This window comes from Schistocerca cancellata, chromosome 4 (genome assembly GCF_023864275.1).
Source record: "Schistocerca cancellata isolate TAMUIC-IGC-003103 chromosome 4, iqSchCanc2.1, whole genome shotgun sequence".
NCBI lineage: Eukaryota > Metazoa > Arthropoda > Insecta > Orthoptera > Acrididae > Schistocerca > Schistocerca cancellata.
This window is the reverse complement of record NC_064629.1, coordinates 587,848,268-587,920,356: the sequence shown is the minus strand read 5'-3', so window position 1 is coordinate 587,920,356 and position 72,089 is coordinate 587,848,268. Positions and strand designations below refer to the sequence as shown.

General features: G+C 40.4%; 1 protein-coding gene across 1 annotated transcript; it reads left to right on the top strand.

Annotated features, from left to right (window-relative positions):
- Nucleotides 1-13,232: 13,232 nt before the first annotated feature.
- LOC126183653 (uncharacterized) lies at nucleotides 13,233-64,442 on the top strand. Its single transcript, XM_049925798.1, has 6 exons — nucleotides 13,233-13,401; nucleotides 14,880-15,028; nucleotides 16,083-16,182; nucleotides 32,680-32,867; nucleotides 32,965-33,015; nucleotides 62,353-64,442. Exons 2-6 carry the CDS (start codon nucleotides 14,942-14,944, stop codon nucleotides 62,434-62,436), a joined length of 510 nt encoding a protein of 169 aa, XP_049781755.1. The 5' UTR covers nucleotides 13,233-13,401; nucleotides 14,880-14,941; the 3' UTR covers nucleotides 62,437-64,442.
- The last annotated feature ends 7,647 nt before the right edge of the window (nucleotides 64,443-72,089 follow it).

The following is a 72,089-nucleotide window of genomic DNA, read 5'->3' as shown; positions in this document are numbered from 1 at the left end:
AGGAGGGGGAAAGATCTTGACAGAGCCTCTCGCAGATAATACACAGGGGGGCACCATCACAGAAAGCAAGATCCCTGTGATAAATGGTGATAGAGATGTATCATAGTTCTGATTTAGATTCAGGATTCAGACATCCTGTTTCAGAATAACAGAAGATCCCCCAAAATGCTTAAGAATGTACAGAGAAGTAAGTCTAGCTTAATTCATAGAAATATTAGAGGGCTGGGTAATGAGATAGAAGAGCCTCTTCTCTGCTTGGAAAATTAATAGATAACTACATAATTAGATAAGTTACATATAAAAGATTACACTTTAGTAGCTCACTCAGGCAGAACTTATATGGGAAACAGAGGAGTTGTTACATATACACTGAAGAGGCAAAGAAACTGGTACACCTCACTAATATCATGTAGGGCTCCCACAACACGATGTGACATGCACTCGACTAATGTCTGAAATAGTGCTGATGGGAACTGACACCGTGAATCCTCCAGGGTTGTCCATAAATCCGTAAAAATAGGAGGGCATGGGGATCTCTTCTGAACAGCACGTTGCAGGCCATCCCAAATATGCTCAATAATGTACATGTCTGGGGAGTTTGGTGGCCAGAGTAAGTGTTTAAACTCAGAAGAGTGTTCCTGGAGCCACTCTGTAGCAATTCTGGAAGTATGAGGTGTCGCATTGTCCTGCTGAAATTGTCCAAGTCCGTCGGAATGCACAGTGGACATGAATGGATGCAGGTGATCAGACAGGATGCTTATGTACATGTCACTTGTCAGCATCATATCTAAAAGTATCAGGTGTCCCATATCACTCCAAATGCACATGTCCCACACTATCACAGGGCCTCCACCAGCTTGAACAGTCCCCTGATGATATGCAGGGGCATAGATTCATGAGGTTGTCTCCATACCCATACACGTCCATCTGCTCAATACAGTTTGAAACGGGACTCGTTCGACCAGGTAACATGTTTCCAGTCGTCAGCAATCCAATGTCAGTGTTGATGGGCCCAGGCGAGGCATATGCTTTGTGTGGTGCAGTCATCAAGGGTACACGAGTGGGCCTTCAGCTCTGAAAGCCCACATCAATATGTTTCGTTGAATGGTGCGCATGTTGATACTCGTTGATAGCCCAGCAATGAAATCTGCAGCAATATGTGAGAGGGTTGCATTTCTGTCACGATTATCTAGAGTCGTCATTGGTCCTGTTCTTGCAGGAACTTTTTCCGGCCGCAGCGATATCGCAGATTTGATGTTTTACCGGATTCCTGATATTCACGGTACACTTTTGAAATAGTTGTATGGGAATACCCCACTTAATCACTACCTCAGAGTTGCTGTGTCCCATCCTTCGTGCGCCGACTATAACACTACGCTCAAGCTCACTTAAATCTTGATAACCTGCCATTGTAGCAGCAGTAACCGATCTAACAACTATGCCATTCTCTTGTTGTCTTACATAGGCGTTGCCGACAGCAGCGCAGTATTCTGCCTGTTTACATATCTCTGTATTTGAATACGCATGCCTATACCAATTTCTTTGGCGCTTCAGTGTATTAAGACAGAACACAAATTCAAAGACAGTGAGGCAAGTAGATTTTGTAGTTATCAGCATATAGAAGTTTGTGCTTTGAATTAATACTGAAAAATAGTTCATTCTTAATTGTAACTATATGTGCATAGATCCCCACTGGCAAATTTTGAAGTGATTGTGAGGAACCTGGATTCCTTGCTGTGCTATCTGTCAGACTGCAGCAAGCAGCTAATAGTCTGTTGTGACTGCAGTGCAGGTTTTTAAAGGATTCTGATAGGAAAACTTATCTGGAAACCTTATTTGGATCCTTCAATTTGATCTCAGTGACTAACTTTCCAACACATGGATAAAGACTGTAGGACCTTAACTGATAATCTTTTCCTTGATAAAGCTCAAATCAAGACAATAACTGTTTATCTAGCAACAAATGCTCTCTCTGATTATGATGCACAGTTGGTTGGGATAAATAACATAGTCCCTTACAGTATGGATAACTCCTCAGAGGAAATCAAAATAATTAAAAACTCCAGGACAAATGTTTTTAGGAATAGTTTACAGGAGAGTAACTGGTATGAAATTTACAATGAACAAAATGCAAACAAAAAATTTAATATATTCCATGATAAATTTATATGGTTATTTGAAAAATAGCTTTCCACATAAGCTAACCAGAAAGGGCTTTAAACAGCCTCATGAAAGAAACTATGGATTACTAGAGGGATTGAAGTAACTTGTGGAAACAAAAGAGAAATGTATTTGTTGGAAAGAACAAATAAAGAACCTGCAGCAGTTGCACACTACAAAAACTACTCAAAATTGCTAAGACAGGTTATTAAAAAATCAGGGAACATACACATAGTGTTATAAATTAGTAATTCCAACAACAGACTTAAGGCTGAATGGAATGTAGTGAAATGAGACACAGGACAACCAGCCACAAAACTGAAATGAATGGAAGAGCTACAAATGATGAGTAACAGACAGAAATCAAATTTAATAAACATTTCTTAACTATAGGAGGAAGTATAGGGACAAATAGTTGCAGAGAAAAATTATAGCAGTATGCAGTATGTTGAAAAAAATAACACTCATAAAATTCTGTCATATGAATGTATCCCCCCCCCCATGAACCATGGACCTTGCCGCTGGTGGGGAGGCTTGCATGCCTCACCGATACAGATGGCCGTACCGTAGGTGCAACCACAACGGAGGGGTATCTGTTGAGAGGCCAGACAAACATGTGGTTCCTGAAGAGGGGCAGCAGCCTTTTCAGTAGTTGCAGGGGCAACAGTCTGGATGATTGACTGATCTGGCCTTGTAACATTAACCAAAACGGCATTGCTGTGCTGGTACTGCGAACGGCTGAAAGCAAGGGGAAACTACAGCCGTAATTTTTCCCAAGGACATGCAGCTCTACTGTATGATTAAATGATGATGGCGTCCTCTTGGGTAAAATATTCCGGAGGTAAAATAGTCCCCCATTCGGATCTCCGGGCGGGGACTACTCAGGAGGACGTCGTTATCAGGAGAAAGAAAACTGGCGTTCTACGGATCGGAGCGTGGAATGTCAGATCCCTTAATCGGGCAGGTAGGTTAGAAAATTTACAAAGGGAAATGGATAGGTTAAAGTTAGATGTAGTGGGAATTAGTGAAGTTCGGTGGCAGGAGGAACAAGACTTTTGGTCAGGTGATTACAGGGTTATAAATACAAAATCAAATAGGGGTAATGCAGGAGTAGGTTTAATAATGAATAAAAAAATAGGAGTGCGGGTTAGCTACTACAAACAGCATAGTGAACGCATTATTGTGGCCAAGATAGACACAAAGCCCATGCCTACTACAGTAGTACAAGTTTATATGCCAACTACCTCTGCAGATGATGAAGAAATAGATGAAATGTATGACGAGATAAAAGAAATTATTCAGGTAGTGAAGGGAGACGAAAATTTAATAGTTATGGGTGACTGGAATTCGTCAGTAGGAAAAGGGAGAGAAGGAAACATAGTAGGTGAATATGGTTTGGGGGGAAGGAATGAAAGAGGAAGCCACCTTGTAGAATTTTGCACAGAGCATAACTTAATCATAGCCAACACTTGGTTCAAGAATCATAAAAGAAGGTTGTATACCTGGAAGAATCCTGGAGATACTAAAAGGTATCAGATAGATTATATAATGGTAAGACAGAGATTTAGGAACCAGGTTTTAAATTGTAAGACATTTCCTGGGGCAGATGTGGATTCTGACCACAATCTATTGGTTATGAACTGCAGATTGAAACTGAAGAAACTGCAAAAAGGTGGGAATTTAAGGAGATGGGACCTGGATAAACTGAAAGAACCAGAGGTTGTAGAGAGTTTCAGGGAGAGCATAAGGGAACAATTGACAGGAATGGGGGAAAGAAATACAGTAGAAGAAGAATGGGTAGCTCTGAGGGATGAAGTAGTGAAGGCAGCAGAGGATCAAGTAGGTAAAAAGACGAGGGCTAATAGAAATCCTTGGGTAACAGAAGAAATATTGAATTTAATTGATGAAAGGAGAAAATATAAAAATGCAGTAAATGAAGCAGGCAAAAAGGAATACAAACGTCTCAAAAATGATATCGACAGGAAGTGCAAAATGTCTAAGCAGGGATGGCTAGAGGACAAATGTAAGGATGTAGAGGCTTGTCTCACTAGGGGTAAGATAGATACTGCCTACAGGAAAATTAAAGAGACCTTTGGAGAGAAGAGAACCACTTGTATGAATATCAAGAGCTCAGATGGCAACCCAGTTCTAAGCAAAGAAGGGAAGGCAGAAAGGTGGAAGGAGTATATAGAGGGTTTATACAAGGGCGATGTACTTGAGGACAATATTATGGAAATGGAAGAGGATGTAGATGAAGACGAAATGGGAGATAAGATACTGCGTGAAGAGTTTGACAGAGCACTGAAAGACCTGAGTCGAAACAAGGCCCCGGGAGTAGACAACATTCCATTTGAACTACTGATGGCCTCAGGAGAGCCAGTCATGACAAAACTCTACCATCTGGTGAGCACGATGTATGAGACAGGCGAAATACCCTCAGACTTCAAGAAGAATATAATAATTCCAATCCCAAAGAAAGCAGGTGTTGACAGATGTGAAAATTACCGAACTATCAGTTTAATAAGTCACAGCTGCAAAATACTAACGCGAATTCTTTACAGACGAATGGAAAAACTGGTCGAAGCCGACCTCGGGGAAGATCAGTTTGGATTCCGTAGAAATGTTGGAACACGTGAGGCAATACTGACCTTACGACTTATCTTAGAAGAAAGATTAAGAAAAGGCAAACCTACGTTTCTAGCATTTGTAGACTTAGAGAAAGCTTTTGACAATGTTAACTGGAATACTCTCTTTCAAATTCTGAAGGTGGCAGGGGTAAAATACAGGGAGCGAAAGGCTATTTACAGTTTGTACAGAAACCAGATGGCAGTGATAAGAGTCGAGGGGCATGAAAGGGAAGCAGTGGTTGGGAAAGGAGTCAGACAGGGTTGTAGCCTCTCCCCGATGTTATTCAATCTGTATATTGAGCAAGCAGTAAAGGAAACAAAACAAAAATTCAGAGTAGGTATTAAAATTCATGGAGAAGAAGTAAAAACTTTGCGGTTCGCCGATGACATTGTAATTCTGTCAGAGACAGCAAAGGACTTGGGAGAGCAGTTGAACGGAATGGACAGTGTCTTGAAAGGAGGATATAAGATGAACATCAACAAAAGTAAAACGAGGATAATGGAATGTAGTCAAATTAAGTCGGGTGATGCTGAGGGAATTAGATTAGGAAATGAGAAACTTAAAGTAGTAAAGGAGTTTTGCTATTTAGGGAGTAAAATAACCGATGATGGTCGAAGTAGAGAGGATATAAAATGTAGACTGGTAATGGCAAGGAAAGCGTTTCTCAAGAAGAGGAATTTGTTAACATCGAGTATAGATTTAAGTGTCAGGAAGTCATTTCTGAAAGTATTTGTATGGAGTGTAGCCATGTATGGAAGTGAAACATGGACGATAACTAGTTTGGACAAGAAGAGAATAGAAGCTTTCGAAATGTGGTGCTACAGAAGAATGCTGAAGATAAGGTGGGTAGATCACGTACCTAATGAGGAGGTATTGAATAGGATTGGGGAGAAGAGAAGTTTGTGGCACAACTTGACCAGAAGAAGGGATCGGTTGGTAGGACATGTTTTGAGGCATCAAGGTATCACAAATTTAGCATTGGAGGGCAGTGTGGAGGGTAAAAATCGTAGAGGGAGACCAAGAGATGAATACACTAAGCAGATTCAGAAGGATGTAGGTTGCAGTAGATACTGGGAGATGAAGAAGCTTGCACAGGATAGAGTAGCATGGAGAGCTGCATCAAACCAGATGTTGTTTGGATATCCCTACATCACACACCTTACACGTATCACTATGAGACATCTTTAAACCTATATTAAATTTTCTTTTGAATGTCATATCTAATATATACTTGACGCTCTAAAAACCATTCCTTTCGATTTGTTTTTTGTAATTTCAGCTACAGATTTCACAGAATGTATATCTTTCCTTGTCAACTTCTTCCTACTATAATGGCTTTTGTACAAAGAAAAAAATCTTTTTGTATGATCAATTATTCCATTTTCTAAATCGATAAACTTTGACATTTGTTGCCATGTTTTCGTTTTTGGTTAACATAAGGAGAAGATACGTATGTTTTGTTTTCTAATGTTTCTGCATTGTGAGACTTGTCACTGGAATCATCAATGTCATTAAACGTTTCCTGATGAATATCAGATGTTTGTGTCTTCAGTCTCCTCTGGTGGTAGACAGACGCTTTCTGGGTATTGCAAATATATCACAAAATTCTTCAGCATATACCCCTATTGAAACACCATTTCAATTCTTTACACAACATGTAAAAAATAACTTTGATTTATTTACACAATCAAAATATGCACTATTTTTATACTCTCTGTTACATCCTCCATCACGTACAAGAATGCACAGAACAGCATTTTACAGAGTATAGTAAAGACAATGTCCCTTTCATTCACTGTAAATGTGTGATATTTGTACCAAATGAGGTTATTTTTCATAAAATTCACAGCACAATCGCAATGGTTACCCTGTTTTATCATTGGAACGGTTTTGATTCTTTTTCAATTCATGTAGTCTAGTCTCTTGTTTATTCATACTTTTGTCTTTCTTTTCTTCCAGCAATTTTCATTTCTTGCACTTTTCTAGATTTCTCACAACTAATAGGCACAGAATCATATCCAACATCACTCATAATACCAACACTAAGACAAACGACTGCAAGTGGATGTACTGTTGGTTTCCCCTAGCTGATGTATTGTTACCTCTTGCATCAAAAGATTGTTGTTCAGAGATATTCTGAATCTTTCTTTCCTACAGTGGAAAAATAAAAGGAGATAATAATTATTCATGCATTGCAGAACAATAAAATACTATAATAATATCCAAATCTGTAAATAATTCATTTTTAACAACTTGAGGGTTAGCTCCCTCTTGTATTCTAGCACACAAATGTTTTCTCATCAGCAAACTTCATTTCTTATCTTTGTCAACTGTAAATTCATTTTAGTGCCAACATTGTCTCAAGTGGTAAAGTGGCTTGACCTATGGCAACATGGTTTTGTTGGTGCAACTGTGGGCTTTATATTTATGTTTATAACAGGGTGCAAATGTTGCAGTGTTTTAAAGATTAAGTGTTTTGGTTTTATATGGCTATTGTGTCATGCGATGTTTCTGTATTCCTAGCTGCTCATGGTAGAAGTTTGCATGCCCAGCATATTGGATTTATTCCATGAGATTTAATGATGTCAACATCTTGCTACAAAATTTCAGCTGATAACCATTCAGCATCATGGAAAGCTGTCAACATTATTTGGCTGGATGTCTGAATTCTCTTGGAATATTCATTACACTGGGAAAACTTCAAAAATCACAAACTGGATTTAACTGAAATCATCTTACTTGACATATTCTGTTTTCTTGTAATCTTGTGTCTGATCTTTAGAGTTTTTAAGTGCTGGTAATATTCACAACCTCTCAAAAAGGCATATTCTGAAATATAATTTATTGGTATTGCAAGTTGGGAAATAAGGTTCCAAGTTCAGAAATCGTTTCCCTTCCAAGCATCTCATATGAACTGCAACAGTGAAAACTTTGGTGCAACAGCCTACTTCAAATACCTTCAGCCAATATTGCGTTTTTACTAAGTAAATCAAAAGCAACTGTACTTTTCACTTTAAATATAGTCTGCTTCTTCACTGTTAAAACTGCTTACTTACTGTAAAAACCAATTTATATTCCTATATATGCACCATATATTATTATTTGTCTAGGGACCACTTGTATAATCACAGAATAAAGCCTGGAATAACTGCATTGTATGCTGTGCACACTGCGTGATGCCATTTTATTTCCCAATTAGTTATTCCTGGTATGGTGTTCCAATTCAGCTAGAGTGCCAAAGCAAACTCAGCTTTTGGAGCATTTCTGCATGTGAAAGTCACGATATTCAGCATATTTCGCCATCATCACAGGAAATATAAATTGCAAACATGTGTGATAACCATAGAAATAATAGAATTACGCCATTAAGAACAATGAAACCAGTGGGCATCATTATGGGTCTCAAGAACGTTGTGAAAGTCAGAAAGTTCTTTCATCTAATGAAAATATTAATGAGAAGTACTTCACTAAGCTTGAAAACAATCTGGACATATAACACACCGCTCTTATCTTATAGACAGTTAAGTAAGGAAGCAGATATACAGGATGCAGCACTTAAATCTGGACAAATGAAAGTTTTATAAAGGCAAATTCATTAAGACACAACATATACGAAAATTAAAATCCTTTTACATATCAGCAATGGTATCTTTCAAGAGTAACATTACTCAATGTAACCACCTTCAGCCGCAATAACCACGCCAATCTTGTCCTGAAGCGATCGCACACACTCTTTAAAACAGCACTGTCCATATTCGTGAATGCTGCTTTCATAGCAGTGCATAGAGATGAAACATTAGGGTGCCTCATCTTATTGTTAACTCTTTCGACTAAATTCCAAACATAGCAGTCGAGGGGGCCTGACCTCCTTTGACCAAAACATGTCAGTGTTATCCAAGAGCCAGTTTTAGACTAAGTAGCCTGTAGGAGGTCCTCTTGTGCTATCCGACTCATTTTTCGCTCGCTGACATTCAATAGCGACGCCAATTTCCTTAGCAATTGCCCCAGGTCCTGCGAAATTGGTGCCTGAGCCTTTTCGATGACTGCTGCAGTTCGTGACATGCGTTTCCTCGAATGAGGTTTCCTCGCCGAGTTAGTGGAACCTTCCCCCTAACTTCTCTGAAGCATTGTAATTGGCCACAATATCGTAAACAGTTTATCTCAGGTACCCAAAGAATCCAACTATTTCAATGGGCGAATACCTGTCGCGAAGACTTTCGATAATCGCGCCTGTTCGGTTGTACTCCACACTTGTCTGTAGCATCTCGTCCATTTTGAGGTTTTGACAGTTTACTAGATGCCTATGGATTTCAAGGCCGCTAACCGCGACCTCTGGCGGAACTACGATATGGCGGGAAATTCAGATTGAAATTTGTCTGGATTTATGCGCCGCACGCACGTAAAAACGGGTAAAAGAATGTAAGATTTTCAATTCCCAAACTTTTTCATGCAGATTTCAGGAAAAAACCGGAAAATGATTAGGCGGACAGTTGAGGCAGAAGTATGACTCTCATACAAATAAACAAGGAAATATTATGACTAGCAAAAGCAATATGGGTTTCAGACTGGTGGTGTTCAGTGCACAGAACATAAATCTTGTGTAATATACAGTACAATATTTGAGATAACAGAGTTTTGATGCATATCAAATTAAGCTAACTTGCCAGCATCAAAAGCTGTATGACACCTAATGTAACAGCTCCTGTGATTATATAATTCTACATACTGCAGTAAAGGTTTTGAAATTAAAATTTTAAGTGAAAGTGTTACTCTATAGTATGTGGTATTTTGGAGTGTCTTTCATTCCTTGACAACTAAGGGATAATTGACCGAAACTTATCTGCTGAAAACTCTGAGATGTTATTCCCTGTCATTTTGTCAGTTAGTATACCAGTAACTTTAACCACATAATCTGCAGGCAAGATTCACAAAAGCTATTTCATAAAAAATTGAGTCCATTGCACTGTGAGTTCTTGTACATATAACAGCGTCTGGAGAATGTCAGAAATATGAATGTTGTAAAAATTTTGGAACTCATTTCTTGCAAACTATAAAAAACACAATGTTGTAGATTTTCAAATAGACCCTTACAAATACAACTGCAAGCTGTATATGGTACTTTGTGCTTAAGGAAACGAGCCATAAATATATTTTATCATATACACTCCTGGAAATGGAAAAAAGAACACATTGACACCGGTGTGTCAGACCCACCATACTTGCTCCGGACACTGCGAGAGGGCTGTACAAGCAATAATCACACGCACGGCACAGCGGACACACCAGGAACCGCGGTGTTGGCCGTCGAATGGCGCTAGCTGCGCAGCATTTGTGCACCGCCGCCGTCAGTGTCAGCCAGTTTGCCGTGGCATACGGAGCTCCATCGCAGTCTTTAACACTGGTAGCATGCCGCGACAGCGTGGACGTGAACCGTATGTGCAGTTGACGGGCTTTGAGCGAGGGCGTATAGTGGGCATGCGGGAGGCCGGGTGGACGTACCGCCGTATTGCTCAACACGTGGGGCGTGAAGTCTCCACAGTACATCGATGTTGTCGCCAGTGGTCGGCGGAAGGTGCACGTGCCCGTCGACCTGGGACCGGACCGCAGCGACGCACGGATGCACGCCAAGACCGTAGGATCCTACGCAGTGCCGTAGGGGACCGCACCGCCACTTCCCAGCAAATTAGGGACACTGTTGCTCCTGGGGTATCGGCGAGGACCATTCGCAACCGTCTCCATGAAGCTGGGCTACGGTCCCGCACACCGTTAGGCCGTCTTCCGCTCACGTCCCAACATCGTGCAGCCCGCCTCCAGTGGTGTCGCGACAGGCGTGAATGGAGGGACGAATGGAGACGTGTCGTCTTCAGTGATGAGAGTCGCTTCTGCCTTGGTGCCAATGATGGTCGTATGCGTGTTTGGCGCCGTGCAGGTGTGCACCACAATCAGGACTGCATACGACCAAGGCACACAGGGCCAACACCCGGCATCATGGTGTGGGGAGCGATCTCCTACACTGGCCGTACACCACTGGTGATCGTCGAGGGGACACTGAATAGTGCACGGTACATCCAAACCGTCATCGAACCCATCGTTCTACCATTCCTAGACCGGCAAGGGAACTTGCTGTTCCAACAGGACAATGCACGTCCGCATGTATCCCGTGCCACCCAACGTGCTCTAGAAGGTGTAAGTCAACTAGCCTGGCCAGCAAGATCTCCGGATCTGTCCCCCATTGAGCATGTTTGGGACTGGATGAAGCGTCGTCTCACGCGGTCTGCACGTCCAGCACGAACGCTGGTCCAACTGAGGCGCCAGGTGGAAATGGCATGGCAAGCCATTCCACAGGACTACATCCAGCATCTCTACGATCGTCTCCATGGGAGAATAGCAGCCTGCATTGCTGCGAAAGGTGGATATACACTGTACTAGTGCCGACATTGTGCATGCTCTGTTGCCTGTGTCTATGTGCCTGTGGTTCTGTCAGTGTGATCATGTGATGTATCTGACCCCAGGAATGTGTCAATAAAGTTTCCCCTTCCTGGGACAATGAATTCACGGTGTTCTTATTTCAATTTCCAGGAGTGTATATAGTTTTATTGTTTCTGTAACAATGTCATTTTAAAATCAAAGGGTGTGAAATTCATTGAGCTGCCCCACAAAAGAAGTGCAGTACATGACATAAAATACGTAGCATGTACTGTACATTAAACCATAATTTCACTACCTTGTGTTTTCATTTTTATAAGGAGCACTGTATAGTAACAAATATTCAGAGGAATGGAGCTATTTTGAAAAAGTACTCTGTGCACTAGCAGTTTATTCTTGTGTGCTTGAAAATTAGATGTGAGCAAGGGCAAGTTACATAGTGGATTCTTAGACTAAAACGCGTCCTGCTCGTAGTGGCCTTGTCACTATCAGTCTAGCCTAAATCTCCAAGAAACAGAACGAAATCTGCAGAAGAAATATCTGAAATTCAGAAGCAGCAGATTCATTGACGGAAAAGTCATTTCTGAAGGGAAAATTATATGAGACAACCAGCTGACAACTTCATTTTTTTATGTAGGTCAGCATCAGTCATAGTCATTATAGGAAACACTGCCAATTCATTGATTTGGATCAATATTGGAACACATATTCTTCAGGACACATGTAAAAAAATATAGCCCATATGGTTCATAATATATAACCCTAACAGCAGTAGGGATGAAAGTAATGCAAGGTGAGATACAGTTTTGTTTCTTTTCAGCATTAATGAGCCTGTCGTTGTAATACTTCCACAAAATAAGAGAAGGTTATTCCAATACTGTTGACTTCTTTATAGAAAGTATGACCTGTAAAGCGAATAACATTATCTGCTATCAAAATACTGTCACTGTGGGAACATTAGAAACTACCTTTATCATTGACGAGGTAACAAAAAAGGTCGGAATATTCTGTCCAACTGTAATTATCCACAAAGTAGGGTTGTTTTAGTATTGCTTAGGCCTATGTAGCATGATTTTTCTAAATTAAAACGAATGGTGACAACATCTCAGTTTATCTCTTCTCATTTTGCTGGGAACTAATTCTGAAAAATCTCGTCATTAATGTAAAGTTGTATAGCTATTTTTGACTACTCGTCGAAATTTATACGACAGCTAAGCGTTATTTCGAACTAGTACAACGCGTTTCCAGAATTATTCTAAGAACAGAATTTGTGCAGCTACCCCTAGGCACTGTAAACCATAAATAATTTTTGTTTTCGAATATGTTGCCTATTTTGTGGAAGAACACTCATGGAAAAATATCCAAGCTGTCATGAAACATTTTCAGAGTTCCACTAAAACAAAGCAAAGAATAAATAAACATTGAGAAGAGACAAAAGCTCAAAATCTAGTACTGTAACATGTGTGGACGCTTTGAAAATAGGTTACCCTCCTTTGTTACCACATGATGTCGCTAGAGACCAGTTCATACTAGATAGAGTGGAACGGACGGCCTGTCAAGGTTACCATCAATTAGTGACGGTTCACACTAGACGGAAAATCAACACGACATCAATTCACTTCGTCCAATACTGAACTGTGAAAGTGAGGTTATGAGACACCATCCATGACACAAATAGGCGAAATATAGTATAAAAACTAAGAACTATTAAGTCTATTAGCGGTCAAAGCAAACTTTATTACGGATTTTCTTGATCAGTTTTGTACGGCAAATTGCTGGGAAATGAAACATTTGAAAACACAGGCATTTATATTCTGACGAAATTATACACATCAATCAGTATTTATAAGAGAATACATAGAGCCCGGTTAGCTAATCTATTATCTTTTTTCATACTTAGCCAATAACTTCTTACACGACTGTATTTTTCACCTTCAATTGAGGTGACTCGATAGAAGTCAGCGATTATATTTCTATCTACACGCGCAGTTTCTCATATACTACTTCTCTGGTGTTTACGTCGTCGGAATGCTTGAATCCGTTAGGCCAGGGCGTTGCCTTGTTTTGTTGATTTCTGTTGTTTAGAAAATGTTGAGATGAATACAATTATTTGGATGGATCGTGGAGCCAGCTGATGAGTGAAAAATTGCTACTAGTCTGTCTATTGCCGCTGCCTATTATACTAAGGTGAGGTTTGTTAACAGAAATTGAGACATCGGATAAAATGTGAAAAATTCAAAATATGCCTGACAATCCACAATAATGATGTTGAAATGCACTGAATGTAGAAATCTTTATTTCTGTTTCCAAATCAACGTGAATTATGATGTTCTACAATTAGAATAATGTTGGCTGATTGTAATATATATATGTGGAAGAGGTTATTATGCACGTTCATGAAAATACCAGCATTGCTTGACATTACAAGAGTTGTTACACGTTTCACTCCGTTCTTCAGTGTCATTTGCTAGTCCATAAAATGTCCATTGCGAAATGTCTCCTTCATCTGAAAGTAATTGTTTTCATTTGGTCGGAGAAATCTTGTGTATTTGCGTAACGTGACAGTGATTATTTAAAATATTTTTGTATTTCGAGATATCTCATTAAGGCCATGGATTTTTTTGAACTAAAAGAGTGACGATCTGTTTCTACTGACCTTACGTGTATAATCCTACTCATTACTCCGGTGACAAAAGATACAGGCATGTATTTTATTTATTAGCAGTTCGTGTCGGCAGAAGTTGTCAAGCCACTATAGCTTTATGAGATACGTTGTGGTAGTTTGTTGTTTTTCACGGTTGTCATGGCACTGTAGCTTTATGAAATACGTTGTGATAGTATGTTATTCGCTATGGTTGACTTACATGCGTGGACCTGCCTGCCTAAGGTACCATGTATTTGTGTTTGTAAATGTGCACTTTGCGCGGGGGAGAGAGATGCATGTGCACCTTGCGGCAACTGGCCCACGGATATGTTTACATCTGTGGCTAATAGGGAACCACTTCATATTGACAAATCGATTCGAATTAGGGTTGAAGTACTGGAGACATGTAAGGTACACGGTTCACATGCTTATATTCAAGATTACGTTAACGAAAGTGTTAAAGTAAATTATGTGCGTCGTCATTGTTGGACATATCTTACATTCACTACCTAATAACAAAACTATATTGTGCCTTGTGTAGTATGCGAGTATTACAGTGCGAAGTAATTTGAACCTTCGATTAGAATCACCTTAAGACAGAAGGCTATTTTAGCCCGACGGCGGAGCGTTAATTTTTAAGTTCTTGGGATCACCGTTACGACAATTTATGGGCACGGTGTAACAAAAATTCTAGAAGTAACGTGAGTAAAGTAATGCAGTTGGCGCGCTACGTTGTACCCCGCCTGCAAAACTGCACTTGAATTTTATGTAGTTTGGCAATATTCAGTATAGGCGTTTATGCAATAGTTAATAGATAAGAGTTAATTGCCAGTTTACTGTAGTTTACGTAGTTGTTTCATCTGTGACATCATGTTTAAACTTCATTCTTGCTTTGCATACAGTGCTTTGTAATCAGTGCGTAGAATGTTATTTTTGATTATCATGGAAGTATTAAACTACCCCATAAACTTAGATATCAAATTCATGCATGATATAAAAAAACATTATTTTTCTATTTTAGCACCAGCTGCTGCCTTTTTGTTGCTGTCAAATCCTGATATCCCTTGAATATTTGGAACAAGAATGGTTGCCATAAGGACATGTTGGTCTCCTTGCATATGGAACAGCAATGTCAAAGTTGGAACCTACATGGTTGCAGCTTATACTGCAGTAAGTGTTTGACTCATAGATGCTGAGACACATTTTTCATGTATTGATTTAATTCGTATTTTTGATCAAAGTGGAATTTTCCATGGGTAAATTCATTATGGACAGAAATTTGAAGCTGTAATCTATGATGTGGATAGACATCTGTACTTGTCAGAAAAAGGAAATGAACTTATTCATTTGTTCACAGTGTGTCCATTTTATTGTAACAGTTACTGCTCATTGTTTGTTGAGGTAAATGCTCCTTGGACCTCAAAGCTAGCATTTTGGAAGACATACAGAAGTCTTTCCTTGTAGTGCATATAACAACTGAATGAAAGCATTACTGGGACAGTTGTAATGCACTGTGTGGAATTCAAATTATGTTAAAATTATATTACTTGAATCTAAGTAGTGTTTTCTCACTATAGCAGAAAGAATAATGTCTGTGGAAGAAAAATGTGTATGGTGATATGGATTTATGTGGTGGCACAGTTTTTGTGTAAGTGCAATGTTCTCTACATTGGTTGCCATGTAGTGGATGGGAGTTGTCAAATGTTTATGAAATATTCTTGGTCATAAAGTTCTAATTGTTTAAAATCATTGGGATCACTTTTAATATCTAGTCCCTTTTGATTTTGCTGTATACATTTATTGAACAAAAACACTCAGATTACTATCTTAAAGTTATGTGTCACTGCGTGTGAAAAACATTCAATTGTCCAAACTGGAGAGCTTCAGAGTCTTTCCCTGTTTTTTGTACATTAAAAGTTATTTGCTTTCCAAGAGATCATACAATAGAAAATTTATGTTTGACTGTTGAGATTTTTCTATGCTTGTGATGAGCACTATAGTCATAGGATGGCAGTGCACATACATAGCTCTATACTTATGAAGTAAGGTGTAAATTATGTTTCTTCAAGACACATTTAAAAATGTGAAGCGATCTATAACAATACCCACAGACTGTAATGATGTGTTTACACGATTTAGATTAAATTGTGCATAATGAGTTTTCACTTTAGATATGTTATCAAAAGTAACTGTTCATGTGTACTGATATGGTTTCTGTTTCCAGTCCTTCAGTGTTGTCCTGATTACACTGATTGCATATATGATGAGTGGTGGGGAATCAACCCAGCTATATTCACCATTATTTGAGACAGATGTCAGAGGATGTAAGTCAATATGATATTATAAGTAGTACAAAAATCTTTATAACGACAAATTGAGTCACCCAATAATTTAGTACAGGGTGTCCACTTTAAACATATAATATAAAAAGGTAGTTACTTGAGACATAATTGAGATATTTGTTGACAGTTTTCTTCTACAAATATGCTATCTCAAAAGGTATTGTTTAGTATTTTATCCATCCTCAGCAATTGTAGTTGTATGTACTGAAATAATAAGCAACCATTTGCATAAAAGAAATTTAGTTTCTGTACTGGTTTCATGCACTTAGTGACCTCATTCAGAAGGTTACACGTATCGTATTATTTGCGAGTGTCAGTACTAAAGTGCATGCAGCACAATGCTGTGGTCCTGAAAAATATATGCAGGAGCAATAAGTAATACAATACTAAATCCATTAATACAATATTTTAAGAGCATGATATTTTTGTTTCACTTCTTCGTACTAGTTTTATGCAAACACCAAACTACATGTAGGCATCTAAGAGCTCTTATTGTTTTAATAGGTTCAGTATTGTAATATTTATTGCCCCTACATATATTTTTTAGGATCATGGCATTGTGCTGTATGCACTTTATTTGATATCCACAAGTAATGCAATAGGCATAGCCTTCTGAAAAAAGGCTCTAAGTGCCCGAAACTGGTAAAAAATTTAAATTTCTTTTATGCTTCTTATTTTATTATAATATATTGTGTGTTTGCTTGCAGCAGTTGGTAACTGCTTTGTTTATGTGAACGCTCGTTAGTATCCATATGGACTCACAGCAGGTGTTCTGTGTGGTTTCTCTGGGGGAGCTAAAGACTTTTTACACTGGCACGTCGTGACATGATATTTCAACAAGATGGCGCACCATACCATTTTGCGAACATTGTGAGGTATTTATTGAATTGTGGGTTCCAGGATTGTTGGACTGGGAGAGTCCATCGACTGCTTGGTCCCCTAGAAGTCCAGACATTACCCCAATTGATGTTTTTCTGTTGAGGGTTTGTCAAGAATCAAATTTACCAGATCACATTTTATAATATACCAGACCTGCACCATCATGTATGTTTCACCTGCAGTGCTGCAACACCTTTGGAGAGAATTGGAATACAGATTACATGTCTCTCACACTACTATTGGTCTGCATATCAGGGTGTATTAGATATGTTAAACAAGATTTTGAGTTCCCATACTTGTAGGAACATACTGACAATAAATACATCAATGAATTCTCAAGTTATTATGTTTTATATTGTAATATGTATAATGCGGGCACCTTGCATTTAGTTATAATCACATGTAGATAAGCTAAAGTCTGCATTGTATTTGTGAAGGTACTGTTTTGAAAAGTAATATCCTTCTGCGCTTTAATATTTATGTGAACGTAAGTACTTGAAAACATTGTAGATGCTAGAAGTAGTGACTCTTGTTAATGAATAAGAACTGCCTTTGTACCATCCTTTTTTAACTTTTAGGGTACTTTGAAACTCATTAGATGTATTAAAATTGAGTGAAGACAATTATGATACCCTTGCTTCCATACAAACAGTGTATTGTCATGACATTTTCCTGTTGGGATTGAAGGTGATGCATAATTTGTTAGTGGGTAATGTGCATTTAAATCTGTTGGTAAATCAAAGAAGTTAGCAATACTTCATGGGGTTCTTGAGGCTGCTATTACATTCTTGTGAATAGCTGCACTTGGGATGTGCATGAGCTGCTGTGGTTGTGTGTCAAGATGAGGGGATCACACAGAGTGTCAGCAATGTCTTTGAAGAGTTCAGCATCTACATCTACATGACTACTCTGCAATTCACATTTAAGTGCTTGGCAGAAGGTTCGTCGAACCACAATCATACTATCTCTCTACCATTCCACTCCTGAGCAGCGTGGGAAAAACGAACACCTAAACCTTTCTGTTCGAGCTCTGATTTCTCTTATTTTATTTTGATGATCATTCCTACCTATGTAGGTTGGGCTCAACAAAATATTTTTGCATTCGGAAGAGAAAGTTGGTGACTGAAATTTCGTAAATAGGTCTTGCCGCGACGAAAAACCTCTTTGCTGTAATGACTTCCATCCCAATTCGCGTATCATATCTGCCACACTCTCTCCCCTACTACGTGATAATGCAAAACGATCATCATGACTCACCTTGTACAATGAGTGTATGAGGATGTCACACTAACGGCAACTAGCATTACGTAGTTTTTATTGCACTTTTGAGTCATTGTGTGACTCGTTTGTGTCAGCTGGCGTCTAATTGTCCACTGTATATAGCAACAGCTATACAAGCTAGTGGAGAGATTTGTGTGATAGGGGACCATGTTTACCTAGCAAGAGCTTACCACTTCTTCCTTTCACTCACCCTCACAAAACATGCCCAGGGCTTGTGCCCCAGCTGCCATACCCTAATTGACTGCTTGCACCTTTGGTGGTCAAAGAAAAATAAGTGCTGGTTTTTTGGTATGATTATAGTTTAGTGAATTGATTATGTGATGATTGTCTGTAAGACAAAGCATGTTGCTTTCTGAACAACGCAGTATGGCCTCTCGCCATTGTGCATCATCCATAAATTCACCCCGTGTCCATGGTATGATCACTTTCTGAACTTTTTGAACTGCCCATTGTAATTGTGTACACATCTTGTCACCATACTAGCGCTGAATTCACTTCTCATACAGAAACCTCACCCATGCTGCGAGACAGCTAAAAACATAAAACATTGCTATGTGAGAGCACATCATATGCAATAGTGAGTAGCTTGTTATAGTCAGTGAACAGTGGGCTTACAGTTTTTTAAGGAATCTGTAAAGTGTTAGGATAAATTACAGAGGGTGAAGAAAAATTCACGCACTCATACTTCGCAGCACGATTCCTCATGTACAAGCAATACATAAATGTCTCTTGTAAAGTTTCGTCCTTCGCATGTTTCTGGCAGTAAATGGATGTCACAGATTAGCAATCTGGCATCACTGTAATCACATGTCAGCCTCTGTCAGCATATAGTAGTAGTGCTGTGCAGTTGGTGTAGTGCATAGCATTTTGGGTTACTATGCAGGGGGTCAACGGTTCGATTCTGGATTGACACACATTTGTTTTTATTTGCTGAATGTAGTCTTTGTGGTACGGTATCTGACGTCTTAATCGTCATACAGCTATTACAGTTGGTCTTCTACAAAACATTTTCACTTATGTACATGAACACAGAAATGTAAGTACAGTTGATATCATTGCCCAGCTTTTAAAGAAGTCTTTTGCATGTCATGGGCGCAAATTATTTCACACCACTGTGTCTACTAGATTCCAAACTTGTTTTCTGTGTACTCTCCCACAGTGGTTCCATCGATTAGTATGAACTGTTATTCTTGCCACGTTCCGGTCTGTTACATTTCGTTAGGGCCTTACATCACCAGTAGGGCTAGCAACATGCTTTCAAATAATTTTCAAACTTATTTACCATGTGTGTGTATTATTACCATCGAACCACTAATTATGCCTTTCAACATTGATTCTGATAACCACTTGCTGTTTATCTCCACGTGTTACCATCATTGTCGTCATTATTATAATTGATGGAAATGTAGAAACATCATGTCCATTACCATTTGGGAAACAGTATAATTAAAAAAAAAGCACATTTCACAATTAGCAGTGTCTGTCTGAATCTGCAGAACAGAGGCTGTAAGAGAGGCGATGCGTGTAAAGTGGAACAGCCTGTTGCAAATAATGACGTGTTTATGCTGTATGCACTGTTCACCAGACAGGAACTAGTAGCTAGTGGAGTAACGCACCCGTGACAGACTCCATGTGTATTCGTACACATATTGTATTTTCTTCTTGTGTTATACTAAAACAGTGTGGAAGGTGTATGGCATACACAAACAATGAATATGTGGATATGCTTCTGGTCCATTATGCAGCTGATAACAGGGTTAGTGTTGCTGCTCGTGAATATGTTCCTAGGTGTACTCGTCAAAGTTGTCCAGATAAAAATGTGTTTCATCTACATCTACATCCATACTCCGCAAGCCACCTGACGGTGTGTGGCGAAGGGTACCTTGAGTACCTTTATCGGTTCTCCCTTCTATTCCAGTCTCGTATTGTTCGTGGAAAGAAGGATTGTCGGTATGCCTCTGTGTGGGCTCTAATCTCTCTGATTTTATCCTCATGGTCTCTTCGCGAGATATACGTAGGAGGGAGCAATATACTGCTTGACTCTTCGGTGAAGGTATGTTCTCGAAACTTTGACAAAAGCCCGTACCGAGCTACTGAGCGTCTCTCCTGCAGAGTCTTCCACTGGAGTTTATCTATCATCTCCGTAACGCTTTCTCGATTACTAAATGATCCTGTGACGAAGCACGATGCTCTCCGTTGGATCTTCTCTATCTCTTCTATCAACCCTATCTGGTACGGATCCCACACTGCTGAGCAGTATTCAAGCAGTGGGCGAACAAGCATACTGTAACCTACTTCCTTTGTTTTCGGATTGCATTTCCTTAGGATTCTTCCAATGAATCTCAGTCTGGCATCTGCTTTACCGACGATCAACATCATATGATCATTCCATTTTAAATCACTCCTAATGCGTACTCCCAGATAATTTATGGTATTAACTGCTTCCAGTTGCTGACCTGCTATTTTGTAGCTAAATGATAAAGGATCTATCTTTCTGTGTATTCGCAGCACATTACACTTGTCTACATTGAGATTCAATTGCCATTCCCTGCACCATGCGTCAATTCGCTGCAGATCCTCCTGCATTTCAGTACAATTTTCCATTGTTACAACCTCTCGATACACCACAGCATCATCTGCAAAAAGCCTCAATGAACTTCCGATGTCATCCACAAGGTCATTTATGTATATTGTGGATAGCAACGGTCCTATGACACTCCCCTGCGGCACACCTGAAATCACTCTTACTTCGGAAGAGTTCTCTCCATTGAGCATGACATGCTGCGTCCTGTTATCTAGGAACTCCTCAATCCAATCACACAATTGGTCTGAGAGTCCATATGCTCTTACTTTGTCCATTAAACGACTGTGGGGAACTGTATCGAACGCCTTGCGGAAGTCAAGAAACACGGCATCTACCTGTGAACCCGTGTCTATGGCCCTCTGAGTCTCGTGGACGAATAGCGCGAGCTGGGTTTCACATGACCGTCTTTTTCGAAATCCATGCTAATTCCTACAGAGTAGATTTCTAGTCTTCAGAAAAGTCATTATACTCGAACACAATATGTGTTCCAAAATTCTACAACTGATCGACGTTAGAGATATAGGTCTATAGTTCTGCACATCTGTTCGACATCCCTTCTTGAAAACGGGGATGACCTGTGCCCTTTTCCAATCCTTTGGAACACTACGCTCTTCTAGAGACCTACGGTACACCGCTGCATCAAGGGGGGCAAGTTCCTTCGCGTACTCTGTGTAAAATTGAACTGGTATCCCTTCAGGTCCAGAGGCCTTTCCTCTTTTGAGCTATTTTAATTGTTTCTCTATCCCTCTGTTGCCTATTTCGATATCTACCATTTTGTCATCTGTGCGACAATCTAGAGAAGGAACTACAGTGCAATCTTCCTCTGTGAAACAACTTTGGAAAAAGACATTTAGTATTTCGGCCTTTAGTCTGTCATCCTCTGTTTCAGTACCATTTTGGTCACAGAGTGTCTGGACATTTTGTTTTGATCCACCTACCGCTTTGACATATGACCAAAATTTCTTAGGATTTTCTGCCAAGTCAGTACATAGAACTTTACTTTCGAATTCATTGAACGCCTCTCGCATAGCCTTCCTCACACTACATTTCGCTTCGCGTAATTTTTGTTTGTCTGCAAGGCTTTGGCTATGTTTATGTTTGCTGTGAAGTTCCCTTTGCTTCTGCAGCAGTTTTCTAACTCGGTTGTTGTACCACGGTGGCTCTTTTCCATCTCTTATGATCTTGCTTGGCACATACTCATCTAACGCATTATGTACGACGGTTTTGAACTTTGTCCACTGATCCTCAACACTATCTGTACTTGAGACAAAACTTTTGTGTTGAGCCAACAGGTACTCTGAAATCTGCTTTTTGTCACTTTTTCTAAACAGAAAAATCTTCCTACCCTTTTTAATATTCCTATTTACGGCTGAAATCATCGATGCTGTAACCGCTTTATGATCGCTGATTCCCTGTTCTGCGTTAACTTTTTCAAATAGTTCGGGTCTGTTTGTCACCAGAAGGTCTAATATGTTATCGCCACGAGTCGGTTCTCTGTTTAACTGCTCAAGGTAGTTTTCAGATAAAGCACTTAAAAAAATTTCACTGGATTCTTTGTCCCTGCCACCTGTTATGAACGTCTGAGTCTCCCAGTCTATATCCGGCAAATTAAAATCTCCACCCATAACTATAACATGGTGGAGAAATCTACTCGAAATATTTTCCAAATTATCCTTCAGGTGCTCAGCCACAACAGCTGCTGAGCCAGGGGGCCTATAGAGACATCCGATTACCATGTCTGAGCCTGCTTTAACCGTGACCTTCACCCAAATCATTTCACATTTCGGATCTACGTCAATTTCCTTCGATACTATTGCACTTCTTATCGCTATAAACACGCCTCCCCCTTCACTGTCCAGCCTGTGTCTGCGGTATACGTTCCAATCTGAGTTTAGGATTTAATTACTGTTTACGTCTGGTTTCAGCCAACTTTCTGTCCCTAGTACTATATGAGCATTGTGACCGTTTATTAATGAGAGCAGTTCTGGGACCTTTCTGTAGACGCTCCTGCAGTTTACTATTAGCACATTAATATTGTTATTCCCTGTTGCATTTTGCCTACTCCTACCTTGCCGCGTCTCAGGAGGCGTCTTGTCGGGCCTAGGGAGGGGATTCTCTAACCTAAAAAAAACCCCATGTGCACTCCACACGTACTCCGCTACCCTTGTAGCCGCTTCCGGCGTGTAGTGCACGCCTGACCTATTCAGGGGGACCCTACATTTCTCCACCCGATAGCGGAGGTCGAGAAATTTGCACCCCAGATCTCCGCAGAATCGTCTGAGCCTCTGGTTTAAGCCTTCCACTCGGCTCCAAACCAGAGGACCGCGATCGGTTCTGGGAACGATACTACAAATAGTTAGCTCTGATTTCACCCCCCGAGTGAGGCTTTCCGCCTTCACCAATTCCGCCAGCCGCCTGTACGAACTGAGGATGACCTCTGAACCCAGACGGCAGGAGTCATTGGTGCCGACATGAGCAACAATTTGCAGTCGGGTGCACCCAGTGCTCTCTATCGCTGCCGGTAGGGCCTCCTCCACATCTCGGATGAGACCCCCCGGCAAGCAGACAGAGTGAACACTGGCCTTCTTCCCCGACCTTCCCGCTATTTCCCTAAGGGGCTCTGTCACCCGCCTAACGTTGGAGCTCCCAATAACTAATAAACCCCTCCCCCTGTGTGCCTGCTCGGACCTTGCTGAAGGAGCAGCCACATGTCCACTCACACGGCCAGCCTCCACATTCACCCTCCGCCTCGTGCGCCGCGAACACCGCTGAACCTGCCACTCCCCTTGGGGAGAGGGTGGCCCAACCGCGCCCAGTACACGCGAAGATGTCTCGACAGCAGGGACAGTGGGTGAAGCATGTAACACCTGGGGCTTCGTCTTTGGGAGACAGGTTCCCTCCTTCCACTATCAGGTGATAGAGGTCATCCATGGATTCGCCATACTCCAGCTACTGAGGAAGCTATTCTGTAGGTTAAACATCAAGAATGCCAGCAAAGTACATGTAGTGTAGCAAGGTAGCTGCGTGTCTCACAGTACACAGTTGTTGATGTGCTGTACAAGCATAAGTTGCACCCTTATTATTCTTTAATGCAATACCTGGATGCTGTCTGCAGATGACCTGTAAGTCATCTGAATTTTTTTGCTGGGGGGACACTTGAAGGAGCAAAAGTATTATACTCCATTGGGGCATGTGGAATAACTGGTAGCACATGTTCATATTGCTCTTGTATCTTTGGATGCAGCCATGTTGTGAAGAGATCACAGCTGTGTGACGCAGCGGGTCGTGCAATGTTCGGAGCTGCAGGGGGATAGTGTTGAGCATCTGCTCTGAGGGCAGTGTATTCTTTTGTGAACATCATGTGATCATTACTATGGAAATTATTCATCAGATTACCTTCCACTAGGAATGTGGGTGCACTCAGCGACTGTGATATGATTTACAGATGATAGAGCACAGAAATCAGCAGCCCCTTTTTGTACGTTTTATTTGGCAAATCTAGATTTCGGCTTTTGCCTAGCCATTATCAATGCCTTATTTCATAATATCAATGCATGTCAGTTCCCTGTTGTTCGGACGTCTGTTACAGTTCTTTCAAGAGTAGTCTCGAAAGAACGGTGACGCTCGAACAACGGGACTGACATGCATTGATACTATGAAATAATGCATTGATAATGGCTAGGCACTAGCCAAAATCTAAATTTGCCAAATAAAACCTGCAAAAAATGATGACTGACTGCTGTGCTCTGTCATTTGTAAATGGAAATTATTATTGTCAAAGGTTGCTAATGTATTACATCTGAGTGGACGTATTGCATGTAGTATAAATGACTAGTAGATGTTGAGTGCAATCATGTTTAGCATCTCAAAATTGTTGTTCTGTTTGTAATTGTTTTGTCGTGTGACTGGTCATTTGTTTCAGCTATCCAATTATGACTTGTCTGATCATGTTTTTGTTATGTTCACTGTTACAAGCCACTGTACTATGTAAATGTTGGATATGTGTGGCTTAAGAAATGGTGTATTCTACAGTATTATATGGCAGAATGAAAATGGCAAATGAAAACAAATATGCTTCGAACAGAATCGAACCCCCAACCTCATAAAGAATACCAGCTGCACAGCACTATGCCTATATGCTGACACCATGAATGTGATAACAGTGTGACTGCCAATCTGTAATACCCATTTACTGCCAAAAATATGTGCAGGATGAAGTTTTGTGACAGACATTTTTGTATTGCAAGTATGTGAGGAATCATGCTGTGATGTCAACGTGTGTGAATTTTTCTCTGCCCTGTATAACAAGTAATCACCTGTATATGAAATGATTATCATAAGAGTTGAAAACATGCATGCTCCAGATAAAACTTCTTTGGCACTGAGAATTCAGTTGAGGAGAAATATAGGGAAAAGTGAATTAAATCCCTCTGCCCTTCAACAATGGACCTTACTGTTGGTGATATGGCTTGTGTGCTTCAGTGATAGAAATTGCTGTACCATAGATGCAACCACAGCAGACGGGTATCTGTTGAGAAACCAGACAAACGTGTTTCCTGAAACGGGGCAGCAGCCTTTTTAGTAGTTGCAAGGACAACAGTCTGGATGATTGACTGATCTGGCCTTTAACATCAGCCAGAACGGCCTTGCTGTACTGGTAATGTGAACAACTGAAAGGAAGAGGGAACTGCTGCTGCAGTTTTTCCCCAGGGCATGCAGCTCTACTGTATGGTTAGGTGATAATGGCCTCCTCTTGGGTAAAATATTACAGAGGTAAAATTATCCCCCTTTCGAATCTCCATGTGAGGACTACTCAGGAGGATGTTGTCACTAGGAGAAACAAACCTGGCATTCTACAGATTGGAGGATGGAATGTCAGATCCCTTATTGGGCAGATAGGTTAGAAAATTTCAAAAGAAAAATGGATAGGTTGAAATTACATATAGTGGGAATTAGTGAAGTTTGGTGGCAGGAGGAACAGGACTTCTGGTCTGGAAAATACAATTTTGTAAATACAGAATCAAATAGCAGTAATGCAGGAATAATTTTAGTATTGAATAAGAAAATATTAATTCAAGTTAGTTACTATGGACAGCATACCTAACACATTATTGAAGACAAGAGGGACACAAACTTGTTGTATATGTGGAAGAGACTTGGAGATACCAGAAGGTTTCAGATTGATTATATTATGGTAAGACAGAAATTTCGGAACCAGATTTTAAATTTGTAAGATATTTTCAGGGGCAGATGACAATTTATTGGTTATGCACTGTAGATTAAAACTGAAGAAATTGGAAAAAGGTTGGAAATAAAGGAGCTGGCGCCTGGATAAGTTGAAAGAACCAAAGTTTGTTCAGAGTTTCAGAGGGAACATTAGGCAAGAGCTGACCAGAACAGGAAAAGGAATACAGTAGATGATGAATGGGTAGCTTTCGAGAGATGAAATAGTGACAACAGCAGAGGATCAGATAGGTAGAAAGACAAGGCCTCGTAGAAATCCTTTGTGGGTGAAAGGGGGTACAAATGTCTAAATAATGAGATTGACAGGAAATGCATACTGGCTAAGCAGGAATGGCCAGAGGAAAAATGTAAAGATTTAGAAGCATGTTTCAATAGGGGAAAGATAGATGCTGCCCACAGGAAAATCAAAGAGGCCTTTCGAAAAAAGAGAAGTAGCTGTGTGCGTATCAAGAATTCAGATGGAAAACCAGTCCTAAGCAAAGAAGAGAAAGATGAAAGGTGGAAGGAGGATCTACAGTGTCTGCACAAGAGAGATGAACTTGACAGCACTATTAAAGAAATGGAAGAGGATGTAGATGAAAATGAGATGGGAGCTATGATACTGCAAGAATAATTTGACAGAGCACTGAGTAACCTAAGTTGCAACAAAGTCCTTGGAGTGGGTGGCATTCCATCAGAACTAATGATAACTTAGGAGAGCCAGTCATGTCAAAACTTCCATCTTGTGTGCAAGATATATGAGACAGGTTAAATATCCTCAGACTTTAAGGAAGAATGCAGTATTCCAATTCCAGAGAGAGCAGCTGCTGACAGGTGTGAACATTACCAAAATACCTGTTTAATAAGTCAGGTTGCAAAATACAAACATGAATTCTTTACAGAAGAACAGAAAAATTGGTAGAAGTCAACCTCAGGGAAGATCAGTTTGAATTCTGGAGAAATGTAGGAACACACAAGGCGATACTGACCCTATGACTTATCTTGGAAGATGGGTTAAGGAAAGGCTAACCTATGTTTATAACATTTGTAGACCTAGGGAAAGATTTTGACAGTGTTGACTGGAATACTCTCCTTGAAATTCTGAAGGGAGCAGGGCTGAAATACAGGGAGTGAAAGGCTATTTGAAACTTTATGGAATCAGGACAGCCGTTAAGAGTGAGGGACATGAAAGGGAAGCAGTGGTTAAGAATGGAGTGAGACAGGGTTGTAGCCTATTCCTCATGTTGTCCCATCTGTACATTGAGCAAGCAATAAATGATTCCAAAGAAAAATTTCGAAGTTCAGGGAGAAGAAATAAAAACTTCGAGGTTGGGCAATGACGACATAATTCTGACAGAGGCGCAAAGGACTTGGAAGAGCAGTTGAACGGAATGGACAGTGTCGTGAAAGGAGGATATAAGGTGAACATCAACAAAAGCAAAACACTGATAATGGAATATTGTCACATTAAATCAGGTGACACTGAGAGAATTAGCTCAGGGCCGAGGTACTTGAAAGTAGTACACAAGTTTTGCTGTTTGGCCAGCAAAATAACTGCTTATGGCCAAAATAGAGAGTACGTAAAACATAGACTGCTAATGGCAAGAAAAGTGTTCTGAAGAAGAGAAATTTAACATTGAATATAGAATTAAGTGTTACGAAGCTTTTCTGAAAGTGTTTTTATAGAGTGTAGCCATGTGTGGAAGTGTAACATGGCTGATAAAACGGTTCAGTCAGTAAGAGAATAGAGGATTTTGAAATGTGATGCTGCAAAAAAAAAAAAAAAAAAAAAAAAAAAAATGCTGAGGTTTAGATTAATACTATAAATCACATAATATATGAGGAGCTACAGAATGGAATTGGTAGACAAGATATTTGTGCCCAACCTGTGTAGAAAGGGTCATTTGATAGGACACATTCTGAGACATCATAGGATCACAAATTGAGTATTGGAGGGATGTGTGGGTAGTAGTAATCACAGAAGAAGACCAGAAGACGAATAAGTAGGACTTCGAACTTGGTCAGGTGATGGGCGTCACTTGGGTCATAAGAGATTTCCACACTCCTAAACATCCATAGGTCCACTGTTTTCGATGTGATAGTGAAGTGGAAATGTGAAGGGCCACGAACAGCACAGAAGCATACAGGCCGACCTCATCTGTTGACTCACAGAGACCACCGACAGTTGAAGGGTGTCGTAATGTGTAATAAGCAGACATCTATCCAGACCATCCCACAGGAATTCCAAACTGCATCAGGATCTACTGCAAGTACTACGACAGTTAGGCGGGAGGTGAGAAAACTTGGATTTCATGGTCGAGCGGCTGCTCATAAGCCGCACATCACGCCGGTAAATGCCAAACAATGTCTCGTTTGGTGTAAGGAGTGTAAACATTGGATGAGTGAACAGTGGAAAAACGTTGTGTGGAATGACAAATCACTGTACACAATGTGGCAATCTGATGGCAAGGTGTGGGCAAGGCGAATGCACAGTGAACATCATCTGCCAGCATGTGTAGTGCCAACAGTAAAATTCGGAGGCAGCAGTGTTACGGTGTGGTCATGTTTTTTATGGAGGGGGCTTACACCCCTTGTTGTTTTTCATGGCACTATCACAGCACAGGCCTACATTGATGTTTTAAGCACCTTCTTGCTTCCCACTGCTGGAGAGCAATTCGGAGATGGCGATTGCATCTTTCAATACGATCGAGCACCTGTTTATAATGCATAGCCTATGGTGGAGTGGTTACATGACAGTAACATCCCTGTAATGGACTGGCCTCCACGGCATCCTGACCTGAATCATATAGAACACCTTTGGGATGTTTTGGAACACAGACTTCATGCCAGGCCTCTCCTCAGTGCAGCGCTTCGTGAAGAATGGACTGCCATTCCCCAAGAAAACTTCCAGCACCTGATTGAACGTATGCCTTTGAGAGAGGAAGTTGTCATCAAGGCTAAGGGTGGGCCAACACCATATTGAATTCCAGCATTACCAATGGAGGGTGCCACAAACTTGCAAGTCATTTTCAGCCAGGTGTCCGGATACTTTTGATCACATAGTGTACTTTGGCGGCAGTAGAATTGTTCTGCAGTCAGCCTCAAATACCAGTTCTTTAAATTTTCATCATAGTGTTACTCGAATAGAATGCCCCCTTTCCGCCAGTGTTTCCCCATTAAGTTTTTCGAAGCATCTCTGTAATGCTTGCATGTTGTTCAGATCTACCAGTAACAAATCTAGCATCCTGCCTCTGAATTTCTTCAGTTTCTTCCTTCAATGTGACCTGTTGTGAATCCCGAACAACTGAACAGTACCCAACAATGGGTCGCACTGTTGTTCCATAAGTGGTCCACTTTACAGATGTACACTTTTCTAAAATTCTCCTAATAAATCAAAGTTGACTGTTTGCCTTCCCGGCTACAATCCTTAAATGCTCATTTCCATTTCATATTGCTGTGCAGTGTTACACCTAGATATTTAATTGAAGTGACTGTGTCCAGCAAAACTCTATTAATGCTGTATTCGAACATTATGGATTTGTTTATCCTAATCAGCTGCATTAACTTAGATTTTTCTACATTTAGAGCTAGCTGCCATTCACCACACCAATTAGAAATTTTGTCTAAGTCATCTTGCGTTGTACTCGACAATGACATCATACAATCACACCACACCACAGCATCATCAACAGTCGCAGACTTCTGTTTACCCTTATCTTCCAGATCATTTGTGTTTATGGAAAATAGTAGCAGTTTTATCATATTTCCCTGATGAATACTCACCATTGAGGAAAACGTACTGGGTCCTATCACTCTTCAAGCCACTCACGTACCTGGGAACCTATTCCGTATGCTTGTACCTACATTGTCAGTCAGAATTGGGGTACTGTGGCAAAAACTTGATGAAACTCTTGTAATATGGAATCTACCTGTTGATTTTCATTCATAGTTAACAGGATATCATGTGAGAAAACGACAAGCTGGGTTTCGCACAAGCGATGCTTTGTAAACCCGTGCTGATTGGTGGACAGAAGCTTTTCCCTGTGGAGGAAATTTATTATGTTCTGAATGAGAATATGTTAAAAGATTCTGCAGCAAACTGCTGTTAGGGATATTGGTCTGTAACTTTGCAGGTCCGTGTTTTTACCCTTCTATGCAGGAGTCATTCGCACTTTTTTCCTGTCATATGGCATCGGGCGAGAGATTAACGATAAATGCTAGCTAAGAGAGGGACCAGTGCCATAGGGGACTCTTTGTAAAAACCGAATGGCAATTCTCAGGACCTGGCAACCTATTTGCTTTCAACTCCTTCAATTGCTTGTCTGTGCCAAGGAGGCTTGTTGCTATGTTCTCCATACGGGAGTCTGTGTGATGGTCAAATGATGATGTGTTTGTACAATTCTCCTGCTTGAACCATTTCTTAAATGCAAATTAGAAACTTTGGCTTTACTTTTGCTTTCTTCTTCTGCCACACCAGACGGGTCAATGGGTGACTCTATAGAACTCTTAGAGCAACTTAGCGATTTTAATTGGTCTTTTTAGAGATGCACTAATTTCTGTTACCTTTTGCTTGTGGTCATTTGCACGTTCTCTTTTCAACCAAGGATGCAACAGGCCTTCCTTGCTCAGCATTTTTTGAATTTCATTGTTAAACCACAGTGGATCTTTTCTTTCTGTAATCCATTTACTCGACACATACTTTTCAAGAGAATGATTTACTATCCATTTAAACTTTTCCCATAATACCTCTACATCCATTGCACTGTAACTGAATAATGCCAGTTCATGGTCTAATGTCTAAGTGAGATGCTAACAGCTGTCTATCTGCTCTCTGTAGCAGAAATACCCTGTCTTGATACTGATGCTGTTGATTAGGTCAGCCTTGGTTGTAGCTACAAGATCTAAAATATTTCCATTGTGTGAAGGCCATCAAATTAGATGCTCAAGACAGTTTTCGGAAAATGTGTTTCAAAGATCTTCGCAAGACTGCCTTTCTGTGCCCCTTGCAATGAATCCATAGACGCCCCAGTCTATACTCTGTAGGCTTAAGTCACCTCCAATTAATATCACATGATCTGGGTATTTCCGCGCTGTTGGCCGTAGACTTTATTTCACTTACTCTAAAACCATCACATCAGAATCAGGAGGCTGGTAAAAACTTCAAATGGTTAACTTGATTACACCTAGACCTGTTACATGTGACCAGACAACTTCACTATAGCGTGTAGGTTGCAGTAATTATTTGGAGATGAAGAGGCTTGCACAGTACATAGTGGCGTGGAGAGCTGCATCAAATCAGTCTTGAGACTGAAAACAACAACAACTAGTATGGAGAATGAGATTTTCACTCTGCAGAGGAATGTGCATTGATATGAAACTTCCTGGCAGATTAAAACTTTGTGCTGGACCAAGACTCGAACTCGGGACCTTTTCCTTTCGCGGGCAAGGGCTCTACCAACTCAACTTCCCAAGCACGACTCACGACCCGCCCCACAGCTGTAATTCTGCCAGTACCTCATCTCCTACCTTCCAGCTTCACAGGAGCTCTTCTGCGAAACTTGCAGAATTAGCACTCCTGGAAGAAAGGATATTGCAGAGGCATGGCTGAGCTACAGCCTGGAAGATATTTCCAGAATATTTTCACTCTGCAGCGGAGTGTGCACTGATATGGAACTTCCTGGCAGATTAATCTCATTCTGGAAACATCCCCCAGGCTGTGGCTAAGCCATGTCTCTGCATATACTTTCTTCCAGGAGTGCTAGTTCTGTAAGTTTTGCAGAAGAGCTTCTGTGAAATTTGGAAGGTAGGAGACGAGGTACTGGTGGAATTAAAGCTGTGGGGGCGGGTCATGAGTCGTGCTTGGGTAGCTTAGTTGGTAGAGCACTTGCCCCCGCGAAAGGCAAAGGTCCCGAGTCTCGGTCCGGCACACAGTTTTAATCTGCCAGGAAGTTTCAAATATTATGGAGTTTTTGTGTACTCAAAAATGCAGAACAATGTAGATAAGTAACATATAGAAATAAAAATTTGGCAATATAAAATACACAATTTTATACTATCAGTATACATAAAAAGTGTATTTATGCAAATAGTTCGCTATTGTTCCTAATATAGCATGTGCTGTGACTTAAAGGGTGAACTGTTTTAGTACTTATAGGTTTTGAGCATTCTTAAATTGTAGACTTATTTAAATATTATGAACAAGAATACAGTGAGGAATGTTCATTGTTGGCATCATAGTAGAAAACAGCAGTCAGCTGGTAGTAAATGCAAGAGTAAATAACTCATGCACATAGAAAGTAATGATAAACATCTGTGGAAGTAAGTCAAGTGTGTGAATGGAATGAACATTGAAATTTGATAATTTAATATTTACTTGTCCTCCTTGATTTGGATGGCTTGCCATGTATTGTGTAGTTAGAGGAATAGTGACTCTAACAAACATAATGTTTTAATTCATTTGTATTATTTCTCAGAAAGTAGTGCAAAAACTTGATTACAATTTTGTTTTGCAGCTATGCTTGGTGTTGGAGGGTTTTTCATTGCCTACCTGCTGCTGCTGATTGCATTCTCTGTATTCCTCATTTTTGGTGTCGTGGAAACTAATCGAGGAATGATGCTGCCATGGATGATCTGCTTTGGAATAGTAATATTGTTTCAGCTAGTTTTTGGCCTGTGGTTGCTTGGTGGATACTACATATATGTAAGAATATTATTGTTTAGTGAGTTAGTATCAAGCATATTTTAATGGTGGTAACTCAATGATTACACTGAAATAAATTAAACCATTATTTTTGCAGCTGGATTCCGTTATGGCAGCTCTTGTTGATTGGCTTTGGATGGCATACAATGTAAGTTTTGTTGGTTTAGGTCACTGTTATTTCATTCCTCCTTTTTTTTAATTTTGAGCGAAACTTAGTGAAATGTAAATAACAGGAGCAAAATTTAAGATATTTTTGAGACAAATGGTATAATATTTTTTGTTGTGCTGTATTAAATCTGAGTTTTCATCTGTAATGACATTTAAATATCTATAAGAGTACAGATGATCACTCTTTGTTTTTCATGTGAATGAGACAATGAAGAGCATCATAAAGTTGTTGAGGAATGAAGGGTGCAACAAGCCATTGCTTGATTTCCTAAAGATCACATGGTATAATATGAGAGTCCTGCCACCTAGTAGTAGTCATGGAAGTGGTTTAGGCTAGCTGCTACATGAAAAATTAGATTCAGGGTATTAGATCTCAAGTATTGTGAAACCAGCTCCTAGACTATACCAGCATGAAACTTGAGAACAATTTGTAAGGGTTTTGTTAAGAAGATTAGTGCTGAAAGGTGGGAACTAGAAGTGATTTAGCTAATTGCATAAAATATAGTCTTGTGTGTCATGGACAAAATAAGTGCATATATTGAACACACAAATGTGTGTTTTGTGGAAGCCGTATGGTTCCACTTCCACTGGTGCTGTTGACTAAGTTTTAAAGTGTATAAATGTAGAGATGAGGAAGCATCTTAGATTTTAAGTGAGATACCACATCAGTGTTATTGCAGTGGATGCTATAGATGGATCATGGTACTCTTCTAGTGGCCTACATTTGTATCAGTTAGGTAAATACAAGTTAGCAGATCCGTTTGTAGAAGGCATGAAAGGGAACCATTAGTACACAAAGGCAAAATGCTGTGGTTATTTAAAATGTCGAGTGAGATGTTGCTTTTGTATTTATGCTTTCACATAAATTGACAGGGCAAGTAACATGTGGAGATTTTATTGCAAATGTAAAATTGTTGGGCTTACAAAATAATTTGCTTAACATGAGTAGTTGAAAAGTATTTCACAGCCGTGCACCCACAATGATTTAGCTTGGCTTTGGGTGGTGATCTCTTAACTGTCATTTACAGTCTATATGTGCAGCTGGTTTTTACATCATAAGAAATGTAAGAGACGTGATTAACTGTGCAGTTGAAATGAAAAGAAAATTCAACTGTGCAGTTGGAATTAGTATTCTGTATTTGTTTCTTTTTCATTCATTACAAACCAGCTTTATCTAGTAACTTCCCCCTCCCCCCCCCCCCCCCCTCCAAGCTCTTTTTTGGAAACCTTATCACTAGTTAATTTTGTTTATGTATTTTGTTCTTTGTGCATATCTTTTGTACTTCTGCCAATATCTTCATCTCCATGCTCTTACCCAATCAGTTTGGTTCGACTTTTAATTTTTCAAAATATTTTATCTTTTTTATTGTCAGTATGGTAGGATTCATTCTTTGTTTATGTTCAAAAAACATTAGTTTTATCTTCCAATTTGTAATGCAATATTTTCCTGTGTGTTTTTATACCTCAGAGCTACTTCTTAATTTAGATGTTTCTACTGTTGCAGTGTTTCCTAATGTCCTCATCACTCCTTTCTTTTCATTTTTCTGTTTTTTTTTTTTATTATATTCTTTAATCATCAAAAACTAGTGTTTTTGATGCATACATGCATTTGAGCCATATAACAGTCTTCTAGTGATAAACTTTTATGTTGAAAGGGAATGATGTTTTTATTAATGCATTTTCATAATCTTGCTCTGTTAGCTTCTGCATTGTCCATAATAATTTACTCTTTGGGCTTAAATTTTTATGAACTCTTCTGATTATTCCATACTTCATGCTTAATTTTGATGGTGCAGTATTTGCTAAATTATCTGCAACTGCTAAACTGCCAGTTTTGACTTTATTTTCTCAAGCTATTTTTATTCCCCTTCTGGTGTTTGTTTCTGTAAATGTTTTCCTCCGAACTGTGATCTTTTTTGCAGCACACTGTTCAACAGGGAATAGTCGATAACCTTGTCAAACTTGTGTCTTCTTGTGAAATGGGTCTGATATTTATTCCATGAATTTTGCCTGGGATATTGTGTTTGTTAGGGTTTGTTGCAATAGCTCTTGTATTTTCTTTTCCATTCCAAATTCTTCCATATTGTGGAATAAAACCAGCCTGTGTATAGGGTCACAAGCATTGTTCTAAATTTAGAAATGTTCATCAGTATTCTGTAGCCTTTTCATTCTTATTAGCAACATTAGGTTCATACCTACAACAAGACATCATTCTAATGTTAAGAGAGACAATAAAATTATTGTCCTTTTGGAGGTTGGCATTCAATTGAAGGAAAAAGAAATAAAAGGGGAAGCTGCCCAGTAGAATTTAGCACAGAGCACAATTTGATCATGGTTGACACCTGCTTTAAAAATTGCGAAAAAAGGTTATCTACATAAAAGAATTATAATTGTAAGATGGTGTTTTTGAGAACAGTTTTCAAACTGCGAAAGATTTCCAGGGGCAGGTGTAAACTGTGGCCATAATTTACTGATTATGGACTGTGGATGAAAAGTGAAGAAACTGCAGAAAGGTACGAGATTTGAGAGAGAGTACTTGGACCAGTTGAAAGACCCTAAGGTTGTTGAGAGTTTCATTGGGACTATTGCACAATATTGAGCTGAAACAGAGAAAAGGGATGCAATAAAAGTGATGTGGGTAGATCCTGAGATGAAATAATGAAGGTAGCAGAGCAAATGACAAGGATCGGTAGGAATCTTTGGGTGACACGAGATACTGAATTTGACAAAAAGAGACTGTGAAACTGAAGTGAATGATTGAAAGCAAAAGTGAACAAAAACCAGCTAAAAATTAGACTGACGGAAACTGCAAAGTGACAAAGCAGGGAATTGCAAGAGGAGAAATGCAAAACCTTAGAAGCATGCATGAATATGAGAAATAGAAGCTGCCCATAGGCAAATTAAAGAGACATTTGGAAACACGAGAAGCTCCAATATGAATATTAAAAGTGCATATCGTAGGTCGATACTAAGCAAAAAAGAAATGTGGAAGGCATGTACAGAAAGGCTGTATAAAGGAAAGAAACTTGAAGACAATCTTATAAAAGGGAAGTCATGAAATGAGAGTGCAGTATTGCTAGTTGAATTTGGCATAGCACTGGAAGACCTAAGGTGGCATAAGGCACTTAGAGTTGACGTTACTCCCTCAGAATTAGTGAGGTTCTAGAGTGACCATGACATGACAAAATTATTCACCTGAAACTGGAGATATGAGACAGGCAAAAACTTTTCTACTCAAAGAAAAATGTAGTTATTACATCTCCAAAGAAGGCAAGTGCTGACACATATATTAACACACCATCAGTTTAACAAGTCATGGTTGCAAAATAATGACGCGAATTATTTACAGAAAATTGGGTATAAGTATGCCATGGGATGGTCACTGTGGGTTCTGGAGAAATGTAGGACCATGTGGGGCAATATTGACCCTACAGCTCATCTTAGAAGCTAGGCTGAAGGAAAATAAACCTTTGTTTATAACATTTGTGCAAAAGCTTTTAGCATTGTTGACTGAGATACTCTGATCTACAGGTAATTTATGACTTGCCGCACATTGAGCAGTCTGAGGAGGAATTTGAAAGTGAATTACTGTTCTGTGAGAATAAATAAGTATATGACTTACCATACAAAATAGACTCAAGAAAGACAAACCTATGTTTAAAGAACTTGTAGATTTCAGGAAAGCTTTCAATAATGTTGACAGGAATACCCAATTTGAGATTCTGAATGTAGTGGAGATAAAATGCAGGTCGCGGAAGGTTATCTACAATTTCTACGGTATCATGACTGCAGTTACAAGAATCAAAGGGCTGAGACAACATTGTAGCCTAACATCAATGTTTTTCAGCCTGTGCTTTAAAACAGAAGGATAAAAAGGGAAAGGTTATACAATTTAGTTGAACAGACCAGACAGTTTCTTGAAGGGAGGTTGTTGTACGAGTATCGACAAAAGTAAAACAAGGATAATTGAATGTAGATGAATAGAATGAGGTGGTGCTGAGCATGTCAGTCTGTCCAGTGCATCAAGTTGGTTGATGTACAGAAGAAGAAGAAGCGATTACTGATTTGTTCTCATAGTGTATACAACCCAGTAGATCCAGGTAAAACCCGGGAATTTTTTCATCTGGGAGAAAACTGGGAAAAGCCTGTAAATTTTTTACAATTCTGGGGAATTTTTCATGGTTTCAGTTTTCAATTAAATTTTTGTAATTTTGACTGGTAAGAATCAATATTCTAACAAAGGATATTACCATATCTTGGCACTGCAGAATAATATTGCAGCAATAAAACATGAACGAGAGGGAAAAAAAATGAAAATAAAACTTAAGTTTCAAAGGAAATGCGCCATATGTGGTGTCACCGCCAGACACCACACTTGCTGGGTGGTAGCCTTTAAATCGGCCGCGGTCCGTTAGTATATGTCGGACCCGCGTGTCGCCACTATCAGGCTTGCAGACCGAGCGCCGCCATACGGCAAGTCTGGTCTAGAGACTCCCTAGCAATTGCCCCAGTTGTACAGCCGACTTTGCTAGCGATGGTTCACTGTCTACATACGTTCTCATTTGCAGAGACGGCAGTTTAGCATAGCCTTCAGCTATGTCATTTGCTACGACCTAGCAAGGCGCCGTATTCAGTTACTATAATCTGAACAGATAATATTGTGAATCATGTACCGTGAAGAGTGACATTCATCATGTATGGATTAAAGTCAAGTATCAAACTAATTACGTCCGCTTTCTGAATTCTAATTCCTTGTCATGCTCCAGACCTCACGGCAGTATAGTCCTTCCCTCCTCACGCCAGCCTGCGTGAGCTAAAACGCGTGCATTTTGGCCTCCTCTAGTAACATGGCGTTGGCTCTTCTGCCAACACAACACCATATACAAGGAAAATACAGTGTTCGTACAAACGCCTGCCAAGAGCAAAATGTGTCATAAAGGTGTTAGGAAGACTATGCCATACTTCAGAACGACAAATTGCCTCCAATGAATGTGACGTCACAACTGTTTACATTAGATTTGTGTAAGCAGTTGCGGGTGGGCTCATGCGCATGCGCAATTGAGTTGTGTATGAGTAGTACCTTCTCCCGCTTCTGGCCACAGAAGTGTGGCTGTTAGCTGTATAAGCAGTAGCAACAAGCAGCCAGATGATACACAAAATTTTACTGGCACTCCCAAGCTGCCAGATTCACACATGCGCAACAGGCACAGATCTAGACGGCGGGAACAAACCTGGGTATCTGCCCTGGGCGGCAATTTCAGAGGGGTTGGGGCCAAATTCATATTCTTGAGGAAAAACCTTTTTTCACAAAGTGTCTAGCATCCAGTGATATTGGTCTATCGATTCTTCATATGATTTAGAAACACATCTCTGTTGGTTTTTTAACATTTTTGAAAACATTCCGAGTTGATTTCTGAATGTATCATAAATTGATTTTTGAATGCGTGCGTACTGTACATGATCCCTCTGCCGGGAGAACCCCTGTCGCATCTAGAAATAAACTTTCCTGCAAACAAAAGGGAATGCAGCTACACGAGCCGAGCGAAATAAAGCCGAATGGGTGAATGCCAATTGCAGTTTATGAGGTTGACTGGGTTTTGCGAATGTTCAGCGTTGTTATAATTACTAGCAAAAGCCATAGATTTAGACTGCCAGAGTGGAAATAAAGGACTAACATGAATAACAAGTAAGAAAGATTATGTGTTATCTTCCCGGTGTATCCAAGAAAATGAAATTTTGACAAAGTTTTTGGCCAGACCAGTACACTAGTAAGGGCCAGTTGTACAGTCCCCGGCTAGCAGGCACGTAAGTTCTATTGTGGGAGAAGCACAGAAAATGCGTTGTACAAACGCATAATAACACCTAACCTGAGAATAACATAGGATAACTAAACCAACGATTGTGGCAGGGTTAGTGAAGTTAACAAGAGAATAAGTTTTGACACTGGCAGGTAATAGTTACGGAATTAGTGATGACAAGATAGTTTGTTAGAACGAGGAAGGAGATAAAATGGGGACAGCACACAAGTTGTGGAAGAATATGACAATTCCAAATTTATACAAAACTTTTGAACCACTCCTTTTTGATCTCGTGCTTGAGAAACTGGCGCCTATGAATAAAATGTGAAAGTATTTCCTTACCTAAAGCTTTTTGCTTGTAGTAGGCCTTGGCGTTTGATATTGGTACTTTGTGAATTGTATGACCATTTGTTCCAAAACAGTTTCATTTATTTGGTGTGTATTAAAATTGCTGCAATATTAGACAGGGCTATTTTGTTGTACCTAGCAGACAGTGACAAAATACACGTAATCAGCTTGAGAAACCACACCAGTTTTGGGTACTATTTGTATTAACAGCTTTTTCAGTATTAGACAATGACATTTCGTTTTTTAATGTAGCAAAATGTTTGAGGAACTGTGAGGTGGTAATAGATTCTTTCGCAGAAAGGGAAGCACACCATGAAAAGCCATAGCAAATTTAGAGAGGAAAAATTGCTGGGACATGAGGATTGGAGAAGTGTGTACATCTTGCTCGACTCTTGCTTTTACTGGTTTTATGTACCCTGTATTTAATATGTCACACAAAGGAGAAAGTTATTAGCTAATAGATGATAAATAGTGCTAATTTTCTGAGGATTTCTTGTTCTCTCGGTTACAAATAATCCCAACTAATAATAATTGCGAGGTCTTAAAAAAAAAAAAAAGAGGGGCAGGATGTCAAACCGGCCGACACTGTGCAGGAGAGACATCACGGGACATTTTAATTTCCACTGTCCTGAGTATAGTTTAATGGCATCCATTACAAAATAAACACGTTTGAATTTGACAGCACGAAATACAGTGACGTGCGGTAGAAGAATGCTGTGTGAAAAGGCATGGCAATGTACTTTGGAACACTTAAGACCAAATAACATGGCTTTCATTTCCTGGAAGACATATGTTTAATGTATGAGACATCTTCAGAAAGATGTATGCTACAAAATGAACATTTTTTGAAAAGTTGATTTAATTTTTGGCATCCTATCTCAAGCGCTGGAGAGGGGGAAGGGGGGGGGGGGCACCACTGTCTAGTATTACCCTGGTTTGGAAATATCGTAGATCCAGGACTAATACGCAGAGCAGTCAGAGTCCCCCCTGCGGATCCAGGGGTTAGAAAAGGCCCGAGGTATTCCTGCCTGTCATAAGAGGTGACTAAAAGGGGTCTCACATGTTTCGGCCTTTGTGTGATGGCCCCTTCCCACATCGGCGGCCCAGGTTAGGGCCAACTATTGCGGTTTGCATGCAATCCCTTCTGTCTGAACTGGAGTCTCCTTCCCTTTACCACCTCCCATCCAGGTCTGTCTGCATACACCTCCATGGTGTACACATAGGCCGCAGATTTGTCTGGACCTTTCGCAAGACCCTACGGACTCAGCTACTCCTGCTGCTGTCCGCTGTCACTTCCTCTCGATTCTTTACATGTCTCACGGCTCTGAAGTGGTTTACACTGATGCTGTGATGGGTGATGGTCATGTTGGCTTCGCCTACATTCACAGAGGCCATTTTGAACAGCACTCTGTGCCCGATGGCTGCAGTGTATTCACTGCCGAGCTGGTGACCATCTCTCGTGCACTTCAGTATATCCTTTCATGCGCCGGGGAATCGTTTCTTCTGTGTACTGACTCCTTGAACAGCCTACAAGCTATCGACCAGTGCTACCCTCGCCATCCTTTGGTAGCGTCCATCCAGGAGTCCATCTATGACCTGGACCAGTCCCGTTGTTCAGTGGTGTTTGCGTGGACCCCAGAACATGTCGGCATCCCAGGCAACGAACTTGCCGACAGGCTGGCCAAACAGGCTACGCAGAAACCGCTTCTCGAGATGGTGTTATCTGAACCTTCCTGCATTCTGACTTACGCCATTGGGTTTTTCGGCTTTGGGAGACGGAATGGCATAACAGTACACCCAACAAACTGTGTGTCATTAAGGAGACTACGACTGTGTGGAAGTCTTCCATGCAGGCCTCTCGCAAGGAATCAGTTGTCCTCTGCCGGCTCTGCATTGGCCATGCTGGGCGACCCACAGTTACCTCCTGCGTCATGAAGACCTGCCTGAGTGTTGGTGTGGCACCGGGTTGACAGTGACCCATATTCTGGTGCACTATCCCACTTTGACTGCCCAGCGATGAAATCTTGGGTTACCGGACTTGTTGTCGCTAATTTTATCTGACAATGCCTCATCGGCTGATTTAGTTTTATGGTTTATTTGTGAGGGTGAGTTTTATCATTAGATCTAAGTTTTAGCGCATGTCCTTTGTCCCTTCTCTGTCCTACACCCTAGTGCTTCTAGAGTGGAGGCTTCAGTGTGTTGCAGAGTAGCTGGATTCTCCTTTTTTATTCTCATGTTCAGCCAGCCATGGTAATTTGCATTTTTGTTTTAATGTCTTCATCCCGTTTCTTGCGTTTCTGGGGTTTTCTTGTCCCCTTTTGTCCATTTACATGTTTGTTGCCCTTCATTGTTTTGTGATTTTTCCTTTCATTCTGTTTTGAGTAGTCAATCTCGTTTGTTTTATTCTCACACTTGTGGCAATGTTTTATTCGGAACAAGGGACTGATGACCGCATAGTTTGGTCCCTTTCCCCCTCTTTTAATCCAACCAACCAAGCAGTCAGAGTTGTGGTGGGGAGGTGGGTAGTCTCCACGTGATCCGTGTTTATGTTTAGTGATTTTGCTGTTCCCTCTTTGTTTATTGCTCTCATGTCAAATGAAGACAAGAAGGATTTCTATAGCTGGGAGCTATTAAGTGAATTAAAATACATTCACATAATTATGGAAGGTTAAAACAAGTTATTAATTTCAGATTTTATTTTATTTCCACCTTTCTGACAGTCAAGCATTAATCACCTTGTAGAATAGTGAAGTTATTTCTGTCGGTTTGCTAAAGAAATTTGGCTTTTATTAACCTTTTCTGCTGAGGGCAGTCCATTTATTTGCAAAAAAAGCATTTAATTCCACACTATTGGCTAATTTCAAATGTTCTCTGCATTTCAAGTGCACGTTTTCATCTTCTAGCACATATGGCATTATGCCATAATAAAGAACCAAACATGTGGAAATAAACTACTGGTACTCCAAGAAATCGGGACGTAAGTGTGTGCACTTTAAAGCACAAGTGTGCACTTTTTTATGCCGAATCATGCATTTTAGTAGGGTTCACAAAATTCCGATGCTCTTGGAGTATCGTCTGATGTCTTGTTTCATTTATGACATAATGTAAGATCTTTTAATGTTTTACACATACGAATATATGGGCTTCCAGTGTCATCGTAGCTGCGCAGGCCCAGTGACGCCTATTATCTGGCACTCTCTGGCAACTGCTGAAACGAACCTATTTCTAACAGGCCGTGGGAAAATATTGAGAATGGTGCTTTGAAAAGCGTTACTTTCAAAGTAAATTTCCTTTTACGCAAGATGAATTGTGTGTGAGAATATATGATAAATTTCTTGACTCTCATTTAAAAATCAACTCTTTGAGGACAACCTTTTGAAGAATTTCAAGCCAAGATGATCAGACATTTATGCCATCATCAAAAATTTTACTGGCACATTTTTGTGAGGTATCTTAAAGTGTTACACACTTATAAAAGATCAACATTATGTGTGAAAGCTTAGATTCTGTTAAAGCTTATTAATCTTTGAGGCCAGTGTTATATGTGAAGGCTTTGCTTTTCTTGTAGCAACACTATGTATATTTATTTAAACCATTAACTTCTCCATTTTTTGTGGTCGCGCTTATTGACAGTGATATTGGTATTGGCTGACTACATCACATGTCCTATGCTCTGAATATCTGCCATCATTGGCCGGTGAGATCACGTGACATGAGCTATGACTGGCTTACAAAATCGCATCGCAATCTCGATTTCAATGCTTCAGAAAGTAACATGAGGTGTTTGGTGGAATTCAAATTTACACTTTCATAATATGAAAATATGCAGCGTACACGTTGCTGCACATCACAGATCTTTCCAAAATGTGTTTTTTTTTCCGCACCTAAGTTTCATTTTGTAAAGTGCTGGGAAATTTTATGCCGGTGTATAAAACCATATTGATTCTATTGATTGATAAGTTTTATAGTTCCGAGGAAAATCCGGGAATTTTTTTTTCCTTGTGCACATGTACACCCTGGTTCTACTAAGTACCTACATTTCCTAAACCCTGCCTAAGACTTTCGGAATTATGCGTCCACTTGTTCAGCACTTCTGACAAATGCTGCAGGAAAAAATGGCTGCAATGAGTAAGGATATACCACTTTAGTTATTGACATGTTTTGCCCATTTTTGTGTGGTGTGTTGTTAGGTACTATTTTTCAGTTGTTCTGTAACTTTTGTGTCTTCCCAGATTTTTTCATAACTTTAATATCTAGCTGAAATTTTAAATTTGCCTCTGTTATTCGTGTACAGGATATTTTCTTGGTCCCAAAAACACTGATCTGGTGACTAAAATTTGTGTAGCTTTCTTTTTTTTTTCATTGCTGTAGTTTTCAGATTCTTCTAATGATTTGTTTGCATATTTAGTAACACGGTTATAGGCCACTAGACTTTCTTCTGCTTTGTCACAATCAGTTTACCACGAGAAGTGTTTTCTTATTCTTTCTGCTTGGTTTATTTCTTCTTCTGCACAGATTAATTCCTGTTTTATTTCTTCCAAATTTCTTGAATCCAATTTTCAAAGGTGCTTTATGAATTCCATGTTATTACCTTTAAGTTTTAATGTGTCAGATCTTCAATCTTTTGAAAATTATATGTGTCTTATGTATTTTGAAGCAAAGGAAAAAAGTGAAGCCCTACACCAATTTCAAATGACAGAAAAGTTTGAGAACATTGTGGGACTAAGCTTTCTGTATGTAGCAAAGGTGAAGACACCCACATCTACTCAATGTTGGGCCTAGGTGGCCACCTGGAAACATACATTACCACAACACCAACTACAGGCACCTCAGTTCCCCACCTCCTGGTGGAAAAGTCCTACTCAGCTGGCAAACTTCAGTGGATGGTTACCTCATCTGGACCTACCTGACAAGCTAAACACTGCCACATGGGCCAGTGTCATTCATTGTGAATTGCAGTTTATTTGTCTGATAATTACATAATCTAAATCATTTTATTCGGGCACAGGAGACACGTCAAATTGTGGTAAAATTTCACCACATACAAAGAACAGCTGATGTTAACAAACAAAACAACAATATTAATAATAATAATAATAATACAGTTTTGGTATACATACATACATACATACATACAATAAAATCCAACACTTATTTACTCCTTGCTCAAATGATCATTTCATCCTCTATGAATTCTTCTATTTAATAGTGACGTTCCCTCACACAGAATCTGCTGTAGCTTCGTTTTTAAAATTTCTGGCTTCATGTCAAATATGTTTTGTGGTTGATGGAACATGGTATATGGACCGCAGAACAGTTCACTCATTCTTTCTTCCATGTATACAGTCTTGTATCCCCAACAACAGATCAAACTCTACAAGTAAAATATAGACAAAAGGAAGTAAAAAGAGAAAAAAAAATCAAAGAAGAAGGTGGATCTGGCAGCCATAGGTTCATTGGACCACCACCACAAACACTGATGATGATCCAATTGGCAGAATCTCCCATTTGTGTCAAGCTGGTACATTCTTCAGGAGAAAACGACATAGCCAATCTTCAGTAATTTTATCTGAAGTGCAAAACAGTGTCATAAGAGCAAAGATAAAACAGCCATAAAAAGTAGGAAAATACTGTGACGTAGAATAGGTGCAGTGGTTGAAAACAGCAGGAGACACTCTGGGGTTAGTCCTGATGGTGATCCCTCCCAGTCTCAGCTGATGCAATCAGAAGTGAGCTCCATCTCATCACAACCTTCACAAAACCCCTGGGTACCGTATTTACTCAAATCTAAGCTGCACTCGAATCTAAGCCGCACCTGAAAAATGAGACTCTAAATCAAGGATAAAAACTTTTCCCGAATTTAAGCCGCACCTGGAATTTGAGACTCGAAATTCAGGGGAAGAGAAAAGTTTAGAAGGCCGCACCTCCAAATCGAAACAAAGCTGATTCATTGTAATATGAGACACAATTTAGGTCGAATGAATGACGATACAGTTACAGTAGTTTGGTTCGAGTCGTAAGCTTAGCAGTTAAGCTTTACCAGGTAGCCATTGCTATGCGTCTGCCGCTCCATCCGTATTTATACGGGTTCCCTTCCTTTTTCACATGCTTCGTCTGGTTTGAATTGATTGCTTATTTTTCTTTGATCTGGTAAGTGCCGTTCTCTTTGTTATGGGTGTTTACGCCACTCTAGCTGAAAATGCATTATTGTACTGTGTCATGCATTGTTTGTCGCATTCTGATGATGTGTGTTTACGACCTGTCACCGCTTGCGGCATGGCTTGCTTTTGTGCGCCCTATTGCCGCTTACAATTAAAAAAAAAAGAGGAATTGTCTCATTAGCGAAACAATGGCAAGATACTGCTATTTGTTGTTACTTACACAGCTGCTTTCTTTGATAATGATCAACAAGAAGCAAATAATAGACTGCGTATGATAGAAGATGTTCTGAACGAGAGTTTAGCTAAAATTTTTCTCCGTTTGAAAATCTTTGCAGACGCCTATTTTGTACATTACATTCTGCAAAGAAATTAGAATCATCTTAGATTTAAAAGTCTAGTCAATTGCCGTGCTTTATTTCTGACCTTATCACTATTAGGCACAAGAATAATACGAATATAAACATGACATGATATGTATATTCTTCTGCGTTTGCTGTTGTCTCACACTAGTTTCGTAGTTTATTTGGCAGACAGGATTTAAATGAAATAGCAGCAAACACTAAAGAATACATGGCAAAATGTTTATATTCGTAATATTCTTATGGTGAAGAGAAACTGCACGTGATTCACAATTCATAAAAGTTCCTATTAGCAACCATCGCTTCTCACAGGGAGGAAAAAATTCAGAACGTAGAGTTAGCCATATTGATAAACATCCCAAACAGTCTTGTAGGTCGGATTTTCGTAGTACATTGAAATGCTGCTACATTCAAAGATGAACAATACGGAATTTGTATTTACTTTGTTGGATAATGTATGAAAGTTCAGTGGTCGAAACTAGGGGCGGAGGAAAAAAGCTCGTCTTCCACTTTTTTTTTTTTTTAATTTTCTTACTGACACAGAGGTTTTGGCGCCAGTATTTATCTTTATGCCTGCAAAGCATGCCTATGTAGTGCTACATATTTTCGCTGGCAGAAGTTAGTTGTGGCGGCACCTACCAACATTTTTCAGAACTTCCGCTTACTTTGCACTCGATTCTAAGCTGCAGGCAGTTTTTTGGATTACAAAAACCGGAAAAAAAGTGCGGCTTAGATTTGAGTAAATACGGTACATTATCCAGTCAAACTGTAATGGCTATTTTCACCGTGTAGCAGAACTCAGACACCTACTTTTATTTTATACGAAAATATGTATTTCCCTTCAAAAAACTAGATTCCCTGAAATGTATGCCCCAATGTTATTTAATAACAGTGCCTATTTCAGGCCATGTAGACACTTTTAGTGATCAGACATGACACTTTACAGCATTAGAGTGTTTAACTGTTCGCAGATGGACGACTAGAATTTTACAAACCGTAATATCTACAGGGTGTTTCAAAAATGACCAGTATATTTGAAACGGCAATAAAAACTAAACGAGCAGCGATAGAAATACACCGTTTGTTGCAATATGCTTGGGACAACAGTACATTTTCAGGCAGACAAACTTTCGAAATTACAGTAGTTACAATTTTCAACAACAGATGGCGCTGCGGTCTGGGAACCTCTATAGTACGATATTTTCCACATATCCACCATGCGTAGCAATAATATGGCGTAGTCTCTGAATGAAATTACCCGAAACCTTTGACAACGTGTCTGGCGGAATGGCTTCACATGCAGATGAGATGTACTGCTTCAGCTGTTCAATTGTTTCTGGATTCTGGCGGTACACCTGGTCTTTCAAGTGTCCCCACAGAAAGAAGTCACAGGGGTTCATGTCTGGCGAATAGGGAGGCCAATCCACGCCGCCTCCTGTATGTTTCGGATAGTCCAAAGCAATCACACGATCATCGAAATATTCATTCAGGAAATTAAAGACGTCGGCCGTGCGATGTGGCCGGGCACCATCTTGCATAAACCATGAGGTGTTCGCAGTGTCGTCTAAGGCAGTTTGTACCGCCACAAATTCACGAAGAATGTCCAGATAGCGTGATGCAGTAATCGTTTCGGATCTGAAAAATGGGCCAATGATTCCATTGGAAGAAATGGCGGCCCAGACCAGTACTTTTTGAGGATGCAGGGACGATGGGACTGCAACATGGGGCTTTTCGGTTCCCCATATGTGCCAGTTCTGTTTATTGACGAATCCGTCCAGGTAAAAATAAGCTTTGTCAGTAAACCAAATGCTGCCCACATGCATATCGCCGTCATCAATCCTGTGCACTATATCGTTAGCGAATGTCTCTCGTGCAGCAATGGTAGCGGTGCTGAGGGGTTGCCGCGTTTGAATTTTGTATGGATAGAGGTGTAAACTCTGGCGCATGAGACGATACGTGGACGTTGGCGTCATTTGGACCGCAGCTGCAACACGGTGAACGGAAACCCGAGGCCACTGTTGGATCACCTGCTGCACTAGCTGCGCGTTGCCCTCTGTGGTTGCCGTACGCGGTCGCCTTACCTTTCCAGCACGTTCATCCGTCACGTTCCCAGTCCGTTGAAATTTTTCAAACAGATCCTTTATTGTATCGCTTTTTGGTCCTTTGGTTACATTAAACCTCCGTTGAAAACTTCGTCTTGTTGCAACAACACTGTGTTCTAGGCGGTGGAATTCCAACACCAGAAAAATCCTCTGTTCTAAGGAATAAACCATGTTGTCTACAGCACACTTGCACGTTGTGAACAGCACACGCTTACAGCAGAAAGACAATGTACAGAATGGCGCACCCACAGACTGCGTTGTCTTCTATATCTTTCACATCACTTGCAGCGCCATCTGTTGTTGAAAATTGTAACTACTGTAATTTCGAAAGTTTGTCCGCCTGAAAATGTACTGTTGTCCCAAGCATATTGCAACAAACTGTGTATTTCTATCGCTGCTCGTTTAGTTTTTATTGCCGTTTCAAATATACCGGTCATTTTTGAAACACCCTGTATCTGCCATCAGGTTGGAACCTACATCAAGAGATAGTTAACCTAATCCATGAACTATCCTCACCTTTTCTCTTATTAGGTGATTTCAGCTTTTACAGCCCACTGGGAAGCAGTGTCAGTATATTTGACTGGGGCATCTAATGTAACAAGTAATCAGAGATGGACAGTGCCTGTCCAACTCATTTTAGTGTGATATGTGGAACATATCAGCTGTCAATCTCTCAATCAGTACCTCTGGCCTTCTCACCTTGAAATATCAGTCCTCCATACTTATTAATAACTATTGCATCAATTTTGAATGAATAGGATAAATATGACAAAAAAATCTGTGCAGCGTATTTTAGGTTCAACTGTCTGCAGCTGTGAATCATGTAATAACACAGGTGCATGATCAGTCTGTGGTTCTGCCATTACATGCTTTGCAGGTGTTCTGACATTGCAGTCCAATCGATGTGGCCCAGTTACTCTTCGCGTTACCATTACCAACTCAGGAATAGGTTTATGCACCATCAAATAAATATCACTCTACTCTGGTGAAATCAAACTGCATTATCAGGGCCCTGTGTCCTCCGATTAACTTGATGTACAGTAACAACAATACAGGCACAAAGAGAAAAGTGCCAAGCACCAAAATGCATAGAGCATTTACTGTTGTTGCTAATTTCTGTTGATGATAATCACACTTCAGTTTGACTCTTTTGAGTCCAGTCTCAAATCACATTAATATTGCTGCCATGTGTGGCTTTGAAACTCCAGGATAGTTCTGAATCTCCCAGGCACTGCAACAAGCAATATTCACCAAAATTATAAAAACTGACAACCACATCAGCAGCTATTTACCACAACACAGGAAGTTCACAGCGAGATAATAAGCATCATCCTACATATCATCAGCAAAGTGAGAGGTGATGGAAAAATGCAACATAAACTTAGTTCATCTGAATTACCAACATCTAAAGCTGCAGGTACTGTCACAGTCAAAAATATAACTTTGAAACACCAATGGAAATCACTTCTTACACTATGATAACATCAGATGAACTACTAAAAGATTATTGCCTCACTGAGGTGGAACTGCCATCAGCTTAAATGCCCATGCTCAGTCAACACTTGACGCGTTCTGCCTCAAGGGCCTACAACCACTCTTTATCACTTTTTAGGCGATTGTAATGTCAGACACGCCATGTTTCATAATATATAAAATTTTGATATTATTATACTGCACACTGATTCCTCCTTTGCAGCATTTCAGTTGAAAATACATGCCTGACAACAATCCCTGTGTCTTCTGTCTACACAGAATATAAGTAGAGCATAACAGTTTAGGGTTCATTACTCAACATCTAGAGTCATGTAATGTTCCTTACAGTTAATGGGAACTCCTAATCCCTCTGGCCCTTGGCCACAGCACAGCAGTAGAACCCAATAGATCCAAAATCAAGGGCTAAAGAATCTGGCTGTTACTGTCTTACCATTTTTCAAGTCTTTAATGATATCTTGCCTGAGGGCCAGTGAAGGAAAAGTACAATTATTGACCCAGTCTTGAAACCAGGTCGAAACTCATATGAGTTACAGAGATGTATAACCGCCTGCCTTACAAATGATCTAAGTTGTCATAATGTGTGGTGAACTGGCGACTGGTGGTCTCTTGAATATGGGGTCTTTCATCCAACTCCATGTGGAGTTCAAAAGGGCCAGTCCAGAGCTGAACATTTAATTTGTCTGGAGCCAGCTATAATGACAGCTTTAGCCTCTCATCAAGATCTCTCTATCTTTTTTTACTTAAGAAAGGCCAAGGACACTTCATGGCCTTACTATATCTGTAACACACTGTGTGAGAGTGGGCTTCAGAGGTTGTCTCCCAGTTTTTCTCTGGAAGTTTGCGTGTCTACAGTTCTTATGTGTTCATTCAGCATGTCGTACAATACCCTCCCTATCCAAGAGACCATATATATGAGACTGGAGGCCACACTGGTCTCTGCTGAGTGTAAACTAGTCTGTGACAGTGATTAACAGGCTTGTCCTCCACCCCCTCCCCAGGGGGCTCACATTTCTTTCGCGAGTTTGTGCGTGGCACATACGGGGCCCCGAGCTATTGCAGCCAGTTCTTCTTTGCCTGGTTGCATTTCCTTCACCCTACCCACCCTCCCTATCCTCGCTTCTTATCTGTTGCCGCCTCCTCCTCCTCCTCCTCTCTCGGTGTTCTGATTTGTGTTGACCTTACTATCCACCTGGTTTCATGTATTGGTTGCAATTTTGTTCCTTTAGCCTGTTCTTTCATCCTTTTAGGCGTTTAGATCCCCCACTTGAGTTTTGACCTCCACTTCAAAATTTCCTGGTTTTTAGTGTGAGCCATATGGGAAAAAGTCCCTCCCTATCATCTATGGTGTGTGTTGTTCTCCTCCCTACCTTCCCCTCTCCCTTCCCCACTGTAGTCCCTTCAACCCTGCTATGTCACCAGCATGTGTAGCCAGCCCGTGTGGTGGGGTTGTTATGTACCCATATGGCTGAGCCCCCTGACAACACAGGGATCACACTACTGATACCTGAGCTCTTCCTCCCCATGTATGCCAAGGAGTGGTTGCTTATCTTCTTGGAGCATCGGAACTCCCAGCAACAGCTGCCATGCCAGATGGCCCTTGCTGTGGCTGGGTGGCACCCATGGGGAGAGCCCCTGTTTGGAGTTGGTAGTATCAGGGCAGATGCTTGGCACATGAAGTGTATCAAGCTATAAAAATCTGGCCATTCTCAAACAGCCATCTCTTTGAATGGTGAAGGGTCATTGAACGCTGCTTTGTATGACCCGGCAATCTTTCCTTCGCTGGCTACGCCATGGGAGGAGGGCCAGGCTCGTAGTCTTAGGATGAAACCCTTTCTCTGTTACCTCGTCTGTACTAGGACAAATGGGGACACATTCACCACCACAAAGCCATTGTTTTTCGTGGAAAATATTGAGGACAAGTTTGGTGAAGTGGAGACTCTTAGTAAGATGTAGTCGGGCTGCCTGTTGATCAAAGCTGCTTCTGCCACCCAGTCCACAGCTCTTCGTGCCCGTGATCGTCTATTACCCCTCATCAGTATCTGAATATGGTCCACAGAGTAATTTTTCATAGGTACTTTATGCTACAAACTGATGAGGAAATCCAGGCTAATCTGGAGCGGTGTGGTGTTCATTTTGTTCGATATGTGCAGATGGGTCGTAAAGACAACCGCACTGGTACTGGTGCCTTCATTCTGGCTTTCGAGGTTATGTGCTACAGATGTGATGTGAAGCTGTACGTCCCTCCACCTATACGGTGCTTTCGGTGCTTGTGTTTTGGGCATATGTCTTTCTGATGTACTGCAGACCCTTTGTGTGTTGACTATGGCCACCTACTCCATGAGGGAAGCTCCTGTGTTTTGCCACCTGCGTATGTCAGTTGTGCTGATCGCCACTCCCCTTGCTCGCTGGATTGCCTGGCTTACAAGAGAGAAAAGAAGATCCAAGAATACAAGTCCCTGGATCGCCTGTCTTATGCTGACGCTCGCCAAAAGTATGAGAGACTCCCACCTGGGACCCCTCTCCCCGGCATGTTTCAGGCCAGAAGACTCTTACCACCACTCGGCCATGAGGCGCACCATCTGTGCACCCCAAGGTTGCCCGCTCTCTGTCAGTTCCAGATCTTGCAGAAGCCTGTACTCCCCCTGTGCCCTGCCCTCCTCCTACTCAGAAAGAGAAGAAGAAGAAACATAAATCCCAAGACAAGGCTCCCCTTGGCGGTGACGACTACTGACCGAGTGACCTGACCTTCTCCTTGGCTTCTTCATGTCTACCTAGGACTTTCGCCACATGATCATCCAATGGAATTGGAATTTCTCCTCCTATTCTGTGTTCTGTCTTGTTCTTCAAGAAACGCATTTCCATGATGACCACTCTCCAACATTTCGTGGTTATCGGATGTTCTGTCAGAACCATGCTGGCTCCGGTGTAGCATCTGGGTGGGGTCTGCACTTAGGTTTGCTCCGATGTGATTAGTGACTGGATCACCCTATGTACCAACTTGGAATTGATAGTGTTTTGAGTGCAAACGACTCCAGCAATCACCATTTGCAGTGTCTACCTCCCTCCAGGTAGTTCACTTCCTTACGTTGCACTGTCTACCTTAATCCAGCAACTCCCGCCCCTGTTTCTTTCCTTGGGAACTTCAATGGCCACCATCCAGTGTGGGAGAGAATCACTTCAGTGGGTAGTGGTATCCTAATTGACCAACTTATCATGGATCTCAATTTGTGTCTCCTCAGTGATGGTTCCCCTACCCACTTCATTGCCACTCATGGCACCTTCTCTGCTCTCGATCTCACGATCTCCTCTCCTGTCCTCGTGGCTTCCCTACATCGGTCATCCCATGATGACCTTTGTGACAGTGGCCACTTTCCAAAGAGTCTAAAGTTTCCCTGCTGCTGCCAGGCAGACAGCCCCCCACGTTGGGCATTCCACAGGGCCAATTGGCCTTTGTATATATTTGTTGTGAACTTTGATAGCTCCCTCTCGAATTCCATTGATTAAGTTATGCAAGGCATCTCTACCACTATTCTTCATGCTGCTAACACTGCTGTCCCCCTATCCACAGGTCCCCCTCATCGCCGACGGATACCGTGTGGGCCAAGAATGTTGCATTCGCTGTCCAGGACTGCTGATGTGTGCTGCAACAATTTAAGCAACACCCTTTACAGACGAACTTCCTCACTTTTAAACATCTCCCTGCTAAGGCTCGTTACTTTATTAAGTGGAGTAAAAAGGAATGCAGGGAGCACTATGTTTCCTCCCTGGGGACGTATGCCTCTTCATCGCAGATTTGGTCTAAGGTCCGTAGCCTTCTGGGCCGCCTGCAACAGTCAACTATCCAGGGTCTGAACCTCCAAGGTGCTCTGTGCACTAATCCATTAGTCCTCGCAGAACACCTTGCGCACACTTTGCAACGGCATTGTCCTCCTCTTCCTAACCTACTACCTTTCTCCGGCAGAAACACAGAGTTAAACAGACCTCCTCTGTTTCATCCCGCACCACGTTGAGCCCTATAATGCACCCTTCACTGAATGGGAATTCGTGCAGGCTCTTAGCTCTTCACGAGACACAGCCCCAGGCCTAGATTCCATCCGCAACCAGATGATCCAACACTTGGACATTCACCAGAGGCAACAGCTCCGCAGGGTCTTCAACCATATTTGGTTCACAGGTGCTTTTCCGCCACAATGGCAAGATAGCATAGTTGTCCCCGTCCTTAGGCCTGGGAAAAACCCAATGTCTCTGGACATCTACTGCCCAATTAGCCTGATGAATGTACTTTGTAAACTGCTTGAAAGGATGGTCAGATTCAGATTATGTTGGGTACTCGAATCTCGGCTTCAGATTATGTTGGGTACTCGAATCTCGGGGCCTTTTGTCCCCATATCAGTATGGCTTCTGGGCAAGCGATCTCCAACTGACCATTTACTCTGATTGGAATCAGTCATCTGACAGGCTTTTATTCACTGCCAGCAACAAGCTAGCACCCTGTCATGGTCTTCTTTAATCTACATAAGGTGTATGACATGGCTTGGTGCCATCACATTTTAGTTGCCCTCCATGACTGGTGGTTCCGTGATCTCCTTCAGATTTTTATCCGCGAGTGTTTATCTCATCGGCTCTTCCGGGTTCAAGTTGGCACTCCACTCATTGCCCCTCAGATTCAGGAGAATGGTATCCCACAGGGTTCTGTGTTAAGTGTGACAGTCTCCCTCATTGCCATCAATGGGCTTGTGATCTCTGTTGGCCTCTGGTTACCCCAGCACTGTACGTCGACGATTTTTGCATCTGATGCAGCTCCCGCTCGGTAGTATCTGCTGACCGCCAGCTCTGAGGCGCTTCTGTGTGGACCACCACCCATGGCTTCCAGTTTTCTCCCTCCAAACGCGGGTTATGCATTTTTGTTGTTGACCCACAGTACACGCCGATCCAGAACTTTATTTAGGCAACCAGCTCCTCAATGTTGTAGCACAGTCCTGTTTCTTGGGCCTTATTTTTGATAACCAGCTGACATGGCTGCCCCACATTCACCATCTAAAGATTACATGTATACGGAAGCTTAAAGCTCTCTGCCTTCTGGCCCACACATCTTGGAGTCTTGGGTCTTGTCCCGACCAGATTATGGTAGTCAGGTTTACGGCTCAGCAGTTCCATCAAAGTCCATCATTGTGTGGTGCGTCTGACTGTTGGTGCCTTTTGCACTAGTCCTGTTGATAGTCTTGTCACAGAAGCGGGAATTCCCCTTCCCCCACAGAACCAAATCCTTGTTTCTTACACAATCGTCATTCGCCAATTCCCTGACCATCCTGCGTATCTTGTGCTCTTCACCAATAAGGGATGTCTCCCTGCTAACGGCCCACCCATGGGTGGGATTGCCGATTGGCATGCGTCTCACTTCCCTGTATCAGGATCTCCATCTTCACTCACTGGACTGCACCCCGTGTCTTTCCTCCCATACCCCCCTTGGATGGTGCCTAGACCATGGATTAGGACCGATCTGTCTTAAGGTATCTGTCACTCATACGGTTTACTGGCGTCTTGTATGTGGCATCCTTGCAGAGTTACAGGGTGCCACCATCTTTTACACTGATGGTTCTAAGACAATTGATGAGGTAGGATATGCTTTCATGTTCCCTACCATCTTCGAACACTATTTATTGCCGGGATCATGTAGTGTGTTCACAGCAGAGCTTTTAGCCATTCACAGGGCCCTCCTTTTTGTTTCTCAGGCCTCCCTCCACAGTGTTTTAATTTGTTCAGATGCCATCAACAGCCTACAGGCTATCGACCGATGCTACTCTCATCACCCTTTGGTCTCTGCTATCCACAACCTTCTCGCTGCCCTTGAGCGTGCTGCCTGTTCAGGTGTCTTTCTCTGGGTCCCAAGTCATGTGGGCATCCCAGGGAATAAACTGGCTGACCGTTTGGCTAGAGAAGCAGATGCTTACCCCCCCCATTTCCTTTTATGATTCCATCTGCAGAAATGCAAATTTACATCAGATCTCTCTTTGCCCAAAAGTGGAATGCCATCTGGGGTTCTGCTGCTCATAGCAATGAACTCTGCACAATCAAGGAGTCTACTGCAGTTTGGCACTCTTCCTTCCACTCCTCTCACAAGGAGTCAACTGTTTTATGCCGTTTACGCATCGGTCATAACCAGCTCGCCTATTGTTTCCTCCTACATAATGACCCACTCCCAAAATGTGGTTGTGGAGCCAGACTGACGATATCTCTCATATTGGTGGAATGACCCCTTCTTTTGGTCCTTTGTGTTAAATATAGTCTTCCCGATTCCCTAAATTTAATATTAGCAGACGATCGACGGATGGTTGAACTGGTCCTCAGTTTCCTCCGGGAAAGTGGTTTTTGTTTCCCGATATAAGGTTCTACTTTAGTCTTGCAGCAGGGGCAGGTTGGTTGTGGTTGGGACTTCTTTTACAGTCTTCTCGGTCTGTGACCCCATGACCGCCAGTTTTTAGATTTGGTCTCACCTTTTATGCCTTTACTGTGTGTGTGTAATGATCATTATTTTATAATTTGACTCCCCTGACTGGATCCGTCCACTTTTAGCAGACCATCTTTCTTCTGTGACTCACTTCGGAATTGAGAGACTGATGACCTCGCCGATTGGCCCCATAACCCCACTCAGTTAATCAATCAACCAACAGGCTCGCATAGGCTGTGGGGCCAGTTACCTCACTGTCCCTTTATTTTGACAACTTTAGTAAATATGAAAGCTCTTCATCTGCCAGTGTTGCTGAATGCCAGCTACAAGGTGCCTCAAGGAAAGTGGAGTCACTGGGCTCTCAGCCAGGGCTGCCATCCTGTTGGAACTTTGCTAAGCCCTTGTCCTATTTTGATGGGCTTATGGACTAGTGGCCATGTTTGTATTACAGTTACTGTACACAGTGCACCATTGTGGGATCTGACTTGCAACTGGTGCCTTTTGGACAAGTTCTGTGGATAGCCTCTTCGCAGCGGCTGGAATTCCTCCTCTGCACATCAGGTGCCACCAGTTACTATTGAGTTTTGCAATACATGTCCTCAACTTCCCAGAACCATATTCTTTTTCCTGTCAGGATGATTCACCTCCCACAAAGGTGACCCAGGTTGGGTGTCCCAGCAGAAGTTCATCCGGAATCTCTTCGTTGTGATCTTGACCTTCCGTCATTGAATCCTCTTATCAGATCACCTTTGTAACACAAACCACCACCAACCCTCTTCAACCCCCACCCCCCTCCAATAGTGGTTTATACCTCATAGAAGGATCCACTTCTAATTTGGACAGAAAGAAAAGGTAGACCACCTGTTTTCGTATTTGTTTCTCTTTTCTTGGGGAACTTTCACGTTCCAGAGTTGTCTGTAGTTACAGCTTGAAGTTGATAATATCACCAGCTGTCCCTTCATAAATTCTGAGGGTCACAAGTAACATCCATCCCATATGGGCACACTTTTTTGAGCAGAATTAATGGCCATTGTCCAAGCCCTCTGTTATGCGCCCACTCAACCTTGGGAGAGTTTTTTATCTGCAATGACATTAATTATAAGCAGTTTGCAGCCATTTTTTATAGTCCTCAGTCTTCTGACTGGTGTGATGCAACCCACCACAAATTATTCTCCTGCATCAATGTCTTCATCTCAGAGTAGCACTTGTAATTATTTGTTAGATGCATCCCAGTCTCGACTTTCTCTACAGTTCTTACTCTCTACATATCCCAATAATACCATGGAAGTTCCTGATGTCTTAACACATGTTCTAACATGCTATCTCTCTTCTTGTCAGTGTTTCCTGTATGTTCCATTTTTCACCAATTCTGTGGAGAACCTCCTCATTTCATCTTTTATCAGTCCACCTAATTTTCAACATTATTGTGTACCACCACATCTCAAATGCTTTGATTCTCTTCAGTCCTGGTTTTCCCACTGTCCATGATTCAACACCATACAGTGCTGGACTCCATACATACATTCCCAGAAATTTCTTCCTCAAATTCAGGCCTGTGTTTGATACCAGTAGACTTCTCTTGGCCAGGAATGCCCTCTTTGCCTGTGCTACTCAGCTTTTTATGTTCTCCTTGCGTTGCTGATCATGGGTTATTTTGCTTCCAAGATATCAGAATTCCTTGACATCATCTACTTCATGATCACCAGTTTTAATGTTAAGTTTATCACTGTTGTCATTTCTGCTGCTTCTTGTTACTTTTGTCTTTTTACAGTTTATGCTAATCCATATTCTGTGCTCATTAGGCTATTCATTCCATTGAATAGACCATTAATTCTTATTCACTGTCACTGAAGATAGCAGTGTCATTAATGAATCTTATCGAATGTTAATCCCACTCTTGAACCAGTCTTTTATTTCCGTCATGGTTTCTTTGATGTATAAACTAAACAGCAGAGATGAAAGACTGCATTCCTATCTTACACCCTTTTTAATCCGAGCACCTTGTTCTTGGTCTTCCAGTCTTATTGTTCCTCCTTTCTTCCTGTACATATTGTATACTACCTGTTTATCCCAATAGCTTACTCCAAGTTTTCTGAAAATTTTGAGCATCTTGCATCATTTTATCTTATTGAACATTTTCTCTAGGTTGACAAATCCTTGATTTTCTTCATTCTTGCTTCCATTATCAAGTATAACATCAGAACTGTCTCTGTGGTACCTTTTCCTTTCCTAAAACCAAACTGAGTGTCATATAGAAGACCCACAGTTTTCTTTTCCACAAGCCGTAAACCAATTCTATCCTCAGAACCTATTGGTATCGACCATACATGATCTTTCTGCGACCTCTAGGGTACTTGGAGCTCGATTTTGTTCCTGTGGACCCCAAGCCACATTGTAATTCATGGGAACAAGCTGGCTGATGAGTTAACAAAGGTGGCCGCAGGAAATTACTCTAGAAGATGAATATCTTGGGGTCTGACTTGCAGTCAACACTGCATCTTCAACTTTTGGAGGTTTGGACTGCAGGGGAAGGGGAGGGGTGTTCGCATGCCATGGTCGCTATTCACAAGCAGCAATTACTAAAAGGGTGCATGGTTGCATGGCAGGCTTGCCTTCACCCTTTCCAAAGGGTGTATTGTCCACACCTAGCTGACTCGGTGTCACATCCTCATATAAGCAGCCACCCTGTTGTGATTGTGGTACTCCTGTGAAAATGGCCCATATCCCGTTAGTACCCAAGCTCTCCGCTTTGTGGCAAACATTGCACCTTGATGAAGACTCTATACCTCTGCTGTTAGGTAATGATATCCATGTGGCAAATGTGGTCTTGCATTTTATTCAAGAGAGTTGTTTGTTTACCATCATTTAAAATCTGTCAACACAGCTTCATCGCCTCCTCTTATTTTTCTGTGATGCAGGCATTCTGCCTGTATTCTAAAGTGGCTGGAGGGTCATCAGTCAGGTGTGGAAGTTGACCTGCAGCACTAATGTCAGAGGATCTCCAGCTGTCTCTACCACCACACCTCCCATACCTCACGGTATTTTTTCATTTTTGTATGGCTGTTTAACTTTGTACTTCTGCCAGATAAAATTACTTGAGATTCGGTTGGCTGTGTAGCAGCCCTTGAACGGTATATCAGCTTGATAAACACTTTTCAATCTCTTTATGCATTTATATTGACCATTGTTTCCGTAGTTTATTGTACATTTTTACTCTTCTTTGATGGGAGCATGCCACCCAAGTATTTTATGTGAAAGAAGGAGGGGGGGGGGGGGAGCAATCTCCTTCTTACCCCCTGCCCCTCGATGGTCCTTTGGCTGATTGCTGGATGCTGCACCTCCCCCACCTCACTGATTTTTTTACTTTATTTTGTTTGTTGGTCCCGCCATGTACTTCTTACTTATGCATCAGATGATACTGCAAAAGATCATATTGGCTGTCTGTCCTTTTCTCCTCATGGAATCTCGTGGGCTTGGATTATTAAAGGAAGATTGGACTGATGGCTTTATTGTTCAGTTCCTTTCAACCCTACTAGTTAATCTTCCAGTTGTTCCCATAACTATTTCTGGAGATAATAAATTTGGTACAAATGTATGTTGATCACTTAATAATGGATATTGTTAGTAAGTGTGGCACACTTTCCACAATGTCTTTATTTCCATTTCAAGATATGATAATTATCTGACTCTAGTGTTTCTTCATCTGTGTATCTGGTTTCTTGTAATATCAGTTCTATGATCTGTATTGAATTGAGCAAGTCTGCCCTGGGGTTTTCCATTATCTTGACAACCCAAAATAACTCTTTGTTCAGAAACAAAATAAAAAACATATCAGGCAAATGTTATTTCATTACCAGGGATACAGTAACGAGTGTGATTACCTCTCTTTTAATTTTATTTGTTGAGAAGACATGACCAGCAGTGAACTTTTTTAAAATACCACCTTAAACTTTTTATTCAGCAGTCCATTTCCTCTCCTCAAGACATGTTAAAAAATATCACTTTGTACCATTCATGCAAGCATGACATTAACAGAAATGTAACACAAAATTGCCTTCGAGTGTCCTGTACCAGCACACAATGCAGGTACTTGAGATAGCGCAACTTGTCCACTTTCTGGTGATGACTGTAAACAAATGTAAACTCAAGGAAAGAGCACACCGGTCATACAGTCTTCTGTTGACCGTTTGTGCAAGTAAAATGTATACCAACGAAGAGTGGGCAGAAATGCTGCTCATCTACAGAGGATGAAGCTAACAGCACAGTAGTTACGATAATGGTTTTTTTTACAATGTGGGTACATGTAGTACCGTACTTAAGTTTGTTTAAATGATATGTTTTGTACAGTGAGTGCAGCACTTGGTTAAAAACTGCACTGCAATTAATTTTCTTTTATTGTGGTTTGAGGTAGGTGTATTGCTACTCGGGCAGACGAACTCTACAGACAGCAGTATCTTGACAAAAACCACCTTCCTGATGAATGTTTTTTTGTTCTTGTTGTGATGCTTGAGGAAACAAGAAGTTTCAACCCAAGGCAACAGAAACAACATAGGACATACACAGATGAAGATAACAAAGTTACTCTTCCTGTTTCTGTTGCACATGACAGCTTGAACAGGTTATTGGCATTCCTAGGACCTGTGTACATTGCATTCCAACACGTCGCGAGTTCTAGATATGTCATGGAGACCTACACCAAGATTTGCATGGGAATGGTTTCCAGTATTGCGTACAGTTCTGCCAGTAGACACAGCAACAAATCCTCATGAACCAGAATTTTTTTCTGATTTTCTTTTTACTGATAAATGTTCCTTTTCAGACAAAAGACAAATAAATACAAAGAACATACATTTGTTGGTCCAGTGAAAACCAGAGATTGCTCAGACATGTGTAACATCAGTGTCAATCGAGAGTTAATTTCTGGTATGGGATACTTGATACTAAAATTATTGTCCCTTATTTCATCAATGGTGATACACCTTGAGTTAGTGTTTGTGTGTTTAATGCCTGGTTACACTTCTTAATTTTGGGTTTAGATTTTGTAATTGTATTTAAAAGCTGTTCCATTTCACCTGTACGTATTGAGATGCTGTAATTCACATATTAGTTTGGTATGCTCTGAATGTGAAGACCCATATGAAGATGCATATTACCATGCAGGATTCCCCTTCTAGTTTTACTATCACTCACGCATAGTGAAATCCTCTAATATTTTTTCTAGCGTATGAACTTTGGGAACTGAGTTGAATTGTTGATGTTCCAGCCACATAATTTTCACCACGTGACTAGCTGCAGCGAAAGATCAATTTGAAACTGGAATTCCTTCTGACCATCTACAGCTCACTGATGAAGTTACTTTGTCTGGTTCCTTGCAAGATTGTTTTCTGTATGACTACTACCACCTTTTATGAAGTAATGTGCTGTATAGATATAGTTTATACCAGTTTTTCTAATCACATTCATGTCTAACATTGTTTTGTATATCCCACAAGTTCCATGCTTTTATAATCATCCATGTATGGTATTCAGGTTTTCACAAAAATAAGTATTGTCACATTATCTACAGTGTGCATGCATACACATTCTCTCTCACATAGTACTCTTGTTAAGATACAATGTTTTCAAGCTTGCATCTATTTTTGTTTGTATTGTTATTTGAGACAACTATAGCATTGATAATACTACACACCACAGTTTCCTTGGGTGTGTGTAATCAATTTCAGAAGGGTACAGATTGTCTGAATAAAACATGTAACTCAGTGTAGCAACCTTTGTGACTGCATGTTAAACGATATTCTGCAGCCCATCAGTTAACTGGTTTGTGGAACTAGCTCATTCTGCATATTTACTTTTCTGTAATAATAAGTCACTTGAGCAGAGAGATCTTGAGGTGGTGCGTGCAGTGATGCTGTAGCAGTCTTGATTCCACTACACTGTAAACAGCGGAGTCTGCATAGAGTTGCTCCAAAAATGAATCAGTAGTCGTGTACATCAAGGAAATGAAGATATGTTTGATCTTATATTAAACACTGTAAAGTAGTTGCTTTTTGTTTTTGAAATGCAGTTTGCCACATCAGGTATTCAGTAGCTTGCCATTTGTTTGCAAATAGTCATAAATCTTTTCAGTGTTGTGCTTGGGACCATTCATATTTTATTTAAAATATGGAGAAGTACCTTTTGCATAGAAACATGATTTTTATTTTTTGCAGTGTGACGTAAGATTCATGTTAATCTTATAAGACTATGAAAATAGGAGTAAATGCTATGTTCAGCAGATGAGCTTATAGTGGGGAACACACATTAGCCACTATTGTTTAATATATTGTTTTAAACTTGCAGATTACCATTGAGGTTAAGAATTTTCGTACAGTTAATTAACAAAATGCAAAATTTCAACTGTCTTGAGTCTTTCCTGATAATGGCTCAGGACTACTCAGTTACATTACCACTGTGCTGTTCTTAATCACTGCAACAAAATTAAATTGCATTTGAACCTAATTCTAATTTAACTTTAAGTTCTTGTGTTGATGAGTTTTACTAAAGAACATTTTTTTCCATTAAGATATTTGATTAGAGGTTTTTCTGGAGCTTTGTTTTTCTTTTTCAGGCATACTGCTGGACCTGTGTGTATTCTCTGTACCAGATATTTAAGGAAATGCAGTCGCCAAATATTGAACTGCTGTACCCGTGAACAATAGCAGTTGCTCTGATCATCAGAAAAGCACCATCTAAATCTATGAATAGATTAGATATAGTTACGACCACAATTTTTTTAAAACTGGGAGTTACATATCAAATAAGAGTGTGTAAAGTTTCAGGTTTATAAGAGGAGGAAACTTTTATTGATGTACAAAATTATGAATCTCGTATTGATATTTTGTATTTTTGTAATGAATATTTACTCCAGTATTTACAGAGACAGTGTGTAAAGTTTGAAGGATGGTTTTTACACGACGTGAAACTTCTGTATTACGAGTAACCAAAGAATGAACGCTAATGACCTTTTGTGAAAGAAAAAGTAACAGGTGCACTCATAAAGCAAGAGCTTTTTATTTTGCTGGTGTTTTGGAATAGATTTGGAACTTAATTATCAATTGTGACATTAATAATGTAAGGGTTTGTTTTATCTGTAGCTTTCTTATAAATTTTGTTTTGTTATTTTAATAAGAAAGTTATCTGTAGTGGCTTTTTGCCTTCTGTTCAGTGCTGCTTTTATTTTCATTTGTTCAGTGAAATGATTGGTCTCTCTAAACCGAAGTATTGAGGCAACCAATATTGCCTTCAGTCTACTCATAAAATGGGAACTGTAACTTTTTATAAGATTGTCATGACCAGTTTGTCATCAGTAATGCCATTTAAGAATACATGCACCATCTCTGTTTTTGCAGTTCTTTTGTTTGTGGTTTCTTTAATTGAATAAGTGACATGCATTTTACTCATTAACTGTGCCAAATGCATCCTATATTCATTGTTTCTGAACTAGATCCATTGTTACATAGTTCCAATCAAAAACAAGCACCATGCTCCAGCAGATAACAGTAAGATAAGCCAGAAATTGCTAGTTTGTGGTGGTGTTCTGTTAATTATAATTCATTTTTGTTTCTTTTCCCACAAACAAAAACAAGAGGTGGCTTAAACACTTAACATGTTCACAAATGGAGGTTCCTACGATTAGCAGATAAGCAGCTATGATTCGGGAGTTGTGTGAAGTCACCAAGATATTCACATAAAGGCATATAAGTTCCAGCTGTGGCTCCTTTTACCAGATCTTTGAAAATTCACTTAATGATGGAATCATGTAGTTAGCTCTAACTCTTTCCTCACTTAATCAAAATGTATTAGGTGATCTGGATGGCATTATTCACAAAAGAAATATACCATCATAGTAATTTTTAGATACTGTAAGATTAGTATAAACAACCCAACAACTAATGCATGTTGGTTGAGTATGTGCTCAGCAAGTAAGTTTTAATGGGAAAGTATTTGTTGTATTTTCTTATGTTGCCATTACTAGCATGAAGTTAAGTATTTTTCCTCCTTTTTTTTTCCTCAGATGAACACACAGATCTGGTCTCTCATTATGCGCACAATATCCAATAAAATTCCCCAGCATGCATTGGCTTTATTATGTTACTTCACGTGAATAGAAACAGTACTTCCACTTCAAATAAAAGTGTTCATAGCGTTATGTATATTTTTAGTTTTCATTGTGAGGAAAGTTCATTTGTGGATCTTATGATATAACCATTGTGATTTATATTGCATTCATATGAATAATACATTGGAACACTGTGTTCTGGAACATTTACTCCATGCTACGGTATCAGTAAATACTACAAACTAGTTCCTGTCAACCAATCAGACTTAGAATTACCATTTGTGGGCATTGGTATTCTGAATGTATGGATAACACCCATCTGTAGTTTTTCAAAGATAATGTAGATGCATTCTTAAAATTTGTGTTCTGTTACACTTGTAGCCACTATCTAGTTTACATGTAATTATCACTGAAAGAACTGGCTATTTTTAAAGTTATTCTGCAGCAAAGAGGCCTTGCTATATGTTGTACAGTTTTGTCATCATGCAGATGTAAAATTTGCTTGTGCCTGTTTCAGTAATTAAAATATTCTTGCATCACTGTCTTCCAACACACACACACACACACACACACACACACACACACACACACACACAAAACAGCGATCACTTTATAAATAAGATTAATGCTGCAGTGTATCCTGTTATCATCAAAAATATAGACAAGACAAGATATATTTCACACCTACTGTGAAGTGTCAGAGAATGTACATTATAAAGCAATAAGTGACTAGCATAATAGTACTTTTAGATAGAGTAAGATTATTATAAAATGCTACACAGGAGGTAATGTGTATTGATTATGTACACAGTAAATTTTAATCTAAAAGTATTTGTCATACTTTCAAACTCATAAATACTGTGCATTAAGGAGAGATGCCACAGGTTCTGTTTTTAGAAGGTTGAATTATTTTGCATGTTCAGTCTGTGTTGAGACAATCATTCTCTGTTCCCCACTGAGTACTTTAAATTTATTAATTATCTTTTACTAAACTGTGGTTGCCTTTTTGCACACCACTGTTTGCAAGGGGAAAATCGTATACATGCATAATTGTTTCTAATTCTTAATATGTCCAATAAAATATTAGTGAGAAGTATTATAAAACTTTTTTACTGTAATGTTATTTTGTAGTTGAATGTTATATTTGTACTTTTTATAGTAGTTAATGTTAGTCTTTCATGAAGACTGACTCTTATTTTTTCATCACAAAAATTGTCAAACATTGATTACTCAGAATGTACCTTAAAGTATTCTACACAATTCCGTCCAATTAAGAAACTGTGTTTCATTGTGAAAAGTAATCCATCCATTGTTGCATCTTTGTCAAATGCATTTTTACGTACATACATTTGTTAAATGTTTACAATATTTTATGCTGTAAAATATTTAATAAACATATGTTTTATTGAAAATCTGCTGTGTGTTTCAATGAAGAAAGTTTCACCCCTCCTAGAATTCTTACTTTCAGTCAAGAGGTGCTGTTTACAATGTGATAAGTGTGATTCCTAATATTTATTTTTAGAGGGGAAGGGGGGGGGACATGTGACAAACTTTTTGTATTCTATTGATAATTCCCTGTATACCTCTCACAGGATACGTTGGACTATATGCAGTTTTCGTCCAAAGTGCTGGGCTAGTTCATTCGTTTGCTTGGAAGAGGAGGCCAATAAGTGTTTTCCACCTTTTGACTAGTCAGCGATGACAGAATCGAGGTGCACACCCGGCAATCTTTTTCAAATGATTTTACAGAAACTACTCAGTAAAAAAAATTCATTTTTGCTTTACTGATAGCTTTACATGGCATGTTCCTGATGATGTGCCCATCATTTTGTTAATGATCTTAGTTATTGTGATTTACGCAAAAGTAAAATACTGTGCAAAATTCGGAAAGTGTGCAATGAAAAATAGGGGTCGCTATGATTTTGCATTTGGTGCATATTGCATAATATGTTATTGCATATGAAATTTGGGTAACATTGAAATTTTCTTTAGACATGGGTAGAGGTATCTACATGTCACCAATCTTGAGAAAACTGATTTGATGTAGCACACTCATTTGTGATGGTGCTGTGCCAGCAATAAAGCCAGAGTGAAATATCCACAACTGCCGCTCTCCCCACACTTCCCCAGCTGTCTGCACATCTAGCAGCCACGGCATTTTGCGTGCACTATACTTGGTTTCTTCTTTGTTCAGATTTTTTATTCAGTTGTGTACCTCATACTTTCAAAGTAGAAAAATCAGTGTCAGCCATTAATGATTGCGTAAACATATGGGTTCAGAGTGGGAGAGGGAGATGTCAGTGTCAGCCGGCCTCCATTATATTCTGTTGCCATACGTCAGCAAATTCTGTTAGACTTGATAGTGAAACGTTGGCATGGTTTACAAGGAACATAGAAATTTAAACCTCAATGTCTGATCTGTGACAATGTAATTGAGGATACTCTTAATTTTTGGGGTGTTATTGAACAGTTGCTAGGGAACACCTCCCACATTCCATTTGTATTAAGTATACGTAATCCTATGGATTTCCTTCAGATGTAAAATCAGTTCTTCAAAATATTCAATTTTAGCAAGGATTTTGTACTGATGGTGACGTAATACACTTTTGGAAGTACAATTGCAAAATTGATGAGTGAATGAAGGGGTAATTGAAATCAAATATATTCAGTGAAAGTCAATGACGAACTGCAGAGGATGTAACCTGTCATTCTTACCTTCAGTTCAGTTTGCATAAACATATTAACATGACTGCTGTGGGGCTGGTGGCAGTCACAACAGAACTGCACACCTGATCCGTGCCTGACAGTGAAACATCTGTCATTATGTGTGCAACAATCAACATGTTAAAGCCTCAGTGCAATGCCTTAAGTTTTAGATTTGACCACACTATCCTGCGATGCAAATACTTAGTGAGGTTGCATAGTGCAGGACTCGCTCACATTCAGAACAGCAATTCAAATCCCAGTCTGGCAATCCAGACCTAGGTTTTCTGTGACTTTTCTAATTTGATTAAGGTGAATACAGGGACTGTTCTCTTCAAAGGGCATGACTGATTTCCTTCCCAATCAGAGTTTGTGCTTCATCTTTAATAACTTTGTTAACAAGACAATAAACCCTAATCTTCCTTACTTTTTCCCTATACTGTAAAAGGTGTAAGACTGTAGTTTAGGTGCATATGAATTGTGAAATAAATGTTTGACATTACTAGTGTATGTGTAAATCACTTGAGCAATCTTGAGAAGCCGTTTTCAGTGTTACCACAAATAAAAAAATGTGAATAGCTGAAGACAATTAGCCATATTACGTATGCTGAGCCATCAGTTCTTATAAAGAGTTACAGTCTTTAACATTTGTCACAACCTTCAAGAAAACGAATTGTCGAAAAGTCCTGTCAGATTTTTCCTATCCCATCAGAAGCCACCTGTACAAGCAGCCATCTCATATACCACTCTGCTGCAATCACTTCACAGCTTTTTACGGTGGCATGACAGCAAACCAGCTGTTCATGAGAAAGAATGCCCACTGTCCAACTGGGGTCAAGAGGTGGAACAACATGCAGCTGAGTATGACATGTTGGAGTTCAATGGCAACTTCACAACCCAAGCCATTGGATATTTCTCTCCAGCACCAGATTTTCTGATCTACACAGATGGGACTTATCCTGGCAACACATCCTTCGTTCCCATTGCCTTTCTCTCCTGTAACCCTCCTGGCTTCACTCTGTGCTAACCCATTGTTGCCACACCCAGCCCTGTCATACTACCCCCTCCCACACCACATAACCTTTGTGTGCTGCACCTCACCAGCTCCACTACCCCTGTAGCGCATGCCTAACCTGTACACTTGCCAGCACTTCCACCTGCATTCCTAGCCAACCTGCTGCCTCCCTCTGAGCCGCTAGCTACCCATCGCCAAACCCTCTTCCTCCCCTCCCCCTCCCCCTCCCCTCCCCCTCCTGTCCCCTCCCCTCCCCTCCCCTCCCCTCCCTGCCCAATACAATCCCCACCCCAGTACATCTGCTGTAATGCAATCCGCATTATGTGTCCAGCCAGAGCAATGTAAGGGCACAAATGTGTGTATGTAGCAGGGCTGGGGGGAGTGCTTTCTCTAAGCTTGTCAAAGAATTTATTTGAAACTTTGCAAGTTTTTTCTCTTTTGTGTAGATTTGTCAACGACTCAACACTTCTGCTATTTAGTGAGTGGTCTCCTTTATCCTAAATCATTCACGAACAATAGAAAGGTCGGGGTAACAGCACAACAAAGGTAGCAGAATCCAGCCCAAATATCTCCAGCTCACCTTTAGACTGGTACCAAGTAAGGTGTTCAGTGGTTAAGACAATGGAGTCAGTTGGGAGAGCAGCAGTTCATTTCTCTGCCTGACCACCCAGATTCAGGTTTTCCTTGGTTTCCTTAAACTGATTAAAGCAGATGTTAGGATAGTCAGTTCATTTCTCTGCCTGACCACCCAGCTTCAGGTTTTCCTTGGTTTCCTTAAACTGATTAAAGCAGATGTTAGCATAGTTCCTCTGAAAAGGGCACAATCAGTTTCCACCAATTGGAGCTAATTCTAATGATATTTGTATCAGTGGGATGTTAAACCCCAAACTCCTTCTTAGACTGATGAAAACAGTCTATAATTGCTTGAAAGAGACTATCTTCACCCATGTTATCAGTACTTTCACTATGCTGGGAGAAGTAATGAAAAAGGACAGCAAAGGAAACAAAACAGCTGTGGCTGTTGGGTTACATAACTGCATATAGTTGCTACCCTGGTATGGAATTTCAGACATTACTGAAAGCATGCTCCAGTAATCCATATGCACTTTCTCCTGATCTAAGTAGGTTGTATATTTGACAGAGAAGCATGTGGAGAACCTGGACAAAAAATGGTTCAACTGTAATAGGATATGAATGGACTTGGAAATCATTTGAAAGAACAGAGACCTGTGGCATAGGGTGGGCACTTGTACATAAGAGAGTCAAATTATGTGGAGCTACAATGTCAGTGGCAAGAATGATCCCAGAGGTGGAGTGACAGCTGTTGGAGACTTACTGCTCTACACCCATTCTCGTAACTGCTAAACTCTGAGCAGGCAGTGCAAAGTTCTTACAATACTGAAGCTCAGAACTGCCCATTCTTAGTAGGGAGAGGGTGTCAGCTCTGGCAGATATGATACCATCCACTGTATCGTGTTGTGGACCAGGGAAGCAATTGTGATCCAACTCCTGAGAGCAGCAATTGAAATATGTGCCACCACTTAATACCAAAGAAATTGAGATATTGAGTGCTGGGTTTTTAATCAAGGATAAGTCATGTTGATTCAGATTTCTTTTATTTATCTTGCTCCATCATATTTATGCTCTTGAAATTCCTATTCCACAGAACTCCGAGCCTTGCGTCTAGGCACAGTGGTGTGCTGATTAAGGAGACCAAACAACAGACACCGCTGTTCCTCACTGCTGTAGCGTACACTGTCGATGACTGCAACAGTGCGTTTTATGAGGATCCCTATGGGTGAAGAAACTGGTGGCAGACCCTTGATCTGTAACAGAAACCAGAATAAGTAATCAATTTGACATCTAGCCATCATATCTACCTCTTTAAAGCAATACAGCCTTGCAACTGTAACATAACCAGACTTAAAAATGGAATGAGTAAACAATGTCTCAAGCAAACTCTGGAACTCCAAGATACTTAATATTATAAAATCTCTAGTAAAAGTCACAGCTAAGTTATTTTAACAATTATAATACTAAAAAAAAGGCTATTTTAATAATGATTATAAAACCCACTTAAATCTCACTATCATGTGGTGCCATGTTCAAAAACGTCTTTCAATAAGTGAGCACCAAAATACCAGATTTCACTGTACAAGGACATTGGATTCCACAGGGCTCTCTCTCTCTCTCTCTCTCTCTCTCTCTCTCTCTCTCTCTCTCTCTCACACACACACACACACACACACACACAGTTTTTAAGACAAATAAAAATAAAATAAAATAAAAATACTACTGCCCACCTAGAGCTCTCTTACAACTACATAGTCTCAGTAACTATAATACCACTTAAAGCAAGGCATTAAGTTCACTTAGTTCTTATAATTTTCAACTAGTATTATCAAACCTTTTTTCTACTGGCACTGGCAATAACTTAATTTAGATCTCAATACTTGGCAGATTTTAGCCCCCTATTACTAGTCAGGTACTAGCTCAGTTAACACAAGTTAAACTGCACTTTTAGTGATAGCTTGCTTATATGCAGGGAAGCAAGTGTAATTAATCACTGACTGCTAATCACTAAGAGACACGCTGGACAAGGCAGTGAACACCATTATCCTGCATTAGCAGAACATACAAATAGCAGCACTCAACTGCAATGTTCCACTCGTGCAGTTATGGTTGAGTACAGAAAAACCCTTCTGTGCCCTAAAGTGAACTGAGGTAACTAAGCCTTGCTTTCCTCAGTCATTCATATGAAAACACAAAGCCACCACAGCACAGATTGAAACAACAGGACCTCTAGGCATCTGGACAGTATGTGCTTTCAAAACCATTCAAGTAATACAAGATCAAGCAATTAATACCATTGACAGTGTCTCTGAAAACCCACTTAGATTCTGTACCATAACAGCTCAAGTTATCAGCCAATACAACTAAGCAAGTTTCACCCACAGACAACTTATACTTTCATGACACACTCAGAATCAACTGCCAATCTTTTGCAACATCAATGAACCAACCATTTAAAATAATAACAGGAGCAGACTTACGTACTCTGTCCTTTCAGTAACTGACTTCATTTGCCATCATTTGACTGTCTTTTGTCTGGCCGAATAGTGTCCTTCTCTTACATGGATGGCAAGGCAACCCCTTTCTCACTGTAATTCAATATGAGCAAACTCAAAAATACAACAGACAGAATGGGGTACTAGACCAAAAATCATAACTCATGGATTGCACCAGCATTTTACACACACAGCGAACAAATGTCTCCTAACAATTAATAATGGATTATTGAGGAAACACTCATGCAGAAGCAGAATTCAGTTTCTCAACCTTGTCATCATCGCTTGGGAGTGCACACTACCAACACACAAAACTATGTAAAGTTTCAATGATCAACTTCAAACGCCTTGAACCAACAAACTAAGCACATCCACCAATAACCAATGGTGTGATCAAAAGTGTGCCCCAACGACCTCAACATACAATGATCTCACATCTTATGTGCACCATGCAGCAACAAACATCACCCAAATACCAGTGGCCAGTGCTTCCAGTAAACTCCACACTGTTTGGTGTCACAAACCAAAACCATGTTGCCTGAATACAACCCGTAATATCAAGCTACCAGCAACCACACGACTTTGACGAACACACTTATAATAACAGATCATCCACAATAGAACAGGCCCAAGTTCTGCAATGAGCTATCAAAACTACCTAGGCTGATTACAGTTTGTAGCAATGGGATACTCACTACAGAGTAGAGACAATTCAGCAACAAGCTATCAAAACTACCCAACATCAGAGAATAGTCCAAGCCGCAGCAGTAGGTCTCTGTTTGAATCTGAAATCAAAGCTCACAACACACATACTACCACTACGTATCAACACAGGCCCTGTGCCTGTCTACCAGCCTCTCTGCAAGCAGGCCAAGCACGCTCCCTCACTCTGGTCTGCATTCTGCAGCTCACCAGTGCTGGCATTAAGTGGCACCCCCAGCACAGTGCACTAATAGCTTGCGGGCCGTGAGTTCAAATCACTGAAGTGGACCAACAAATTGGCACAAATGCATTCTTCAATATTTGACTTCACACATTGTGTGTGTGTGGTGGAAGGGGGGGGGATGGGTGCAGGTGGAGAAGTAGAAGCTCTTCAGCTGGTTGTCTACCACTGACTCACGTTGATTACCAAATTCTGCATGTACATCTATACTACACAAGTCACCTTTAGAACATAGTGGAAGGTATTTTTGATACCACTATTGTACCCCTTCTTTCCTGTTCCATTTGTAAATGGAGTTTGGAGAATGACACACCTTATATAATTTTAAAAATACTTCAAAGTTACTGGATGGCATGCTTCAGTGATCTCAAAGTAAGGTCAATCACAGAATCGAATGTTACATAGTACCACAGCCTATGGCCATGCAACTGAAAGAGCGCATTTTTTAAATATGATACAAGGGATTATTTCAAACATAACTGCACTATAGTTTCACATTCTATTGTTCAGCAAGGAA

Bases quoted from the DNA above. Each gene is read 5' to 3' on its own strand.
- LOC126183653 (XM_049925798.1), top strand. From the start codon at position 14,942: ATGGTTGCCATAAGGACATGTTGGTCTCCTTGCATATGGAACAGCAAT. The intron at 15,029-16,082 runs GTAAGTGTTTGA...TTCTGTTTCCAG, and splicing joins TGGTTGCAGCTTATACTGCA to TCCTTCAGTGTTGTCCTGAT. The intron at 32,868-32,964 runs GTAAGAATATTA...TTATTTTTGCAG, and splicing joins TTGGTGGATACTACATATAT to CTGGATTCCGTTATGGCAGC.